Raw genomic sequence first — 72,089 nt, forward strand, 5'->3', positions numbered from 1 at the left:
TTGGGCTAAATGAACGATGTGATTGTGGTTGAGTATAAGAACATACCTGTTCAAATATATGAACTGGATATGAGGGCAGTGGTTAGCCAGGGGCAGTGGCTATATTGAGTCTGGGGGCCTGAGATGTGGTTAAAGCCAGATTGTGTGGTTAAATCAGGATGTGCCTGCTGTTCAGTGGGACCCATGAGGAAGTTAGAATATTGGAGCTGGAATTCCATCACTCTTCCCTCCCCTCTTCTTTTCTCTTCTTCTTTTTTTCTACTGTAGCAAATAGGGAGCACATTTTACCATGTCAGTTCACTGCAAGACTTATTCCTGAGAATTATCAACAAGAATGACAGAAGAATCCACTGATCATCACCTGAAAGAGATTCTATAAAGAAAACCTACAGGAATATCATAGTCACATTCTGGAACCCCCAGGTCAAGGATAAAATATTATGAGCAGCAAGAAAAAAATCATTTAAATATGGCAATGCCAGAATTAGAATCACACAAGACCTAGTAGCAGCAACATAAAAGACTGCAGGTCTTGGAACACTATATATTGAAGAGCAAAAGAAGTGGAGTTGTGGCTGAAAATATCATATCCAGCAAAGTTAAGCATCATCCTGAATGAAAAATAAAGGACATTTAATGAATTGTAAGACTTTCAGGATTTTGTTTTTTAAAAAATCTGAACTTAATAAAAGATTTGATAAATAAGATCCAAGAGAAACATAAGGTACCTTTCAAAGACTAATTACAAGGTTCTCAACAAGGACAGACTGTTTTTACCGTTTATATGAGGAAATGTAAAATGTATGTCTAAAATTGTTATTAGTAATTGAGTAGTTCATAAGAAAGACTGAGGTAGACCTGAGTATGATGTGATTTTAAAAAGTAAAACCATATAGGAACAGGTAGAAAGAGTAATTATTTTATACAAATGAGGTGTGAGAGGAAGAACTGATACAGAGGGAATTAGATGGGGGGGGAAGGCTCTTAGGTTTGGAACCCTACTTTCATTGGTAATGGGTTTAAGAAGGATTAATACATACATATTTAGAAGGGCATAAAAGCTTTCTAAATTCAGAAAGAGTTAAAAGGTCAAGGTGACAGGGAGAGGGGAAGAGGATAAGGGAGGAATTTTTAGAGGGGAGTGTAAGGGAATAGGATTAAAGAAGGTAATAGAAGGGTGTTTACATTAATGGGAATGGGAGGATAAGGAAGGGATGGTAGAGGTAGGGTAAGTAATAGGAGGGCAAGGTAGTGGGTAGAAGTTAAAGACAGGAATCAGGAGGGATAGGAAATAAGAAACACAGAACCATAAAATAAAGATCATGAGCAGAATTTATTAGGGAAAAAAGCAGGGTAGTAATCATGATCTCAGACAAAGCTGAAGCTAAAATAGATTTAATCAAATGACAAAAAGAGGGGAACTACACTATATGTCAGCCATATTAATCAATATTGTTTTAGACTATTTAAAACAACTAGACAGTAAAAGGTTGGAACATTGTTGTGGTGTAGGAAATTGAATTGGTGGACTTAGAAAAACATGAAAAGACTTGGACTTATGAAGGAAGAGGTTATCCACCTTCAGAGAAACAGAGGACAAATAGGTATAGTATGGCCTTACATAGATGCATATGAAGGTATATGTCTGTATACAAGTGTGATTATAGATATTTAAGTATACATATGTGTATGTAAATATGTATGTCAATATGCATGTATATGTTTTGCGTATATATGCATGTATGCTTGTGTGCATATAAGCGCATGAATGTGCATGTGTGTATATATGGGCATGTATGTATATATTGTGTGCATGCATGTATATGTGTATGTATGTGTGTGTATCCCCCCTTAGCTGTGGCCTTTTTGAGGGAAGAGGGGGATGGAAATAACAAAGTAAGAAGTAGACAGCAGAGAAAAAAAAGACTTGCAACGACAAAGATGGACAGCTCTGAGCACAACGGGTAGTATTCATTATACAAGCTTTCTTGAAATGGAAATTTATTGCTCTATATTATGAATCTTTTCTTACATTCTGCTGTGCATATGGCAACGCTTTATTCTTTTCTTACTTTGTACTGAAGTTTTAATATTTAAGTTCAAAATAAATTAATTTTTTTTAAAGGACAGAAGATTGAGGATCTAGCTTTCATCACGAATAAAGGATATGGAAATGACAAAGCACATCCAGAGGAAGAGGATCATGGTGGTTGCAGACCATGCCACATGAGGCAGTGTGGTGTGATGAATAGATACTTGGAGCTTGGAAGACCTGGGTCCAAATCCTGCCTCAGTCACTTATTAGCAGTGTTTTCCTGAGTAAATCATTTAATTTCTCCAGGTCTCACTTCCCTCATCTATAAATCAAGGGGTTGGACTCAATGACCTCTAAGTCCCCTTCTAGCTTTCAGTTTCTGATCCTATAGCTGAATCTCTGAACACTATGGTTGGTTGAATGAATCAGAGATGTATGGCCTAGGAGAAGAAAAGGTATCTTTCTTTAAGTATTTGAAGGGTTATCACATGAAAGAAGGCTTGGACTTCTTTTTATAAGTTCCAAAGGGCGAGCCAGGCACAATCTGAGAGAAGTTGTTAAAAAGACGATTTGGCTAGATGTACAGAAAAACTTCTAAAGAATGAGAACTATCCAAAAGTGAAATAGACTGATTTGGGAAGACATGAGCTCCCCATCTCTGAAGGTTTTCAAGTAAACTCTGGGTGATTGAATACTTCTTGGGGATGTCATAGAGAGATTTCCTCTCTAAGCCTGGGATATATTGGATGCTGTTTGAAGTCCCTTCAAAGTCCAAGTTTCTGAGAGTTGGCGATTCCAGACCAAAGTTTTGGACCTGTTGTTCCAAATTTCAAGGAGGAAGAAAAAGTTGGAATCCAGGATTTTCTACCAGCTCCTAGGTCTTATCACATATTGTCTTCCTCCTACCCAAGGAAAGGATGAAATTCAAAATATCATAAAACTAATTGATAATTGATAAGGTATTGATCAGGCACTAACTTAATAAAGTTTTAGGGATGGAAGGGATCATAGAAATAAGTACTTCATTTTATATATATAAAAGGAAACTGAACTATGGAGAGCTGAATTCAACAATGGAGAGTCAATAAGGATTTATTAAGTATCTCCTCTGTTTCAGGCACTGTGCTAGTTTCAGGTAATGAAGCAGCTTACTCAAGGCCACACGAGTCATCTGCAGCAGAGTCCAAGCCCTCTGATATCTATTCCAGTGCTCCTCCCATGACATCACACTCTTCTTTACAACATGCTACAGAGTGTGCTAGAACAGAGAAAAATGGTTTTTCCCAGGGAACAGTTTGGGGGAGCAAAATGAAGAGGTTCTTTCTTAGCTAAGAATGACCTAATATTATCAACAGGAACAGCTGTGTAGCTATGTTAAAAAAGAATGTTGGTCAGCTGAGTAAATAAGAGCATTTGGGTCATTATTAACTGTGTAACTCTCTGCTGAACAACAGCTTGGCCTGAGAGAGACCTAGACAAGAAGTGAACGAGTTGTTCAGTTGTGTTTCAGTTGTATCCAACTCTAAGTGACCTTATTTGGGGTTTTCTTGGCAAAGATACTGGAGTGGTTTGCCATTTCCTTCACCACCTCATTTTACAGATGAAAAAACTGAGGCCAACAGAGTTAAGTGACTAGTCCAGGATCATACAGTTAGGAAGTGTCTAAGTCCATATTTGAACGCAGGTCTTCCTGACTCTTGGTCCTGTGCTCAAGAAGGCACTTGACTGGAATCAAGAAAAGCTGAGTTCAATCCTCCCTCTGGCACCTGCTGGCTGGGTGTCCTGGACAAGTCACCCAACACCTCTTGATACCTCCAGCAACTCTCTAAAATTATAAGTCACAGAGCTGATGCTGATCTCCTTTGGTAAAGGAAATTCCTTGAACCAGTGATGTCGTAGGTTTGATTAAAAAAAGGAAAGAAAAAAGAACCTTCCTTGCCCCAGGACCTGGTAGTTACAAGGGTTATGAGGGATGGGCAGTCTTAAAAAGTTGCCTAGGGCACTAAAAGCTTAAATGATTTGCCTAGGGTTACAAAGTCAATATATGACAGAAACAGGATCTGAACCCAAAATCTAGAGCTGAGAGAAGGGAAGACAGAAAGCCGGAAGGGAGAAAGCCCAGTAAAGCTATTACAGCAATAATAAAAATCTTGAATTTGGAGGAAGGATGGCTCTGGCTTTCCAAAGGTCAGGTAAAGGTCAGGGGCCTTGCTTAGGGATACTGATTCTAAATCTATGATCTGTGACTTTACTGTGTCTATTGAATCTTTTTTTCTTTTCAAAGTCTAGTCCCCTAATGGATTTCTCAAATGCACTGTCCATCTCAGCATGGGTCCCTTGGGGAAAGAGATTAGAAGTTCCTTCTGTCTTCTCTGAGAGGAAATCTGAGCCAAGCCACATCTCTTCCTTTGATAGAATTGAAGTGTTTTCTTACTTACCAGGCTTGTTTATTGTTAGTAGAAAAAGTTGTTAGTGAAGAGGGCCATTATGCGGCAGATTCACTGGCAGCAACAAAAGGCAGGGTAGTGTCTAATGGGTTGTAATTTTCTCAGCACAAATGAAAATTCAGTCCAGAGCAAGACACAGGTGTTCTCTAGGCTCATCGCAAGGCTGGAACCAAACATGCTGAAGTACATGTTACCGACATTGAATGGGACACTCTGTTTCTTTTTGACAATTATTGGTGAAAATCATCTTCCATAGCTTTCTACTTTACTTTGTTCATCATAAGCGTGTGCACATCCCTTTTGTTATCTCTCCTCCTAAAACACATCCCCATACCCACGCCATTCCATTTTTCCACCTCTCCTCACACAGAGAGATACTGTATAAGGGACAGAAGTGTAGAATAGAAATATAATATTTCTAAAAATGTAGAATAAAGTGTTAGGGAGTGCATCAACTAAATAATCTATTCCTCTTGATATATAAAGGGATGGGAGGCTTCTAAATTCACAGAATGTGAGAATTAAAATGAATTTTAGGGATCAACTAGTTCTTCTTTCTCTCTCATTTTGCAGATGAAGAAACTGGGACTCAGGAAATGAAATGACTTGCCCAGGATCATACAGCTAGTTTGTAGTTAAATCAGAAATCCTCTTGCATTTGAAAAGTTGAAGCTAATTGGTGATAACTTGGTAAAGAGAAGAGTTTGAGGGGATGTGAGAGCCCTATTTAGACATTTGAAGGGATGTCATCTATGGAAGAAAGATTAAATTTCTGTTTGTCCCCAGAAGATAAAAGTAGAAGTAACTGGTATAAGTTGAAAAGATTCAGATTTAGTCTTGATTTCAGGAAAAACCTTCCTAATAATTGAAGCTGTACTAAATTGGAATGGAATGCCTGGGAGAGGTAGGGAATTCTCTATCATGTGAATATCCAAGAAAAGTTTGGTGACCACTTGTTGCAGATGTTACAGAAGGGGCTCTTAGTTGAGAGCAGATTGGACTAGATGATCTCCAGTCCTTTCCATCTCTTAGATCCTGTGAAAATTAATCAAAAGCATGAATTATTTCCAGGAAAAAGACTTCTATTAATTTCCCCTAAAGAAATGTGTTCTGCCATAAAATAGGAGCAAGCTCCATTTGAGCATACCTTTCAAAGTTCATCACCTTTCTTTTAAAGGATCAGAGATTCAATTTAATTCATTTCAACAAATGCCTCCTGAGTATCTTCTACAAACCCAGAACTGTACTAGACAATATAGGAGAGACAGTATTTCAAGGGTCTGTGTGATTCCATTAGTATGGCTACACTGAAATTGATCATGTAACTTATAGAGATAGTTTTGAGGTGTTTGGGGGTCTAAAAATTTCACTACCTCATGGTTGACCTGCTGGCAGTGAACTTTTCTCAACTTTGAAAGGCCTGATTCTCAAAAATGCATAGTAATGACCAGGCCTGTATTTGAAGCCTTTCCAGCATGATGCCATATGCTCCAGTGGCAAATCCTCTGAAAATGTTGAGGTATTACCATGGCTCTTTTGAGATGTTAAAATGAGTAAGGCTCCAATGGAGGACAGGAGATACAAGAGAAATAAAAATTCAGTCTAGTTCTTGAGGACCTTGAAATCTGGAAGATAACTGAAATAATTGGTAATAAACAATGTTGTGTGGTCAAGTGCTACATACTATGAAACATAATATGAGTCCAGTAAGAATCCAGAGGGAAGAAAAAGGTTATTATGGTTGGAATTTGGAGGAAAAGAAGCCAGAATTTAAGCTGGGTCTGGAAGGATGGGGAGGATTTAAATAGATAGTGAAAAAGGGAAGAAAATTCCAGGCTGGCTATCTATATTTCAGGTCTGCATTTGAGAAATAGGTTTCTTCTGCAAAATCAAGTGAAACTTAATACCTATGAAGCCAGTCATGCTATGGTATTTTAATACCCACACTTCCTACATACACTGGTAATCACAGGCTAGAAATATTGAGTTTGATTTTCATGAATTGAATTATAAAAACTCTAGTATTCATGGGGAAAGTACCACAAGCAAAAAAATGGGAGACAGAGAAAAAAAACTATAAGCCCTCTTTTTTCTTGAGAAGGGAAACTGAACTGTCCAGAAGAGAACACTGGGTGAAGTCAGAATGACTAGTTTTGAGTCCCATATCTGCCACTTCCCTGTTATTTGACCTCCAACAAGTCACAATCTCCCTCTGCCTCAGTTTCCTCATCAGTTTAAAAAAAAAGATGTTAATAATACTAGTCCTAGCTGCCTCATAGGATTATCACAAGGAAAATGCTACTTTACATAAGCTCAGTCCCCTCTTATCCAGAAATACAAGTATCACAGAAGTAGCCCCTCTAGATAGACTTTGGGGTTGAATTTAATTATTTATTGAGCAACAAGAGGGTACATGACCCTATGCTGGACATTGTAAATTGGTCCAAACCCAGAATCCGTATGAGTCCTGTCTTTAAGCTGTTTACAATTCAAGAAGTACAGGACAGAAAACAGAACACATTTCAGATATGTAAGGAAGACAGTGCACAGGGGACAACGTCAGATGAAAGCATTGGCAGTAATTTTGTATGACTGTGTGATATTCTTATTGTCAATGATGCTGTGACCTTCCTTTCTTATACAGCTGCCTCCATCAGGACTGAGGACTGAAGACCAGTTGTGTGTGCCAAAGATGGAAATGGTCTGTGGGCTTCTAACTGGGAAGTATACTCTTATAAGGAGAGAATCTAGGTATTCTTGAACCCCATCAACTTTCTAAGAGTTCTGGCTTCTCCTCAATATCATATCCAGAAACGAGAAGACTCTGCTTCTATTCTTGGGATTTTCGTCTCTACTTTTAAATAAATCTCACTTGATCTCTAAACTCTGAATCAAAGAATCTTTTCACCCTCTTGGTCCCTGAGCTTGCTTGGCTCCTTGACTTCAGAGAACTGCATAGTATCTGTCTCCCTCTTGTCTCTAAAAGATATCTTTCTCACCAGAACATCCCCATTTACAATCCCAGAAACTTACTCAATCAATCAAGAAATCTCATTTCCTTTGTTCTGACTTTCAATAATTCTTGAAGGATGAGTAGGGTGTGGATAAGGAGAGAAAAGGGGGAAAGTAATTTCTTTTTTTAAAAATTTTTTTCCATTTATTTATTTTTAGTTTTCAATATTCATTTCCATAAGTTTTAAATTTTCTCCCCCTCTTTCCCCAAGACATCATGGAATCTTATATGGGTTCTACATATACATTCCTATTAAACACATTTTCACATTAGTCATGTTGTATAGAAGAATTATAATGAATGGGAGAAACCATGAGAAAGAAAAAAAGACAAAATAAAACAAAAGACAAAAATCTGCTTGGCTCTGCATTCCAGCTCCATAGTTCTTTCTCTGGATGTGGATGGCATTTTTAACCATTCCTTTGGAAATATTTTAGGGCCTTGCATTTCTGGGAAGGGTTAAGTCTATCAAAATCAGTCATTGCTCACTGTGGCTACGTGTGCCAACAATGTTCTCCTGGTTTTGCTCACTTCACTCAGCATCAGTTCATATAAGTCTTTCCAGGATGGAAAAGTAATTTCTTGTTGAAGCTCATTAGGATGACTAGAAATTTCCTGACTGATGATGGTTTGAGGGTGATCCTCTCATACCTGTACAAGTAATGGGGTAAAACTTTGAGACAACACTCAAGAATGCTAGCATGCTAGCTAAATACTTGATTGATTGCAAAGCTTTTGGTTAATATGCATTACAAATAAAAGCAGAAATGTTACCAGCCAGTCATATCATGGAAGAACATCCACTTAGGGAAATGGAACAAGAGTAGAGAGCATCTGATGGCCAGGGTAAGGCCTAGGTACCAAGCTGGAAAATGAGTAAGTAGGACAGGAAGCCCAATATGACACTTTTAAGTGACTAATATAATCCCCTCATGTTATATACTGGAGAATTACCTTTTATTTTCTTTCATTAAATGTCTTGACTTTGAATTTGTAGCCATTGGTTTGGCTTAGCAAAAGAAACATCACTGTGAGTTCATGAGCAATGGATTTAAATAGATAATCCCTAATTGTACCAGATTGCTTGGAAGTACCTAATAAAAGACTGCAAAAGATAGCATCCCTTCATGGTAAGTGTAGTGGCTTCCTCACAGCTCCTAGTTCCATTTTCTTGACTATATTCCAGTTTCTCTCTCTCTCTCTCTTTCTCTCTCTCTCTCTCTCTCTCTTTCTCTCTTTCTCTCTCCCTCCCTCCCCTTTATTTTGCTTCTGTGCCCAATCTCGTCACTCTATCCCTGGCTGTTATTTGCTCTCCCAAGACAGTTGAATTTCACCATCCTTTTCAAAATGTGCATCCTGAAAGCTGTGAAATAAGAACACAGGTTTCTGGGGAGTATAGATCCCAAAATCAACACACAGTGTCCATCCCCTCGGTCCATCCACAAATTTTTAGCTAACTAGATACCTCTAACTTCTGCTTAAAGAAAAGAAGAGAATAAAAAGGAGCTTTTCCCAGAAGCTCAACAATATAGTACACCATCATTCAGACATTAAATGAAGGCAAATCCAGCCATCACACTCTATGTGATTGGTTTTATCTTTAAGACACAGGGTCACAAATGTAAGATTTGGAACGTGGATCATAGATCTGTTGGGTGTTTGTGTTAATTGACCAAAAGTAGATCTTGGCTAAAATAGTTTAAACTTTAACTTTTCTTTGTTTTATTTTTCCTGTAAATGAAACATTCCAAATATCAAACTTTCTTCCCACAGGGTGGGAAGAGTGATTTTTGAAGATAATTTAAAGAAGAGGAAGAAGAAGAAGAAGAAGAAGAAGAAGAAGAAGAAGAAGAAGAAGAAGAAGAAGAAGAAGGAGAAGGAGAAGGAGAAGGAGAAGGAGAAGGAGAAGGAGAAGGAGAAGGAGAAGGAGAAGAAGAAGAAGAAGAAGAAGAAGAAGAAGAAGAAGAAGAAGAAGAAGGAGGAGGAGGAGGAGGAGGAGGAGAAGAAAACTAAAGGAAGCATGATGTAGTGGATAGAACACTGAACTTTGAGCCAAGTAGACATACTAGCTATAAAACCTAGGGCAAGTAATTTAATCTGTCTATACCTCAGTTTCCTTATCAACAAAATAGCAGGGGAGAGAAGTTATGAGTGTGTGTAGACTCAGTGACTGCTACGATCCCTTCCAGATTTAAAAATCCATGATCCTATGAACTATTGAATCATAACATGAAAGGAATCCCATGATTATCCAAGATATCTTTCTGCTGCCACCTAAGTCAATATCCAAACTTTTCGAGACATGGGTGTTGATACTTCCTCCCACCTTTTAAAAAAATAAGGGTGAAAAGGAGAGATGGTAAGGGTAGAGTAGAGTATTTTAGGGACAGTAATTTAACAACCACCTTAGGTAGTCTATTCTACCATTTAATTGACCTTACAGCCAAGAAATAATGTCTCATCTCCATCTTAGGTTTCTTTCCTTTTGTTTAGCTCTTTGTAGAGATGGAGAAAAAGCTGTTTAGCATCCCAAGGCAAGAAGGGATTCATCACATCTCACCCTCTCAAGGGTTGGTTGCCTTTTGAGGGGCCTCAATGCTTCCTTGGCTCTATAGCAGCACTCAGGGGGAGGAGAATATTTCCTGGTTTAAAAAGGACCTGGAATGCTATTCAGCTGCATTCCAGGGGAAAGAATGAAAACAGCCTTACTGAGAACCATGATTAAGTCACTTCCTACTTCAACTGAAAACACTTGGCATTTCATTTAAAGCCTGAGTAACTTTCCATTAACTTGGTTGGAATCTATAGTATACTTTGCCTTTCCTCTGTACTTACTTCTTTTTTTCCACTATTTGTTTCTAAGAGGTTGGAAGGGCCCCAGCATCTGAGGCAGTCTTAGATAACAGGTCATATGATGAGTATACCATCAGAGTTAGAAAAAGTCGTTCTAACTTTTCAATGTGATGAACATTTACTAAGCATCTACTGTGTGGAAAGCATTGTACTATTGTAGGTACAGGTAAAATAAAGATGAAAAGTGGTAGTGTTCTCAAATAGCTTACAATATTATGAGCACATACAAGTTACAGGTACGTAGCCATACTATACGTTAGAAGTATAAAAGAGAGGTCCAAATAAAGGATTTACCTAATGATTGTGTTGATTCAGGAAAGGACTTTTATGAGGTGTTACCTCTAAAGCAGCTTAGTGGAGTTGGAAGAAAACCCTGGCCTTAGAGTTAGGCTGGCATTCATGTCCTACCATTGACATATAAAGGCTGTGTAATCCTGGACAAATCATTTAACCTTTCTGCACCCCCAGGTAGCTCTCTAAGCCTCTAAGTTATAGGGAAACGATTAGATTTGGCAGTTGCATAAAAATGGGTTGCAGATGGAAGAGATTGAAGACTGGGAGACCAGGAAGGAGGCTTGAATGATAGAGTAAGTGTGAAGTGCTGTAGAAACCTTAATATCCTGTATATATTTGAGTTTTTATCAGTAATGTCCTTGACAAGGGGCAACTGAACCAATGCTGGGGAGCTCATTGAGACAGCCCATTCCACCACTGCATAGCTCTGTTTGTTAGAAAATTCTTTCTGGTCTTGATCCCAAATATGCCTGTGCATCTTGAACCCATTAGCTATGGTCCCATACTCTGGAATGACAGAAAGTGAGTCTAGTTTACTCTGCCTTCTACCTGAAGGTTTATTGCAAAGATGTCAAACCCAAGAGGGTGTAGCCTAAGCCTGATCAAAATGCAATTGGAAAATGTTTAATAAAATCAATAAAAATACAATTAAACATAGACAATGTTAATTTATGATTTCCTAAGTCAACATGCAGCCCACAGGCATCCATTTCTATTTGAGTTTGTCACCACCAATCTAAAGGATATGGCATTCATTGACTTTGAAGCCAGAAGGATCTGGATTCAGATTCAACTTCAGACACTTAATACTTTTATGATCCTAAACACATCACTTAACTTCTCTATGCCTCAGTTTCTTCATTTGAAAAATGGGAAGGAATGTGGGACTTCATGGCCTTAAGAAGTCTCTTCCCATTCCAAGTGATTCCTATGATGGGACTTCAGATATTTGATGAACTGGGCCTAAGTTCTCCTCTTCCCCTCTTCTTCCCCACCCCCAAATTTCTACAAATCTTGCAAACTCAACATGCCTCATTTTTCAACCACTCATTATGGGGCAGGATTTTCAGACCCCTCATATTGTCCAAGACTGGAAAAGGCAATATAGAGAGCTGGAAAAGGAGAACTCCTCTCTCAGCAACAGCTTCCTTTTTCTCACTTCATAAATATAGAGTCCAAGAAACCCCTGATTTGAGAGTGGAATGGGAATGGGACTGCTGCAACATTAGGCAGGACAGGTGATCGTTACTGGAATTTTGTCTAGAGCTGAGGCCAAGAATGAGCGAGGAAGAACCAGAGCAAAAAATAATCAGTGAATCCAACAAAGTTGGAAACATTGGGAATACAAATAAAAAACTAATCTCTTCCCTCAAAGGGTTTACTTTTTAAGGAGAAGGTGGCCTATACTTAAATAGATACATGTGTAAACAACAGAACTTAACAGTAGAAGGGAAAGCACTAGCAGATGAGGGAGGGGGGAATTAGGAAATAGTCACCTTTTAGACATGTATGTAGTTTTAATGACAAAATTTTGTTCTCTGTGGCACATTTGTATTTGTTTTGTAATGTGAAAACAACAATTACACACAACACACACACACACACTCGCAGGCACACACACACACACACACACACACACACACACACACACACACACACACACACACACACACACACACACACACACACATTCCAGCCAAGATTAGAAATCCCCTGGTGGACAGTAAAAGGAGAAACAATTTTTAAACATATAAGGGCCACCCTTTTCAAACTTTCCTGAGTTTGCCTCTGCCTTTCTCTTTGAGGGTCTGAGCAAATTATTCAGAAGGACACCCTGACTTTGGCCAATCTGCTTTACAGGTCAAGCCTCTCTCACCCTGATATTATATATAACATGCTTCCCCCTTTAGTACCTGGAGTGAGAAACAACCAGTTGTCCCCAGAAAGGGCATTTTGGTTATAACTCACCTAAAGTGGGTTAGAAAGCTCTGGGATCACAATCGAATAAAATCCCTACTCCTGATGCACCTATTCCTTAAGTGACCTTCCATCAATTTCAACCTGACTTCTAGAATTACAGTTTTAAGGGGTGATTTTCTGACTGGTAAACTAAAAAAACCCAAAAACCCTAATGTGGAAAACTTTCTTCCAACAGCAGTCCATAAACGCCACCTTCAGGAAGAAAATGTTTTTTCCTTGCCCACCGTAGATTCAGAGGAGAGACAAATGAATCTTCTCATCCTACATGAAGATATATATTTTTTATTCTGTTGAGAGGAACTTGATATCTACCTTTTTTTCTTCAAACAATTTCAAAAAACTGAAATATATATATAGGATATTAAGATTTCTATAACACTTTACACATTATATCATTCAAAAAACTTAATAGTTTTTTCCTGAGAAGGAAAAAATCTTGGTAGAACTAGACCCTGAAAAACAAGGTCTATCACATCCTTTTCTTATCTAAAGGAAATGGGATGATTATGAGAAAAAATGGTTAATGGTGCTTTAAATTGGCAGTGAAGACCACTCCCCCAGGGGAACCATTTTAGGCTGAAGTAGAGACCATCCTTTTGGCCTCTCACCTTTATGTTACCTTTTTTTGTCGTTGTTTTAATTGACAACTATCGATGCCCTTTGCTTAGCTTTAAATCACAGTGGTTTCTGGACATCTCATCCTTTACTTCCCCCTGGTGTCTTCCTTTTTAACAAAGAAAAATAGTTAAGCAAAATCCATCAACCCAGAGGCGATGTCTGACAATATTTATAACATTGCAGAAACATAGTCTCTCTCACTCCTCTGTCCAAAAGAGGCAGGTGCATTTCATCATCTGTTCTCCTAGACCAAGATTGCTCTTTGAAATTGTTTATGGTTATTTGTATTTCTTTTCAGTAATAATAACTTTATAATAATAACAATAGCAATTACATTGTACTTTAAGGTTTGCAAAGCCTTTTAAATATGTTATCTCATATGAACCTCCTAACAACCTGATGAGGTAGGTGTAATTCTTAAATCTGTTTCACAGGTGGGGAAACTGAGTCTGAGAGATTAAGCGACCTGCTTAGCTAGTGTCTTGGGCAAGATCCCAACTCAGATCTTCCAGCACCCTCATCATTATGCTGGTGAGCTGCTTTTCTGGTCCTACTTTCTTTACTACGGATCATTAGTTTATACTGAACTTCCCCTCTTTTTTTGAATTCTTCATATCTGGCCTTTCTTATGGCACAATGACAGCTTATTACATTCATATTCCACAATTTACTGATATATTTGGCTTTTATATTTCAAAGTCCTATCTAAATTTGTGAGGGACACATAGCACATTTTACTGTGGTTCACAATATAAAGGTGAACCTGAGTCTTTTCCTGATAGCTTTCCTAAAGAAGAAGAGATCATGGGGAGATATGGCTCTTTGAAGCCTTCTGGTTATGATTCTCTATAGTCAGATCTCACTGATATAGACTTTATTATTCTACTCAGAATTTGCAATAACTCCAGTTTACAAATCATCCGTATGCATGAAGGAATGCTTAGCTCACTCCAGTGTGAAAAGGATCATGGTGTTTCCACATATTTGGAAGAAAGGAGAATGGTTTGAGTTCTGGCTTGAGGAGTTCAGCACCTGGTTCCAGATGCAATGACAATCAGAAAAAAATGCAAAGCTGGGGCAGCTAGAGTTTTGCCCCAGGCTGTGCTATTTAGAGGGTTTCTACTGAACTTGCAATTTATCATCAGTAGAATATTAACAATAGAGTTTAACACCATGTTAGCAAAAAAATTTTGTTGCATAGTAAGATTCCAACTGGAGGGCTGGATGAGTTCTTCCTCTGCCCTTTGCTATTCCTTCCCTTAATATGGAGAGCTCCTGAGGAGCAGTCCAGGGTCTCAGAGAAGGAAGATGTCAACCTCCCCATCATGTAGCTAGTTACTGGCAGAGTTCAGGGATTTTCCACACTATGTCGCCTTCCATGGCACTTTGTAACATGTTGGACTACAGAAGAATAATCTTGTACTTAATGAAAGGGGAGTGACATAGGAGTGAGAGCTAGAATAAAAATTATGATAGCTCATAGATAATACTTTGCAAGGTTAAGTCATTTGCCCAGGGTCACACAGCTAATAAGTATGTGAGGCAGAATTTGAACTCAGATCTTCCTGAATCCAAGTACAATGGTTTATTCACTATGCCACCTAGCTGCCAGAAGAAATTTTAGAAAATATGATGTGGATCAGTAGTGGGCAAATCACAGCAGGTCAGCTGTTTTTGTATGGCTCATTTTTTTTATTACACTGTATTTAAACTTTAATGAATAAATATCAAATATGCAATGTTTAAAAAATGCAAAAACCATTCTTAGTTCCTAGACCGTAGAAAAACAAGCTGCATGGGCCACAGTTTGCTCTCCCCAATGTAGATTTTTCCTCTCATTTGATAGGGAATGCCAGACTCAGAGATAAGGTGACTTGTCCAAGGTTACACAGAGGGTAAACGTTGGAGCTGGAATCAGGTGCCTAGTTCCCTAACTTCAAAGCCAGAGCTGTCTACATGAACCCCTTTCTTCCTCTTACTTACACTAAAACACTACTGCCTTCCTCCATCAGGCCAATGAGCCTTCTTTATCAAGCGGACTTGTAATGTGGCTAGATGAGACATCAGGAGGCTCTGCTGTCCCTTTCCAACAGGGACAGTGATGGTGACAAAACAGGAGCATGAGCCACAGTGAGCAGGAAGAGGAATTCCCAAATGCTTAAATATCTCCCTTTGAAATTTAGACATCAGAGAATGAAATGAGACTGGCCAAAAGCATACTGAAAAGAGAAACAGGAAAAGCCCACGAGACTTCTTGCATTTGGATTTTTAACTGGATATTCTTTATGAAAGTGGCAAACACATCTGGGGAGTTGACATCTCCCTGGTTTGTGCCTTGCTTTTAACTAGTTCTAGGACAGGCCTAGTGCTGATTCTGGCTCAGAATTAGGATGTGATAAGACACTCATGAGCATAAAATCTAATAAAGGTCATTGAACTGATAAGGAAGGATAAAAAAATGCAGTTCCTAACATTATAAAGAAAGTAATTCAAATAAAATATCTATTCTCTTCTGCCTTTGCATTTACCATGGCAACTGACCTTACTGCCATAGATCAAAAAATTTCTCCCCAAAGGATAGTGGCAATTCTGCTAAAATTTCTAACACCAACTTCCCAAAGATAACTTCTTATGCCTCTGATAGTGAGTAAGTCAAATGGCTTCCCTGCCTTCTTAACAGATCATCCCAGCCTACATAAAACAAGTACTGCTTCTACCATAATACTGATAATCAGAAGACTATTGAACAAAGTTATCTCTGTGAATGTGATGAGGGTTGGAAGGGCTGTGAGACCCCCACAAAGACCAGGGTACCAAGGCAGGTCATCTGGAGAAGAATTCACAGACTCAAGCACTGTTGAAGTCAAAGTAAAGATTTATTATGCAGCAAGCAAGAGTTCTTAGGGAATCTGCAACCTTAGAGGGGTATAGGGAAAGTTTATATAGGATATTCTACGGTATCACTTATGCTAACCAGGTGTTTTGGGGTGAGATTAGGGAGTGGTTAAGGAGTGGTCAGCTGTTAAGTGAATGTGCACTTTTGGTATCTGCTGTGCAGTTATTTTACCCAGAATTCATCAGGAAATAGCCCAAGAAGAGGCTACTGGAGGTGTGGTTTTAAGCCTGAAACAGTCACTAAGTCAACCAGCGGTCAGGGCTGGCTCAGAAAAACCAAGTTGTTCTCATCAATGTCTTGTTAGACAAGATAATTGTAAGGGAGTATAGGTATGTCCAAGTCTAGGACACATATGATTGGTCAGTGAGTAGTAAATGTCGTTATGACCCAGTACACAGCCAGTTCAGTACACAGCTGGTTCAACTAATGAGTTCTGTAGGTACAGCTGGCTGCTATAGCAGGAAGGGAGATAACGGTTGTTGCTGGGGCAGGCTATGTCCTTGAGGGAGAAGCTGCCTGAGATAGTATTCTGAGGCTAGGGAGAAATGTGATTTTTAAAGGGAAATGTGATTTTCGAATTGGGGCCCAAGTACATTCAACCAAGCACCCCACCAGATGCATTATCAAAGAATCTGGTATGATGTTAACATATGTATAAGAGACACCTTGTTGGAAGACAGTACTGTATACATCAAACAAAAATAGATTTCTTCCAGGTCTCTACAGAACATATAAAAATGTTTTCCAACTTGTGTTTAAATGTGACTTCTTAGAAAGTTTGGGATTAGTGGAGAGGATTATTGTTACAGTGCCATTAATTTTGGGATGGGCACTCTCCCTTCTCTGAAGCTCATTTTCCTTATCTGTAAAACAAAAAGTTTGGACTGGACTATCACTGAGTTCTCTTCCAAGTCTATTCCTGAATGACAAAATTCATGAATTTATCAACTTATTCAAGTACATGTTGTATAGAAAGCAATGTACAAAGGATTGGGAGAGACTGAAATTTTAGATATTTAGGTAAGATCCCTACCTTCATTCAGTTCAAGGAAGGAAGGCAATAAACATTTCTTAGGCACTTTCTTTTTGCCAGGTACTGGAGTAAGTGCTTTATAGATATTATCTCATTTGAACCTAACAACAACTCTGGCAAGTATTATCATTATCCCCATTTTACAACCAAGGAAACTAAGGTAGAGGTGACTTGCCCAGAATCACACAACTAGTAGGTACCTGAGATTCAGGCCTTCCTCACTCCAGCCCCAGCACTCTATCTACTGCACCACCTAGCTGCCTCAATTCAGCAAACATTTATGAAGTCTACTATGCAAGGTGATGTGACAGGGCTAAAAAAATCCCAAAAGATGCTCTCAGATAGCTTACATTCAAAGAGGATGCTGATATGGCCATAGAGAAGTACAAGTCTGGGGAGCAAAGAAAAAATCTAGAAAGAAAACAGAACAAAAGACCCAAGAAAATTGAGTTACAGAACTTACAGTGTAGTAGGGGAATGACTCACCCACACAAATAGGTATAATACTATTTAGCAAGGTATAAAGCAAAGTTGTATGAGTTTTGAGGAAGAAGATTATTGCCTTAATAATCTGTCATTAGGGAAGGCTTTATGATGGAAGTCTCAGGAGCAAAAGCCATTGCAAACTTGTTCATCTGACCCCTTAGTCGAGCTAAACGATCTTGCTGTACAAATACTTGTAACATCCTCGATAAAAATGGGCCCTGGGTTTCCTTGAAGTCTGCATTCTTGTACTTGCCATTGGCCGATGCTTTGGTACAATTTCAGTACAAATACCACAGAACTAGTGGTCTGGCAGAAATTCATGTGAAAAGACCCCCGAAGGAAGAAATGGGAATGTTTTCGATGTTGGAGCAACCTACAATCTCTGTCTCATATTTCCAGGAAGATCTTATGTTAAAAGTTATGTTGATTCAGTTACCCATTGTTTCTATCCTGGCTTATCAAACAGTGTTGGGGGAGGCTTTACTGGGGAAGGAGACACCAAGTCTGCAGCTGTTTGCATCACCTGCTCTTCTACCTTGGGGAAGAGCTGAGATTCAAGGGCCCTGACTCTTTTGCTGAGGTTGACTTATCTTAATTCTTTTAAAGTTACCTATAAAAACTGTCCCCACCTTGAAGCTATTGCTGATTTCCAGCGATCAACCTGTCAACATTTGGCTACTTTGACTTACTTATAATAAAATTTTTTTAATTCCCTTTGTCCTAAGTTTTGCCTCGTTAATCAGGGTAAAAGCCCAAATGAAGAATTTTCCTTTTGACAGAGTTATTCATCTTTTCCTATTTGGGCCAGTAATAGACATGAGGGCAGAACATCTAGAACAGGGTTGGGGAACATGCAGCCTCGAGGTACATATTTACATATATGCATATATTTACACACATGTGTGCACATGTACATGTGCACAATCACATATGTGTATGTATATAAAATATATGAGTATTTTAACATTTGGCTTGTTAAGCTAGTAATTAAATAACTTTTGTTTGGAAACACAAGTTAATCTAGTTAGTTCGGTTTAAAACAAAAAAGAACTTTGGTGGGGACTCAGCTATGACATTTAGTTTATGCTGACCTAGGTTTGCCGGAAAGAGGATAATTAAGAGATCTCAGACTACATTTTGGAGGAAGATCATTACAGAACTGGAGGGGACCTCAGACATTATCTAGTCTGATACTTTCATTTTACAGATGAAGAAACTGAAGCCTAGAGAGGTTAAGTAATTGGCCAAAGTCACCCAGAGCTGGAATTTATTCCCAGATTGTTCTGATTCTAAATCTTGCATTTCTTCCACAATACCGTATATAATGGGGGTCTGGGCAATGAGATGCCAGCCTTTACAAGCATATAGATTATATTTGGCCAGCTGCAACCCTTAATGTGAACCCTGTATTATGCCCAGGTGTCAGATGGTAGTGTGAACAGAATACTGAGCTTGGAATCAGGAAGACTTGAGTTCAGAACTGACCTCAGATACTTAGTAGCTGCATGACCCTGAGCAAATCACTTAATTTCTGTTTGCCTCAGTTTCTTCAAGTGCAAAATGAGATAACAGTAGCACCTAGTTGGAGGGTCATCGTCATGGGCATGACATGAGATAATGTTTGTAAGAAAACAATACTCACTACGGTACTTGGAACACAATAGATCTATATAAATGCTTCTTCCTTTCCCCCTTACTCCCTCCCCTTTGTTCTAGTCTACTTATTGCCTTGTGAGTATAAGACTTTTCAATTCATTTCTGAGTCATAACTGAGCATGCATGCGAAAGGATCCAGTGACTTGACCTCCTACTCTTTTCTGACTGATAGTTTCGGAGGGAGGAGGCAAGACTTGCTGGAAGCTTCAAGGTAGGAAGAGAGAGCTAGAGCTCCTCTCTCCACCAAGGAAGTCATAAGCACAGGCTTTCTTGGCTGCCATAATCACTTCCTGCATCTCACCTTCCCATGGTAACACCCAAGTGAATAGCTAGACGAGGGGACTATGGTTGAATTTGGGAATGTAGGCAGCAGTACTGATGATGGAGCTCCTGGATTCTTCCTGTTGATGCCTGACTCAGTGCTCCATTTGGTCTAAGCCATTTCAAGTCCTGCAGACTTACACCTTCAGGAATAGGATCAGTCTTCTTGTGCTGAGCAGTTGGTGTTGTCACTTTAGTCAGTCACATCCCTTCGTGATCCCATTTGGAATTATCTTGCCAAAAATACTAGAGTTGTTTGCTATTTCCCTCTATTTTTGCAGATGAGAAGACTGAAGCAAACAAGGTTAAGTGACTTGCCTAGAGTCAGACAGCTAATAAGTATCTGAGGTGGGATTCCATATCTTGAAGATGTAGCATTCCTATGAGGAGGAATTGTTAATCTAACATTTTGTGTTCTCGAGATTGGCCATAGGGACAGTGCTTCACAGGCCATGGGAGCTAGACCAGGATCAGGCTAGATTCAAACCTTCTACCTCTTGAGGTTGGAGTAGCAGCTGCTGAATGTATTTACTATCAATACATTTTCTTGAAATCACAGTATTTTAAGTAGATTGTTCTTGTTCTTATAATGATGTGAGGTTACATGATAAGTAGCAGGGGTGGGGATAGGGATCAAACTTATGATTAGATTGATATAGGGAATTCCTGGATAACTGAACTCTCTCTGCTGATGTATGTTGTATGACATGTGCTGGCATCTGATCTATACTTATAGGGGATTATACTATATGGGATTGTTTAAGGTAAGGTTGCTCAGGAAACTCTTCATTCTTCTTTAGCAACTCTGTTGGGTTTTGGCCCCATTCTGGGTACCCTTTAGTGGACTCCCTCCCCTTACTTTTTAGCTTTTTTTTGTTGCCTTTACCCCGACCCACTAGACTATAAAATCCTTGAGAGGAGGGATTGCTTTTCTTTTTAAAAATTTATGTCCTTTGTGCTTAGCAAAGTTTCTGGCACAGAGTAGATGATTAATAAATGTTTACTGAATTGCCTGGGGCATTGAGAGGTTCAATGTCTTCTAAAGAGTTGCTCAACTAATGTGTGGGTAGTAGGACTTGAATCCAGGTCTTCATACCTTTGGAGCTAACTCTTTAACCCATATGCCATGCTGCCTCTCAAGTCACAAAATAACTGCTCTAAACAGGGCAATCCAGTGGGTTAGGATGGAGAGTGTTATTGTGAGTAGTTTTAAACCCCAATCTGGAAAGACTCTTGCATTTTGGGACCTTGTTACATATCCTTCAGAAGTACTCTATATTTATATACAATCTAATTTGCATTTCTTTGTAAACTCAGTACAATATATGCCTCAGGGTCAGGAAAAGTCCTAGCACGCCTCAGTCAGATGTAGTTTAATACGTGGGTATTTGCCTAAAGAGAGTGAAGTAGGATTCCAGACATCCATGCAAAAATGTTAGAGCTGTAAGGGATCAATAGGTACCACTATCCCAACAACCAGAATTTCTATACGTGGAGAAACTGAAGTGAGAACAGGAAGGTAGCTCTGAAGTCAGAGCATCTATGTCCAAACCCAGGCTCTGAAACTTCATATTTGTGGACATTTTAGTAAGTTGCTTAAGCTCCCAAGTCTTCATTTTTCTCAGGTAAAGAATGAGGGAATTGGAGTACATGGTCTCTGAGGTCACTTGTAGCTCTAGACTTAAGATTCTACGAATTCCAAAGAGCTTAAGTGACTGTTCCAAAGTCATACAGATAGTAAGGAGAAAAGCTGAGGGTCAAACCCAAGTCTCCTACCTGCCAATTCCATAATCATTCCATACCACCACAGATGTATCAGGACCATCTACATTTTTACATGTCCAGATTGTACTTGGGCATAATTGAATCCATAAGTGAGGCTTACTCTATTTCATGCTAAAAGCATTAACCAAAGAAAAATGGAGGTAGGAAGGAAAGCAACAGATGTGACCCCTGAGTGACAGGGGCAAGAATGGTATTGAGAATATACTTGTGTTGCTAGCATAGACCTGCCCATTTAAGGCAAGGAGAAGCCACCATTAGTGACCAGCCCTTATCCTTCTGCAGACATCAGGTATGTGTTTAAAGAGGAGAGCAAAGAAACTGTAAAAGAAACTCCAATAAAGCCTAGTTAGTGCAGCCACAATGGTCTGGAGTTACTAAGCTGACTTACCTGTGGGCTAGTCTGTATACCCATCATATAATGCTCATGTATGTTCCCATGATCACCTCCTCTCTAGCCACATCTATATTTTAGGCATCTCAAAGGTTTGGGGAACATGAATGTCACAAGAGAGTTGGCTGATGACAAGTTGAATGTCCACAGACACAAGCAGCCGCTGGCTGCCAGAGACATCCTTCCAACGCCAATTCCCTTGCCTCTCTGGGTATGCCAGCAGCGGAGGCCAGTGCCTTTGTCAATCTGACATTACCACAAAGAAGATAATTTCTATCCTGAGGCATTTTTGAGTAAACACTTATCAACACTTCATATTTCTTTCCTTTCAATGATAGCTGGAGGTGATAGGAGAAATATCTGTACTGCTTCTTTGTTTGAGCTAGGGTTCAGGATAAACTCAGCTTAGAGAATGAGTCTGCTTTGCTCTCTCCAATAGCAAAGAACTTGACATACAAAATAGAAGACTGTATATTTTAAAACAACATAGTGAAAGTACAGACACAGCACGTGTAACTTGGCCCAGCCACTGTTTTTTGCTTTATGACTAAAATCCACAGTAACATAATGAAAGCATACTTCAACATTTTTTAGCCAATCACCTAAGATGCAATTGACGTAGCCAATGGCAGTCCAAACTAGCGCTCAAGTTTGAGTGTTCCCCTCAGCATCAGTCTGCTTAGTGCTTCCCATCCCATGTATATTGTTCCATTGGACCTAACCATCCCCCATGATGCTGTTTCACCCAAAATTATGCTTTTGCTGAACCATTTAACAATGTTAGGCAGGGTGTGCCTGTATGCTAACAGAAACAGAGCCAAACTTTCCAGATTTTCCTAATTACTCTTGCCACTTTTTTTCCTACACACCCACCTAAAAGGCAATTAAGAAATGACATTTTGATCCATTATTCAGCACTCTTGGATCAGAAGGGAAAAAATGTTAGGTGATATCAGGCCAACATGTGGGTGATAAAGGCCTGTTTTTCTATTGTTCTTATGTATTCTATCCTCCTCTGTCAGTCTCTATTTCCTTGAGAGCTTTTAATAGTGAATACAAATTTACTGTTCAGGTCAATACTGTACTGAAAGAAACCCAGTTAAAACTTGAACAACATTGTGTCTTTTTTTAGTGATAGCCTATCTCAGAATGTAAAATAAGATTTGCACACTAAACAAAAGAGGGGCTCAATAAATAATTCTTAAATTGAATTAGAATGAACTGAAGTAATTTGAATAGTAAGGCAACATGGTAGAGTGGAAAGAACAGTAGAAGCAACAAGCATTTATTAAGCATCTACATATACTAGATACTGTCTTAAACACTTTACATACACCTTTTCTCAGTATTAGGGTAGTTGGAGGGATTATACACACACACACACACACACACACACACACACACACACATATATACAGAGAGCACAGGGTGAGTTGAATAGAAAGGGATGATAGCTAAAAAAAATAAAATTAAGAGGTAAGAGAAGAATATATTGGGAGGAGAAAGGGAGAAGTGGAACGGGGCAGGTTATCTCTCATGAAAGAGGCAAGAAAAAACTTTTTCAATGGAGGGGAAAGGGAGGAGGTAAGAGGGAAAAAGTGAAGCTTGCTCTCATCACATTTGATTTAAGGAGGGAATAAGATGCACACTCAATTTGGTATGAAAAATCTATCTTACACTACAGGAAAGTAAGGAAGAAGGGAATAAGTGGGGTGGGGGGATGATGGGAGGGAAAATGAGAGGAGGGAGTAATTAGAAGTAAACACTTTTGGGGAAGGACAAGGTCAAAAGAGAGGATAGAATAAATGGGGGGCAGGATAGGATGGAGGGAAACATAGTCTTACACAACATGACTATTATGGAAATCTTTTGCAAAACTACACATATATAGCCTATATTGAATTGCTTGCCTTCTCAGTAGGGATGGGTGGGGAGAGAGGAAGGGAGAGAAGTGGGAACTCAAAGTTTTAGAAACAAATGTTGAGAATTGTATTTGCATGCAACCTAGAAATAAGAAATACAGGCAGTGGGGTATAGAAATCTATCTTGCCCTACAAGAAAAGAGAGAAGATGGAGATAAGGGAAGGGAAAGATGTGATAGAAGAGAGGGCAGTTGGGAGAAGGGGTAATCAGAATGCACATTGTTTTGGGGTAGAGGGAGGGGAGAGATAGGGAGAAAATTTGGAACCTCAAATTTTGTGGAAATGAATATTAAAAACTAAAAATAAATGAATAAACATTTTTTTAAAAAGAACATTGATACCTTTTTAAAATACCCTGAAGTCAATCCTGGTCAAAGAACATGTGCAAAAATCATCAGCCTCTATGAAGTTGACAGCAGAGGGTAGATAGGTAATCCTCTAGAGAATTTTCCCAAAGAAGCTTTGAGGTTAGGTCCCACACTGACTTTCCAATGTTCCAAGTCATTAGATTGGGCAGGTAGGTGGCACATTGGATAGAACAGTGGGCTTGGAGTCAGGAAGATCTGAGTTCAAATCTGGTCTCAGACAATTACTAGCTGTATGACCCTGGGCAAGTCACTTTTGAATTCAGAAAAGGAGGTGTCCCACTCTCCAAGGATCTATAGATAAAGGAACATGGACACATTATGGGGCCAGATTTCAGATAAAACATATGGGTTGTTTAAGATATACAATTATGGGAAAACTCCTTGTATCAGTTTTTGGATCTGAGTTTCTGGTCAATATAACCTAAATCCTTCATCAAGGGTCTCTAAGAAGCAAGGAGAGATGGCCTGGATTGTAGGACTAGGTTCAAAAAATACATTAAGGTTCTCTCCTAATTCTCACAATTGAATACAATTTTCTCACAAAACAAAAATTGGACTAGACCCATAAATGAATAGAAACTAAACTAGATCAAGAATTGAGTCACAATTCCCACAATTAACCACTTGCTGTCCTAATTCCCTCACTATTATCCCTCATTCATTATGTTCACTGTATTAAAGAGAAGCATATTTTCCTGAAAAACTGTGCAAAGCAGATTTTCATCAATGAAATCGTCTTCTAAATGCAACTAGGGAGCTTGCTGTAAGGGAATTCTCACAAGGGAATAATCCTCTTGTAAACAATTTACATGGGTCTTGTAAATCTGCCTTCCTCAAGTCAGGATTGCTTTAATCCATAGATCTGCTTATGACCTTATATAAATAATTTTCTTGCAGGAAATGTTTCAGTGAAGATAGAAGTCAGTTCTGTCCTGTTTGATAACATGATGTTTTTTCGTGTTAGCCAATGAGCATTTATTAAGCACCAACTATATGTCAGATCTTATGCTAAATGGTTAAAAAAAAAAGGGCTAAACTATTTCCTGTCCTCAAACTGGAAGAGACAAACATGCAAATAACCATGTAAGTACAAGATATACATATATATATATACATATATATATGTATATCTTTAGTGTAAATAGGAGATAATCTCAGAGAGAAAACACTAGGAAAGGAGGAAAGGTCTCTTACAGATGGTGGAGCTATAGCAGAGACTTAAAGAGAGCTAGGAAGCAGAGATGAAGAAAGAAAATACTTCAAGTATAGGGGACAGCCAGAGAAAATGCATAGAATTAGGAGATGGAGTATCTTATGTAAGGATCAGCAAGGTCAGTGACATGGAATCGGAAAGTGGAGGAGAATTAAATATAAGAATACCAGAAATGTAGGAAAGGGTTTTAAAAACCAGACCAAAGATTTATACATACAGTAGGTATATAGCTGTTTCCTGAGTAAATCTCGAGTTAACCTCTGGAAGAAGTGGGAAAGCTACTTACTAGTGGGAAGTGTGTGCCCTTCCCCGCTGTAAAGACCCTCTGGTCACAGAGCTCACTACAAAGGTCACTGATGTTTCACAAATGACTAGACAACTTGTTGCAGATGTATCAAAACTGACCAGTCAGAAACCCAGCATCCAATTTTATTTTTTACTTATTTAAAATGAGTTGCTTAAAAAAATTTATTTGAAGTGAATGTTATTCATTCATTGATTACCTTGAATCAACTCAATCTTGATCATGACAGACAGCCATATACCTACCTAGTAGGCAGCCATTCATGTGGTCTAAGTTGAAGCACTCCTAAAGATATGTGTCAAACCATGTCTCTTTACTGCTGGAGGTAGAAAGAGCTAATACACTTTGTCAAGCTGGCAGACTCTTACTTTTCATTTTTAGATTAGTGCAGTCCATTTGTTCCAGAAGCCCCAGGATAATATCCTTAAAGACCTTAAACTAGGGAAGATATCTTACTGTCCAGGAAGAGTAATATTAGGTAGCACACCTTTTCTCATGCAGCAGAAGAGCTTGCTTCATTTAATGAATGGTACACAAGAAAGGTAAGTTTTGAAAAGAAAATAAGAGAGTTATTCTATTCCCTCATCTTCTGGCTCAGTCTTTTAGGACTTTGACAAATAAGAATATATCAAAAAGTGGGCAAAGGGCATGAAAATGAGGAGTAGATAGATGCCAAAGACTCATATATACTTTAAAATGCTGCCCAGCATTGGTTTAAGGGCTGCTAAATTAATCTCAGTATTGTCTGGTCAGGAGTCCTTCATTGTTCATTGTTTTCCAACTTGGAAAACTCATATATGGGAATATTTAAAGGTTTTTTACTTCCTTCAACTTGAATCCAGAATCCATAATTATTATCAAAAAATACCACATGGTAGAACAAAACGAAATATTTCTTTTGATGCTTTTAGGAGATTCTGAAGCTGATCTTTTAGGTAGGATATTTTTGGTGGGGGAAGCAGAAGTACGATGGTTAGAAAAAGGGAAAGGTGAGACACTATAGTGGGTAGAATAATTAAATTTGGGGTTGGAAGGGGACTCAGTGACCATCTAGTCCAACCAAACACCAAAGGAATCCCCACTATCACAAACCTGAAAAGTGGTCATCCAGCTTCTACTTAAAGGTCCCTAATGAAGGGGAATACTCTTCCACACCTCCCCAGAAAGCCCCTTCCTTTGGGGAAGCTCCAAAGGTTAGGAAGCTTTTCCTGACATTAAGCCCAAATTTTCCTCTTTGTAATTTCCACCCATTGGACCTGGTTCTGCTTTCTGGTGACAAAGAGAACAGGTCTAATCCCTCTTCCATGCAGCCCATTCAAACATTTGAAATTGAACAAAGCTATTTTGTCCTTACTAGGTCTACTCTTCTCCAGGCTAAATATTCTTAGTCTGTTCTTCATATGGCAAGGACTCGAAGAGTTTTATCATCCAAGTTGCTGTAATGTTAATGAGAGTTAAAGATCTTCCCCACCCATTAACAGGTCTGCCCATTCAGGGAAGCTTGACTAGAGGAGATTAGTTTTGTAGGAAGGACCCCACCTTTTGTTAATTTCTAATGAGGCACTGGTTCTCAAGAATTGTGATGCCCTCTGGCTCTGAAAAGTGTATAAATTCTCTGAGTTGAGGTTTTACTTTGGGGCTTACACGTTGAAAGTATTTATTTGACCAGATGAGACTCTGGGCAGCCACTAAGGAGCCCCCCTGGCTTTGAAAACCCAATGTTGGTGCTTCTCTCTGTGGTAACTATGTATATATGTAATGGTCAGACAGCTTGGATCTGTCTTTTGATCTGTGATGTATATATGGCTTATGGCCAGATAGTTGGAAGCCCTGTGTGTTGGTTGATCTTTGTTTCTCTGTTTGTATTTTCTCTGAAGTTCAAGGAGTTGGCTTTTTCCCCTAAACTAAGTGAATGATAAATGTGCTTGATTAAAGTAGATTGTTGACCCCTCAAAAGTTGCTTTCCTCTTTGAAAAGCAGATCTAAGAACCTGCACAGCAGGCCCTCCTGTGTATGCTGGGGTCCTTGCTGATACAATTGCCCTAGTTTTGGATGCTAAATGGTGGTTCTCAGAACTAAACATCAAATTCTAGGTATGCTCTGAACACACCAGAGTACATAAAGTTTCTTTAATCCTGGATACTATAACTTTCCTAATGCAGTCAAAGGTATTAATAGTTTTTGTGATTTCTACATCCCACTCACTGTTGAGTCTTGTTGAGCTTACTATCTACTAAAACCTCTATACCTGATTTAAATTGATTGCTCTTTAACCATGCTTTCTTCACCTCATTGTTGAAAAGAGGATTTTGAGTCAAATAAATGACTTAAAATTGGTCACTACCGAAGTTCCTTTTCTTGGATTCAACCCATTTAACCAACCATTTAATACCTTTCTGGATCCTTATTCTATCACCTAGTGTGTTACCTTTCCCTTTCTGTTTGGTGTCATTTGTAAATTTGATAAGCAAACCATCTTGAAAAGCACCATGTGCTTTTTATTTTATCCAAGTCATGGATAAAATGTAATACAGGTCAGGACCAAGCATAGATACCTGGGACACTCCTCTGGGGATATCCTGCCATGTAGGATCTACAATGCACTGGATTTAAAGTCAGGGAAGACTTAGCTCCAAATCCTGCCTCTGACACCTACCACTTATATGGCCAAAGGCAAATAACTTTCTTTCTGAACCCCAATTTCTTCATTGGCAAAATATGCAAAATAATGCCTGTAGCACCTACCTCCTGGTGTTATTGTGAAGATCAAATGAGATATTTTACGTACAGAATGGTATAAACATCAGGGATTGTTATTAATTTCTCTACAAAAGGACATGCTGCTTCATGTTTCCTTCCTGTCTCATTTTCACAAGCTAAGGGAAAAAGTTCCTTCTAGCTTTGCTTCAACTGTTTTTTCACCCAAACCTCCATTGTGCAGCAGACATTTGAATGCCCTTCAGGGAATCCAAACATCTGCCTGACTTTTCAATTTATAGATTTTATTGTTGTTGTTTATCCTTCATTCTTGAAGAGGACTGAAGGCATCAGAGGGTGATGTCTTGACTTGCAAGTGAATTAGATTTAAGTGAGGCAGGGCTGTGCAAAGTCATCAGCCTCACTCTCTCCTCCAGAGTCATCAGAGTCCAGGGACAAAACATGGGTCAGGATGACTAGAGATGGCCCAGGATGCAGTAGGAGACCCTAACCTTTTTAAGCCAAGTTCTTTCCCAGTTCTCAGTTTGTCTGAGGCAATACCATTCAGTAGTTAAATTCTAGGTAATAATTGAGGTAAAAGATGGCCTACTCTGCCTTCACAAAAGAATTAGTCAGGGTAGGAAAGACTTAGAGTTTCTGGTCAGAACAGAAATAGTAGATATTTACACTCACTCTGGGTCATCAAAACCAAAATAATGAGCAAGTGAGACTTGGTCTGGGGTCTATTATTGGCAATCAGTGAGAGCCACAGTGATTTGAGTTTAAAGGCATAATTATAAAGAATGGGCCAAAGACTACAACTTTTAAAGGCTATAAAAAAAAAATCTTTATAGTAGCTCACATAGGCAGAGCCATACCCTCGGTGATTTTCGTTTGATGAAAATGAGGATATAATATCAACAAGGATATACCCATTATTAAAATGGTATTGGCACGTCAAGTTTTATTTTTGAATTGTGTATGTCTAAGGTCTACATTTGCTCAAATACTCAAGGATTTTGCCATGAGGATAAGTCCTCCACTGATACAAATCACATCTCCATGCCTAAGTGTCTAGTCTTTATGTGTTACTGTACCTGAAAAAATAAATCACTACCAAGTGGTCAACTCTCTGACAATTGACAGAGACGATTGTCAAGCCTTGACAATTGAATGAGGCTGGCCCTTAGGTCACAGACAGAGTGTGCATAAAGGGCTACCATATTAGAAACTTTTGCAGCTTGGTAGGATCTCTGAGTGCTTGATCTCTTCAAGCATAACCTTTGGAAACTAAGTGCCACCTCCATGACAAAATCAAGAGTCAGGTTAAAACTTCAGTGGGAGAAACTCTGCCTAGAACAACAAAATCTTCAAGTGAAGCACTCTAAGTCAAAATCTGTGCTAAGTCTACAGAAATCTGGGCCTTAGTTGCCTCTTCTCCAAAAGGAAAGGACTGGACTAGTAATGTTAATGGATCAGTCAACTAACAATTAGTAAGGGTTTATGTGCCAGGAACTATGCTAAGCACTGACTATACAAAGAAAAGCAAAATACAGTCTTGCCCTCAGGGAACTCATAGTATAACCAGGGAGATAATATGCAAACTATGCGGTTTGTCCTTAGGTCATTGGAGTTATCTTGTTTGTGAATTGCTTTTGAGTGAAGCATAGTTGCACAAAGTCATCAGCCTCACTCTTTCTACCAGTCGTCAAAGTCCAGTGGCAAGATGAAAGTCAGGAGGACTGACTGTGGCCTGGAATGCAGTGGATGACTTTGGCATCTTTGATGTCTGACCAAGCTCTAAGCGCATCCCAGCACCTGCTTCAACTGCCTTCATATCATAGTCTTTGGAATAAGTTGTTCTTATCTGACCATTCCACCTGAGAAGGTCTTCACATGTCTGGGGTTTCTGTTTGTCCTTCATTCTTGAAAAAGACCACGAAATCAGGGAGGTGGTGCCATGACATACAAATGAATTGGATTTAAGTGAGAGAGGGCTGTGCAAAGTCACCAACCTCACTTTCTCTTCCCAAGCCTTCTGGGTCCAGTGGCCAGATATAGACCAGGACTGGAGATGGCCCAAGATGTAGTGGGAGACCTTGGCCTTTTCAAGCTAAAGTCTTTAACATCTCTCAGTTTGACTGAGGTGATGCCCATTAAGAGACCATTCTCTGCCTCATTTCTTATTAAGCCTTAATCGCTGAATGGGCAACTGAGATATATTTGGGGTCAACATCCCCCTAACTCACTGACAGGCTTCAGGCCTGTCAGTTACCCTCAGCCTTGTTTAGTCAGTTTGCTAAGATGGTTTTATGAGAGTGTGGCTGCTGCATGTGCTACAGTTTCTTGGAACCACAGGATAATAGCCAGGATAAATTGGGGCTAGTCTTAGAAGGAAGGCACAAAAGGCTGCTTGTAGAAGATTAGTCATTAGCTGAGACTTAAAGGAAGGCAGGGAAGCCAGGAGGTGGAGATGAGAAGGGAGAGAGTTACCAGCATGGGAGGTAGCCAGTGTAAAAGTTAGGACTGAAGACAGGGAACATTTTCTTCAAGGAATGACAAGAAGACCTTCCAGCCCTAGAAAGGTATGCTTTATTTCCTCTTTTACCAGCAGTAAGGTGTTTGTTCATCTCCAATCTCTGGCTTCCTCCACAGGTATCTAACACTTCTTTGTGGTAACTAACTCATGGGCAAAGGAAGTAGCATGTTAAGAGTGACACATACTATCCAGAAGGTGTCAGACTTGTATCTACGAATGTGGAAACCCAAGGTCTCCATCTCTCAAAGAAAACTCTCGACTTATTTTAGAGGCATTTCATCAGACTGACTGGTGGAGAGATAACTTGAAAACTGAAAATGAAGCAGAAAGTATCTTTCAAAGCAGAAAATAAAAATTTCCAAGAAACAAACCATGTACAGGCTAAATAAGTCTATTAATAAAGACATTCTGAAACAGAGAATGACTAGAACTCGAGTATTTCCCTCTCTTTTCAGCCTAAATATAGCATTTGCTTTTGATGAAAAGAATTGAGAAATCATTCTGGTATGGTGGAAAGTAGAATAAATTGGGAGCTAAGAGACATGGGTTCAAGTCCCTGATTTGGTTCTGTTATTGGTACTCATGGAACTTTGCCTATCTGAGCCAGTTTCTCATTTATAAAATGAGGGATTCAGACTAGAGGACCTCCAAAGTCCCAAATCAAAGGAAATGATCCTAGGTTTTTGTTTTTATTTTTCTGAAAACATACCACAGAAGGCTCAGGTTTGAAGGGGATGGATGATTCAACTTCTGAAAAGTAGGAGATTATATGAAAGAAGCCATGTCATGAATCTAGCCTGCATGTAGGGCTTGCTGGACGCTGAGGAGGGATTAGCATAACATTCATTATCTCTTTGATCTGAGTTGTACCTGAAGAATTCTATGCAGTAGACTTCTAACTATACTACAGAGAACACAACTCCAATGTGCTGGCCATGTAGCCAGAATGCCAAATAGACTTTGACCTAAAAGACTATTTTACGGTGAACTCACACAAGGCAAACACTCATATGGGGGTCAGAAACAGCATTACAGGTACACGCAAGGTCAAGAACTTTGGCATCCATTGTGAGACATGGAAGATAGTGGCACAAGACTGCCTAGTATAGTGTGTTGGCATTAAAGAAGGCATTATGAGAAAACAGGATTGCAGTAGCACAAAGGAAACATGAGATGCACAAATATGGAGACATATCCACTTCAAATGTTCAAAAGAGCTATTTGTGCCCAATCTGCAGTAGAGCCTTTTGAGCTCGTATTGGTCTGATCAGCCACAGTTAAGTACACTGTACATTGACCCCAATATCGTGACACCATTGGTCTTCTTCAAGTATGAAAGATGAGCAACAACAACCTTAAAAATTCTGAGAAATCTTGACAAAGCAAGAATTTCATGGAAACCCAATTTAATGAGCAAAGGATATCTCTGGAGAAATAATGCTTCTTGTATTGTATTAAATGTCCTTTCAAAATATTGAATACAATGATTTTTCAAACTAATTTGAGCATGGGACACTTTTGGATCCAAAATATGTTCATAGAAATCATAAATGTTGATATACAGGGGATCAAATATTCCTATTATATAAGGGAGTTTGGGATATTTTGAAACAAAATAGATGAAACAAAATGTTCATAGAGGAAAAAATATCCCACATGTTAAATTCTTGTATTATATATGCAATTTCATATTTAGCATCACAGAGGGGAAAATATAATTAGTACAATTAGCATTTTCTCATGGATACTCTTATTCACATCATGGTTTCTTGGAATGCCATTTGGGAAACATTTTTCTTCTGAATGTAGACTACCTAGCATGACAAGAAGTAACTTCTCATGTGACAAAATAGACATATTTTGGAAAAGTTGTGTAAATTAAATTTTTGTCAATGAAACTTACTCCCCTCCTCCCATTTATGTATTAGAAATTTTGATATTTAATTAGCAGCTGTTTCTGACATTTAACCTTAAGTTTACTTGACTTACTCTTTCCTGCCAAAGGGATTAATAATCTATAAACAGATATAAATACACTGGGGATAGAAGTGAGAAGAAAAGATACTATTTTTAAAAGCCCTTTTATTTAAGACATTTATTAAGAGAAAACAGGTTAAAGAAAATATCTGAGAGCCAAGATGATGGAGTAGAAAGTCGCACATACACTAGCTCCAAACCCATAGCCCATAGAACATCTGTAAAAAAGAACTCCCGGCGAATTCTGGAGCAGCAGAGGCCACAGAACAGTGGAGCAGATGAGATTTCTGTTCCAGAGAGCCCTGCAAACCTCTCACAAAAGGTCCATTGCGCTGTGGATGTGGAGTCCAGCCCAGTCCTGCGTTGGCCGTGCGGCACTGAGAGGAGCAGATCTGAGCAGGCTTCAGGGACAGAATCTCCAGTGGCCGCACGGGTCCCCCCACCCACAGGTAACAGGGGTTGGTGAAAGGGTCTCTTTAGTGGGTCGAGAGGGGAGTGGGGTGCCCCCATAACTCAGGCCCCCTCGGGAGGCAGCAGCAGAGGCAGGAGCAGACCAGGGCTCCCCAAGCAGGGAGGAGCCCTGATCCATTGTTGAAGGTCTCTGCATAAACCCCCTGAGGGAACTGAGCCTGGGAGGCAGCCCTGCCCCAACCTGAGCACCTGAACTTGATCTCACACTGAATACCAGCCCTGCCCCCACTCAAAGCCCTGAGGCTGAGAAGCAGCATTTGAATCTCAGACCCCAAGTGCTGGCTGGGAGGATCTGGAGGCAAAGTGAGTGTGAAGAGAATATTCAGAAGTCAAGTCACTGACTGGGAAAATGCCCAGAAAAGGGAAAAGAAATAAGACTATACAAGGTTACTTTCTTGGTGAACAGGCATTTCCTCCCTTCCTTTCTGATGAGGAAGAACAATGCTTACCATCAGGCAAAGACACAGAAGTCAAGTCTTCTGTATCCCAGCCCACTAAATGGGCTCAGGCCATGGAAGAGCTCAAAAAGAATTTTGAAAATCAAGTTAGAGAGGTGGAGGAAAAGCTGGGAAAAGAAATGAGAGACATGCAGGTAAAGCATGAACAGCAGGTCAGCACACTGCTAAAGGAGACCCAAAAAAATGCTGAAGAAAATAACACCTTGAAAAATAGGCTAACTCAATTGACAAAAGAGGTTCAAAAAGCCAATGAGGAGAAGAATGCTTTCAAAAGCAGAATTAGCCAAATGGAAAAGGAGGTTCAAAAGCTCACTGAAGAAAATAGTTCTTCAAAATTAGAATGGAACAGATGGAGGCTAATGACTTCATGGGAAACCAAGAAATCACAAAACAAAACCAAAAGAATGAAAAAATAGAAGAAAATGTGAAATATCTCATTGGAAAAACAACTGACCTGGAAAATAGATCCAGGAGAGACAATTTAAAAATTATGGGACTACCTGAAAGCCAGGATCAAAAGAAGAGTCTAGACATCATCTTTCATGAAATTATCAAGGAAAACTGGCCTGAGATTCTAGAACCAGAGGGCAAAATAAATATTCAAGGAATCCACAGAACACCACCTGAAAGAGATCCAAAAAGAGAAACTCCTAGGAACATTGTGGCCAAATTCCAGAGTTCCCAGGTCAAGGAGAAAATATTGCAAGCAGCTAGAAAGAAACAATTCAAGTATTGTGGAAATACAATCAGGATAACACAAGATCTAGCAGCTTCTACATTAAGGGATCAAAGGGGGTGGAATAGGATATTCCAGAAGTCAAAGGAACTTGGAATAAAACCAAGAATCACCTACCCAGCAAAACTGAGTATAATACTTCAGGGGGAAAAACTGGTCTTTCAATGAAATAGAGGACTTTCAAGCATTCTTGATGTAAAGACCAGAGCTGAAAAGAAAATTTGACTTTCAAACACAAGAATGAAGAGAAGCATGAAAAGGTGAACAGCAAAGAGAAGTCATAAGGGACTTCCTAAAGTTGAACTGTTTACATTTCTACATGGAAAGACAATATTTGTAATTCTTGAAACTTTTCAGTATCTGGGTACTGGGTGGGATTACACACACACACCTGCACACACGCATACACACATAGAGACAGAGTGCACAGAGTGAACTGAAGAGGATGGGATCATATCTTAAAAAAATGAAATCAAGCAATGAGAGAGAAATAAATTGGGAGGAGAAAGGGAGAAATGGAATGGGGCAAATTATCTCTCATAAAAGAGGCAAGCAAAAGACTTATTAGTGGAGGGATAAAGAGGGGAGGTGAGAGGAAAACATGAAGTTTACTCTCATCACATTCCACTAAAGGAAGGAATAAAATGCACACTCATTTTGGTATGAAAATCTATCTTACAATACAGGGAAGTGGGGGATAAAGGGATAAGCAGGGTGGGGGGGGGGATGATGGAAGGGAGGGCATGGGGAGGAGGGAGCAATTTGAGGTTGACACTCATGGGGAGGGACAGGATCAAAAGAGAGAATAGAAGTAATGGGGGACAGGATAGGATGGAGGGAAATATAGTTAGTCTTATACAACACGACTATTATGGAAATCATTTGCAAAACTACACAAATTTGGCCTATATTAAATTGCTTGCCTTCCAAAGGGAAGGGGTGGGGAGAGAGGGAGGTAAAGAAGTTGGAACTCAAAGTTTTAGGAACAACTGTCAAGTACTGTTCTTGCCACTAGGAAATAAGAAATACAGGTAAAGGGGTATAGAAAGTTATCTGGCCCTACAGGATGAAAGAGAAGATGGAGACAAGGGCAGAGAGGGATGATAGAAGAGAGAGCAGATTGGTGATAGGGGCGATTAGAATGCTCAGTGTTTGGGGGGGGAGGGGACAAAAGGGGAGAAAATTTGGAACCCAAAATTTTGTTAAAATGAATGTTAAAAGTTAAATTAATTAATTAATTAATTAAAAAAATATCTAAAGTAAATATTTCAAATAAAGTTCTGACATCTCAAAATTTTAAAGAATATTTACATACATACATACAGATATGAGAATGACAACAAAGCATGATAATATATATGTGTTGTTCAGTCATTTCAGTCATGTCCAACTATTTATGACCTCATCTGGGATTTTCTTGGCAGAGATACTAGAGTGGTTTGTCATCTTCTTCCCCAGCTCATTTTGCAGATGAGGAAACTGAAGCAAACAGGGTTCAGTGACTTGCCCAGGGTCACACAGCTAGTAAGTGTCTGAGGCCAGATTTGAACTCAGGAAGAGAGGTCTTCCTGACTCCAGGGTTGGCACTCTATACACTGTGCACCTAGATGCCCATATGTGAATGTAATGAAATATTATTGTGCTCCAATAATTACTCAAAAAAATTCCTTGGCTCCCCATTATATCCAAGATCAAATATAAAGTGCTCTGTTTGGCATTTAAAGTTCTTTACAATAATGTCCTTTTCTGCCTTTCCAGGCTATTCACACTTTACTCTTCTACATAAACCCCAAGATCCAGCTACATTGTTCTTCGTGTTCCTCACACGTGGCTGTCCATCTCCCATATCTGTACCTTTACGTCAGTGGTCCTTAATTTCTGTAGCTTCCCTCAAGACTCACTTCAAATCCTACCTGTTACAGAAGGACTCTGCCCATACCTCCAATTACTAATATCTTTCTCTATGAGATCATCTTCATCTTTTCCCTATATATCTGATATATACATAATTATTTACATGTAATCTCCCCTATTAGAATTAGAATTAGGGCAATGATTGCTTTTTGCCTTTCTTTGTATTTTTCAATTCTTAGCACAGCATCTGACACATGCAAAAACTTAATATATAAATACTCCTTGACAGATTGATTGACTGGAATGGCAAACCAAGCATTCAAGGAAACTTAGGAAAACTATGAATTGATACTGAGTGAATTAAGTAGAACTAGAAGAACAATATTTTTAATGACCACAGTAACATAAAGAAAAACATGGCCAGGTTACAGAATGAAGTGACTAGTTCTGATTCAGAGGACAGACTGATGGTGAAGCATACTTCCCTCCTCTTGCCAGAGAATGAAGCATACATTTATGACACAGTCAATGGGTTGGTCTGTTTTAACTATCTTTGTTATAAGGGAGGATTCTATTGGGGGCATGATGCTGACAATAGGAAAGTCACTGAAAAATAACACTGATATAAAAAACAACATATCAATTAAACATTTATAAAAAGAAAATTCCCCATTGATCTCAGAAGTAGTCCACCTTGGGAAAACTCCCATACTAGAGCTGCCTTTGCCTTTTCTTTTGAGATTTCATTGCACTTACATTCATTTTTGGTCATCCCCCATGCCTGGAATTCTCTCCATCCTCATCTCTACCTCCTGGCTTCCCTGGCTTCCATCAAGTCCCGGCTGAAGTCCCACTTTCTTTAAGAAGACATTTTCAAACCCCCTTAATTTTGGTGTCTTCTTTCTTTTGATTATATTTAATTTTTCCTGTATATATCTTGTTTGTACATAGCTTTTTGCATGCTGTCTCTCCCACTGGGCTGCGAGTTCCTTAAGAATAGGGATTATCCCACCTTTCTTTGTATCCCTCATGCTTAGCATAGTGCCTAGAATATAGTATATGCTTAAAAAATGTCTTCCGACTGTCCGAGTCCATGATTTAGTCCATTTGAAATTGGGGAATGGATAATCCTAAGGCCTTAGTCATTCTAACATCCCTTATTAGGACAGAAACTTAGGAGGTTGGCAGCCAGTATCAGATCTCCAAATCATCCAAAATCTTTTTCCTATAAAACCCACTGCACTCTTGCTGCCCCTTGGAAGAAGGAGGAAGGTGAGTGGGAAAGCATAGGAATTTTAGGAAGTAGTATAGAGGTTTGGGCCATAGAAAGATAAAAGAAAAATGCCACCTCTCTGATCCCAAGTGTCAGGATCAAGAGCAGGTGATTATAAAATCCATACCTGTTCCCCACCCAAGGAGAAGAACCCTGTCTATTCGTAAATCTAGGCTGCAAGCAGATCAGAGGAGGCAGGGATAGCGAAATGATCAGAGAGGAGTCCCCTTCACTAAGGATTACAATGACAAAATCTCCCATCTAGCATTGCTCTTTCCTGCTTCTCAGGGTCTGGATAAGAACTGGTATACCCACACCGGGCCAGGCTCACTGCTTGAGGCCAGGCCCTGTGATGGGCAGTGCTCATTTTCTTGACTTATATTTAGGATAATGAGAGGAAATACTTTTTTTTCAGAAGACTCTCTGTCCCAAGATATGGTACTGGAAGGAAAGGGTTTGGAATCATTTATGAATTACAGAGCCATCCCTTGCTCCTAAGAAAAGCTGCAATGTAGCTAGCTCAGAGACACAGTGGATAGAGTACTGGGCTTGGAGTCAAGAAGACTGACTCATCTTCCTGATTTCAACTCTGACCTCAGACATTTACTAGTTGTGTGATCCTGGGCAGGTCACTTAACCCTGTTTGTCTCAGTTTCCCCATCTGTAAAATGAGCTGGAAAAGGAAATGGCAGACCACTCCTGTATCTTTGCAAGAAAATCCCAAATATAAAGAGTCAGACACAACTGAAATGACTGAACAGCAATAAATGACAGTCATCTGTCATTCCCAAGAGAAGCTGAAATATCTCTAATCTTCAAGGTTAACAACAGGAAAGAAGAATCATGTGTTCTATGACACGTCCCTCATGGCCTCTGCTAGAAACAAAATTACACTGAGTGAGTCATGGAGTCTGACCTAGCATGAGAATAACTGTGGCTGACTCTGTGCAGTCACTGAAAGCATGGATGTGTTACTTAATCCCAGGAAGGGATTACTTTAGATCCTTTTTATAAAACTGGTGAAAAGATTAAATCCCACCTCATTATCTAACTTTGTTATAGCAGGATTTTGCTATATACAGCTACTGTGTTGCTAGAAAAGTAGTTTAACTTACGAAGGATGTGAATCTCCTCAATATCTTTCCCATTCCATCATTTTTATCTATTGAGTAAAGTTCAAGAAGTAGCAGTGTAGAGTCTGGAAAGATGTTTCCAAGCATAATTGTTCTAATTAGAGTAGGTAAGGTAGGTACTGATGGCACAGTGGAATTTAATACTTCTCTACAATAGTCCCAAAGCCTGTAATAAGAACAAGGTCAGGGCAGATTGAAAACCAGTTGGGCAGTTGGAGTTGGGCAATCACCCTGCAGGCAGGATAATCACCAGGCAAATTGATAAAGGATTTCTGTAATCCAGACCATAGTATGGAGTTAGATACTCAATAACATAAAATTGGGTCATCAACGTGTATGTTTTGGATGGTCACTAAGAATGGCCAGTGAACCGAGCCTAGAACTAAATAGAAAAATAGGTTGAATTGACTTTGGGAAATTACATAGTGCTTTCATTGATCCTTAAGCTTCCCTTCAAAACAAAGGGACATTTTTTAAACGTCAGTGTTCTTCTGGTGATCATACACGGTTACAAATCATGAAGTCACAGTCATGGTCTCTGAAGAATTAGGGTTGCCTCAAAGTAAACTGAGAGACATATGGTTGGAGTATTATAACATACAACCAATGAGAAATGGCCCAGGAGAAGTAGTGTAAAGGGTATCATAAGAGAGATGCATGAGGGAAGTAAGCTAATACTGTAGTGAAAATTATGGATGATCAATGGACAGCCCTCACTCTCTAGAGCAATGACATATGCTCTAGAGAAAGCAGACTGGGTGAAGGAATCTGCCTGTGGAGGAATTATGGGAAGTTATGGCATAGGATGAGAAGGTTTGGATGGATTGTGATCTACTCTGCTGAAAAGAGAACCTGCAATATGAAGTCACAAATGCAACAGAGTATCCCCCCATCTATATCATATAATCAATACATGTATGTATTTTATGTATTTGTATACATACAGAGGGGGAAGGAGAGAGAGAGACTGAGAGGGGGGAGGGAGGGGAGAAAGGGAAGGATAGAGAGAGAGGGAAAGAGAAAGGGAGAGAGAAAGATGGGGGACAGCATAGTATAGTAGAGATGTAGCCTTCTCCAAGCCAAAGAGACCTGGGTTCAATTCCTGTCTCTGATGTCTTGGCCGTGTGACCCTGAACAAGCTATATGTGCTCTAAGAAACTCTCTGACTCACAGAGGAGTTGACCTGTGTCAGTATGGAGTTTTTCTTTGCTTGGGAATTCTCAATACTATCAGTTACTATTATATACACATTTATAATATTACACAATGTATCATATATGATGGTTGTATATTATACAATATATCTCACACATTATATAATATGCAATATTATATGATATATTTTACATATGGCTGTGGACATAGTGACTCTCTGCCCTTCCAAGCCTATAACTTTCCCACTGAAGTAGTTACAGTTCGTTGAACTACAGGAAGCTGTTATCTTTGGATGTTGATCCCCTACCAGATATCTCCAGAACTCTGAGCAGAAGGACAGCAGGCACAGAAAATGCTCTGAGAGAGCCTCCTTATTGTGAGATCTGCAGAGGGAAAACATAGATGACCTTTGCATCTTTGGGACCACCCAGCCTAGCAGCAAACAGCCCATTACAAAAACAAAAATATTTACAGAGATTAGGAGGATTGTAGAAATTGCTTAAATTGATTGTAACCAATGTTGCAATGAATGAGAAAGCCATTTGAAAAGTCCAGAAGAAAATGTGGTGAAACTATTGCCCACAGAGCCACAAAGTCCCAAAAGCCCTCCTAGATGTTGATTCACTGAGGCAGCCAAGGCTTTCCTGCCTCCCTTATCTGGCCCTCTACCATTTTTTTTGCAACTGAAATGAGAGATAAAAGGGTACCAACCATACTGACTCCAAAGAATCCAACCAAACCAGTATAGCAAAGTAATAGGGAAGCCGACTTCAGTTCTATGTAAACTAAGTACTTCCTAATAAGTGGAAATGTCTGGCACCTCAGTCAGTAAAGTGCAGGAAGACCTCAGTTCTAATATGACCTCAGACATTTACTAGTTGTGTGACGCTGGGCAAGTCACTTAATCTCTGTTCCCTTCAGTTTCCTCATCTCTAAAATGAGGATAATCATAACACCTATCTCCTAGGATCAAATGAGATCATTGAAAAAAGTCTCAGTACAGTGCCTGACACAGGCAAAGTGTTATATAAATATTGGTGGTGGTGGTGGTAGTAGTAGTAGTAGTAGTAGTAGTAGTAGTAGTAGTAGTAGTAGTAGTAATAGTAGTAGTAGTAGTAGTAGTAATGGTAGTAGTAGTTCTTATTGCAGAAGGTATTCAAAAAAATTCTGGATGATCCCTTATATTGTAGAATAAACTCTTACTTCAGGTAAAGGTTAAACTAGATGAACTCTGATTGCTTCCAACTCTCAGATTCCTAGTTTTTATGACTGTACTCTTTGGTCAATACGCCATTACTTTCTGTATCAGGGTTTAGAGATTAAATTTTTACAACCAAATGAGTTGTCACCTAACTGGTATAGGTAGGCTGATAAGGTATCTCCTAAATTCCCAGGGATTCCATGCTTTCATCTCATACGTGGATAGATTCACAATCTTACTTATATAGGTATTCCCTCCAATGAAGTGGATTGCAAGCCATCCCACTGCTTGTTCTATGGAATATTTAATTAAGCTTCTGTGTATATAGCACATACACACACATACATTGCACATCAGGCAACCTGAGGTTCACAATATCCTGTTGGTCCATATCCACTCAAAGTCATAGAGCATGACCCCTACCAATGATTTTACTTTTTCCTAGACAGACAGAGAACACAATTAGTTCAAAGCAAAGGAATGTAATGAAATTGCATTTCAAGAGAAGTAGCAATAAATATTTTCCCTATAAACCTATTGCACATTTTCTCACAAATATGCACAACATTAGTGCAAAGCGTGGACATACTTAGAAAGATATCCAGAAAAAAATAAGTAGCTAGAGTGCACATATGAAGGAGCACACATATAGGAAATACACATGACCAGGGCACATGCAAGGAGAGGCAAGTCACACCTCCAACCCAGGGTCACCAGTTTTTTTCTTGCAATATAATCATAAAAGTTCTTCCTTGCCTGCTTCCTAAAGGTCTGTCCAACTGTTATCTATTTGCTCCTATTAAATAAATCATCCACGCTTTTCTTTTTTCAGATGTAGCACACGCTTGGGAATTACAAATCCTCACTTGAATTGGGAGACCAGGTCCCCCAGAACATGACTACTTTGTGCTCTCGGGCCTCTGGGATTAACCCTGAGAGATTAGAAGAGTTATATATTCATATATTTGAGTTCACAAGCTCCCATAGATGTTTTCCCCAGTCATTATTAGTTGATTTCAATGTCAGCCAATTTGCTTTGCTTTTTACTATTTATATTATATTTATACTGCTATAACACTTACTATTTATACTACCATAGTATTGACATTAGTAGTATAGTTTGTACAAAACACCACTCCACACAAAGTCTGTGACATTCTCTTCCACCAGAATTGAAGAATCCAGGGAAAAGTGGCTTCAAACTTTGAGCGCCCACGAGGCACACAGGAGGCAAAAGGTAACTCACAACTTCTGAAAGCGATTTACAAGAATCTGCAAGATGTTCCCCTTAGGTATTGGGTAGATTTTCTTTTAGGCTTCTTGTAAAACAAGGCTTCTTAATTGTTATGTGTGTCATGGACCCCTTTAACCGTCTAGTAAAGCTCGGATTCCTTCTCAGAATTATGTTTGTTTCCTGCATTCATAATTAAAGGGAATGATAAATTTCAGTTAAAGGTTAGTAAAAATACAGATGTAATTTTTTCCCTTTCAATTCACAGACCGTCTGAAACCTACCTATGGACTCCCAGTTAAAACCTCCTGTTTTAGAGCCTTGAAGATTAAGGCAGATGCACTTCATCATCACAAGGTGTTCTCTTCTGATATCAACACTGCCACCAGATGTTCCAGGGGGGCTTCTAGCATGAGTGTCCAAAATCTTCTAGCTCTCCAAAATTCACAAAAGCCCTTCGTCGGTGAAGATGGAGAGATGAGGTAGACTGAGGCTGACAACAAATGCTCTCCTCCAAACAATTCCTTCTCAGAGGCTTGGTCATAGGTTTCCACCACTAATCTGGTTTGAATTCTTGCATCCTGAATTGGTTTGCTATTATATACAAAACCCCACAGAATGTGACCAAGTTACCTTAAGTATTCTGATGGTACTTTCTGTACAAGGTCACTAAAGTTCATGCAATGGCTTTCAAGGGTATCTAAATTGATCTGGACTTTTTGTACTTAGTCTAAAGTTGATGAATGACCACAGCCCCTTGCCCCAGGCTTAGCACAACAGCATTTCAAATATAGCAGGTACTTAATAAATGCTTATTGACTGACTACTATACTACCACATTTCTGGTACAGAGGTTCCTATCTAATCTATCTAGTTAGTCCTTCAAGTCTTGTCAGTTCTTTGTTTTTCCCTTCCCTTCCTTTCCTTTTTTTTAAAAAGCCACAATAAGATATAACACATCTTAAGATATCATAAAGTAGCCTTACGTTTCCATTTGTTTACACGAAAAACAATTTTGCAAAGCTGATGTTCTTTTTTATTAAACTTTCATGTGATACCTTTGTCACAAAATATATGCTGTCAGATGAGAATAAACTTCTGGGAGTGACATCTAGGTGGCTCCAAGGCCTGGGCTTGGAGTCAGGAAGACATTAGTCCAAACATGGCCTTAAATACTTACTTGACACACGAACCTGAGCAAGTCACATAACCTCAGCCTGCCTCAGCTTCCTCAGCTATAAAATGGGGATAATAATAGCACCTGCATTTGATGTTGTTATGAAGATCAAAAGAGATTGAATTTGCAAAATGCATAGCACAGTGCTAGACATGTAGTAAGTGCTTAATAAATGCTGATTCCCTTTCCCACTGGAACACAGCCTGTCTATAAATAGAAGAAAGATCAGTTGCTTCTAAGAAGTCTTTTGATGGTGGCTTGTCACTTAACTTAATGATGTTAACATAGTCATGTAAACAGTATCTGTAAAGTTCATCTGAAAGTTCTCAGAGGCCCAGAAGAAAAGTTTACAAGTTTCTGAATGAGGTAGAGTAGAAATAGAAATATACTAAGATTCTATCCTGTTACTCTGCCCTCTGATGCCCCATAGAAATAAGCAATCAACTTAAATTGGAATAGAAACAAATGCTCAGTAATATTCACATGATTCTTCTATGAGAATCTATTAATAGTTAAAAGAAGACACCAACAAAGCAAGGCATTTGAAACCCATGAAGGGAACATGAAGCCTGAAGTCTGCAATTCCCACAATCCAGAGTATCTCCCAGAAGTCCAAAAATATGGAGTAAGATTTAAAAGGATTAAGTTATAATAAAACTTTTGAAACTAAAAAATGTAATATAAGAGAATAGGAAATAGTACTAAGAATATCAATAAATAAAGTCAGTTTTTTAACAACTTTCTCTTAGGGAAAAAAATCTGATTCACAATACTTTTGTTTGTGTATGAGTGTGTATATACACATATGCACATATACATATATATATGTGCATATGTGCATGTTGTTAGCAGACCAAATCAAAAGAAATGCCAGTCATATGTTGTATAAAAAGTGTGACACACAAAATCAAAATATATGAGAGAATGTTTTGCAACCATTGTAAGAAATAGCAAAACACAGAGAAAGAGCTGCTGCCATTTTCTCTAGGCTCCATGGAGGCATTACTCAATCAATCAAGATTTATTAATCACTTACTAAGTGCCAGGCACTGTGCTAAGAGCTAAGGATACCTAAAAATTGGCCAAAGGCAGTCTTTGTTCTCAAAGAGCTCACAATCCCATGGGGGAAAGAACAAGAAAACGAATATATACAAATAGGCTATATACAAGATAAATTGGGACTAATTTAAAAAGGGAAGGCACTAGGCTTAAGAGGGATTAGGAGAGAGTTCCTGTAGAAGATGGGATCTTAGCTGGAATTCAAAGGCAGGGAAGTCAGTAGGTGAAGATGGGGAGGGAGAGACTTCCAGGCATTAGCCAGAGAAAATACTCAGGCTGAAAGATGAGTGCTTTATTCAAGGAAAAACAAGGAGGCCAATGTCACTGAATCAAAGAGTACATGTGGTGATATAAAGTGTAAGAACACTACAAAGGTAGAAGGGGGCTAGATGAAGAATGTTGGACACCCAACAAAGGATTTGATCTTGGAAGGAGCCACTGGAATTGCTTTGCTTCATTCTACAGGAACTCTCAGTGTTATTTGATGAACTAGACCTTTAATTTTTAGGACTGAAATGTTCACCATATAGCCCCAGTTCCAAAGCCCATTGGTATGGGTCTATCTCCTTGTTGGTGGAAATCAGTACTTCTGTGCCTATATGAGAGATGGGGAGAAATTGGCAAGAGTGGGAGAGAGGAAAGGTTTTCAGGTCTCTTTAAGATTGAGGGTGCTGGGGAGAAGCCAAGATGGTGGAGTAGAAAGATACACATATGCTGGCTCCTAACCCACAGCCCATAAAATACCTGTAAAGAAAAAATCCCAACAAATTCTGGAGCAGCAGAAGCCACAGAATAACAGAGTGGAGATTTCTGTTCCAGAGAGACCTGAAAAACTGACACGAAAGGTCCGTGGCGCCCCGGACCAGAAGCAGAGCCCAGCCCTGCCTTGGCCATGCAGCACTGAGAGGAGCAGATCGGAGCAGGCTTCAGGGACAGAATCTCCAGCAGCCGCGCAGGTCCCTCCACCCACAGGCACCAAAGGTCAGTGAAAGGGTCTTTTTAGCTTGCCGAGAGGCGAGCAGGGTGTCTCCATAACTCAGGCCCCCTGGGGAGGCAGCAGTGGATGCAGCAACAGACAAGGGCTCCCAAAGCAGGCAGGAGCCCGGATCCATTGTTGAAGGTCTCCACATAAACCCCCTGAGGGAACTAAGCTCCATGTGGCAGACCTGCCCCCACCTGAGCAGTTGAACTTAATCTCACATTGAATAGTAGCCCCGCCCATGCCTAAAGCCCTGAAGCTTGGGAGCAGCATTTGAATCTCAGCCCCCAAGCACTAGCTGGGCAGATCTGGAGGCAAGGTGGGTGTGGAGAGGAAACTCAAAAGTCAAGTAACTGGCTGGGAAAATGCCCAGAAAAGGAAAAAAAAAAATAAGACCATAGAAGTTTACTTTCTTCTTGAACAGATATCTCCTCCCATCCTTTCAGATGAGGAAGAACAATGCTTACCATCAGGGAAAGACATAAACGTCAAGGCTTCTGTATCCCAAACATCCAAAATAAATATTCAATGGGCTCAGGCCATGGAAGAGCTCAAAAAGGATTTTGAAAATCAAGTAAGAGAGGTGGAGGAAAAACTGGGAAGAGAAATGAGAGAGATGCAAGAAAAGCATGAAAAGCAGGTCAACACCTTGCTAAAGAAGACCCAAAAAAAATGCTGAAGAAAATAACACCTTGAAAAACAGGCTAACTCAAATGGCAAAAGAGGTTCAAAAAGCCAATGAGGAGAAGAATGCTTTCAAAAGCAGAATTAGCCAAATGAAAAAGGAGGTTCAAAAGCTCACTGAAGAAAATAGTTCTTTCAAAATTAGAATGAAACAGATGGAGGCTAATGACTTTATGAGAAACCAAGAGATCACAAAACAAAACCAAAAGAATGAAAAAATGGAAGATAATGTGCAATATCTCATTGGAAAAACAACTGACCTGGAAAATAGATCCAGGAGAGACAATTTAAAAATTATGGGACTACCTGAAAGCTATGATCACAAAAAGAGCCTAGACATCATCTTTCATGAAATTATCAAGGAAAACTGGCCTGAGATTCTAGAACCAGAGGGCAAAATAAGTATTCAAGGAATCCACCGATCACTGCCAGAAAGAGATCTAAAAAGAGAAACTCCAAGGAACAAATTCCAGAGTTCCCAGGTCAAGGAGAAAATATTGCAAGCAGCTAGAAAGAAACAATTCAAGTATTGTGGAAATATAATCAGGATAACACAAGATCTAGCAGCTTCTACATTAAGGGATCAAAGGGGGTGGAATAGGATATTCCAGAAGTCAAAGGAACTTGGAATAAAACCAAGAATCACCTACCCAGCAAAACTGAGTATAATACTTCAGGGGAAAAACTGGTCTTTCAATGAAATCAAGGACTTTCAAGCATTCTTGATGAAAAGACCAGAGCTGAAAAGAAAATTTGACTTTCAAACACAAGAATGAAGAGAAGCATGAAAAGGTAAACAGCAAAGAGAAGTCATGAGGGACTTACTAAAGTTGAACTGTTTACATTCCTACATGGAAAGACAATATTTGTAACTCTTGAAACTTTTCAGTATCTAGGTAGTTGGTGGGATTACACACACACACACACACACACACACACACACACACACAGCACAGAGTGAATTGAATAGGATGGGATCATATCTTTAAAAAATGAAATTAAACGGTGAGAGAGAAATAGATTGGGAGGAGAAAGGGAGAAATGGAATGGGGCAAATTATCTCTCATAAAAGAGAGAAGCAAAAGACTTTTTAGTGGAGGGAAAAAGAGGGGAGGTGAGAGAAAAATATGAAGTTTACTCTCATCACATTCGACTAAAGGAAGGAATAAAATGCACACTCATTTTGGTATAAAAACCTATCTTACAATACAGGAAAGTGGGGGAGAAGAGGATAAGCAGGGTGAGGGGATGATGAAAGGGAGGGCAATGGAGGAGGGAGAAATTTGAAGTCAGCACTCTTGGGGAGGGACAGGATCAAAAGAGAGAATAGAAGCAATAGGGGGCAGGATAAAATGGAGGGAAATATAGTTAGTCTTACACAACATGACTATTATGGAAGTCATTTGCAAAACTACACAGATATGGCCTATATTGAATTGCTTGCCTTCCCAAAGGGAATGGGTGGGGAGGGAGGGATGAAGAGAAGTTGGAACTCAAAGTTCTAGGAACAACTGTTGAGTATTGTTCTTGCAACTAAGAAATAAGAAATACAGGTAATGGGGTATAGAAAGTTATTCGGCCCTACAGGACAAAAGAGAAGATGGGGACAAGGGAAGGGAGGGATGATAGAAGAGAGGGCAGATTGGTGATAGGGGCAATTAGAATGCTCTGTGTTTGGGGGTGGGGGAGGGGACAAATGAGGAGAAAATTTGGAACCCAAAATTTTGTGAAAATGAATGTTGAAAGTTAAATAAATAAATTTTAAAAAAAAGATTGAGGGTGCTACAGTCACTTTGGGAGCTTCTGGCTTCCAGCTTCAAGAGAGAAGATGGAAGATGCCAACCCCACTTCAGGTTTCTGAAGGATTCTGAGGAGTCTGGCAGTCTCCATCATGTTCCTATCCACAGTTTCCTATACTAGAGCCTTTAGGGGACTTCCCCTTGGGTAAGATCTAAGACTCTCTCTCCTGGTTGAGCTGAGTTATCTTGCCCTGAGTGGGACAGCTCCTTCATTCTATATTGTCTGGTATATGTTCTTCTATGTACACCTTCTCTGATTTCTATTTTGCTATTGACTTAGATAAATAGGCTTCTTTGCTACTGGCTATTGTGGAAATGGCATTTGTCTTAGCTTGCATTCAATCAGATGGCCCTTCCAGGCCCATTCTGTCTAAATTCTATTATTATCTCCAGGTATGTTCTATTTCCTTGCTACAAGGACAAGCCATTATTAATTGTTGACATAGTTTACTTAATCCTGTACAGAGTGCTGAGCTTGGTATCAGGAAGATAGATTCAAATCCCTCCTCAGATACTTATAGCAATGTCATCCTGGACAAGTCACATAACCTATGTCAGCCTCAGTTTCCTCATCTGTAGAATGGGAATAATAAAGATAGCACTGATCACATTGATGTGAGGCTCGAATGAAATCATGTATATACAGAATGTATATAATAATGAATATAAAGTGTCTTTGTATGATACAGATAGCATATATAGGTGATATATATATGATATATACAGCAAGAGCTATATAAATGTTAGTTGATATCTTTCCATTAGTAATCATTCCTTAGTTAATTAAATTATGCTTATTTGGAAAGCATGCTATTCCATCCTTTGAAATCATATAGCTCCATTGGAAAAACAATGGAGTTTAAAAGGGATTTTCAGCTTGAAAACATAATACCACACAACTTCTCGTTTATGATATGCCCTCTTCCCCTAGTTAATTCTGGACAAAACAAATTCAATTGTCGCATTCACATGTCTCAGAGAATATTACTTTCTTTATCCTTGTTGTTGATTAAATGTACAAACAAGAAAAAAAAGAAAATATCTCCTTCAGTCAGTAGGTAAGTCAGGTGGAGCTGAAGGATGTTAAGAGTCACCTTGGGAGGGTGATTATACAGTGGACAAGTTGAGAGAGCACACCTGGACCCCATCAAAAGAAAGGAAGACAGGGAAAAACAGACCCTGACTCAGAAAGCTGGAGAGGAAGATGAAGATGTTAAAGCATTCTGAAAGGTTTATGAAGGCTATGCACACACTGGCACTCAACCTCACAGGGCACATAGAGAGACATGCATCCCCTCATCATCGAGCCCTGGCTCATTCCATCACAATCAGTGGTAATTATCAGCCCCGCTCAGCTGTAATGTCTGCCCATGCCTCTACCATTTCTCAAAGCTTTATAACATTTGTACCTTACCTATAAACTGCTTTAGAAATGAGAATGGCTCCAGGCCCAGGGGAACTTGAGCTCCTCCCATTTGAGCCCAGAATTTGCTTTGTCACTAGGACTGTGCTGAGGCTATGTCTTAATTTAATACAGTTCTTTAGAAGAAAATATGAGGGAGTTAACACATATCTTCAAACAACTAATTAAATCCTTACACTACAATTTGCAATGCTAGTGCTTCCTGGCTATGAATGAATGAATACAAAGCATTTATAAGTTATTTCTTATGCACCAAATGGCAGAGTCCCTAATCTTAAGGAACTTACTGAGACAGACTTCACATAAAAGATGATAAAGTTACAAGGTGGATGGAAAGTCCTTCTGGTCCTTAGGGTCTATCATCAGGTAAAATGGTGATGCCTAGAGATCAGGAGGGCATAGCTACAGGGCAGATAGTAGTAATGTCCAGTGGGCTAGAGGGCAGATGGCAAGGTCCAATATGGTGCCAGGCAGGTGACAAGGCACCATGATCTTTATGGTATAGTGGCATTACAAATGTACAGCCCCCAAATGCTTCAATCTAACTTGAGGTATTGTAGGTGGGATTCACCCTAGCAGCGTGAGTGATTGTGTCAGCCCTGCAGTCAAAGGGGCTGGAAGAACTAGTCCATGACCAATAAGAAGAAGAGAGCAGGCCAAGAATAAGAGTGGAAGAGGAGTTCTGGTTTCTCTCTCACAGGAGTGGGGTTAGAGGAAGAATGTCCAGATGAGAGGGAGAAAATAGCATTTCTAGGGAGGTTGTAAGGGAAGGGTTCCCTGGGGCACCCTTCTGGTGAGCGCAGGGTTTATTCCTGCAAGGCCCTATGGCACCTCCTAGGGCATGGTCAGTGGATGGATTATGGTTGGAAGAGTCTCCCACCTCCACCCCACTCCCCACCCTACGGCTCCTATTGGGACCAAGATAGTGGAAACATCTTTTCCCCCTGAGGAAAAAGAACAAATCTGAATCATATATTTACAATCACCATTCACATTTCTTCCTCGATGTTCATTCTTTAGTACCATTTGCACTTTACTCCTCTACAAGTAGGAACCTGTTACCAAGGGTGAGCTGGCTCACCAATGATCATCTGACTGCAACTGATACCTGCTTCTATTGCCACAGCTAACTTATTCATCCATGGTCACAGGTGGGTTGCAATGGGGTAAGTGCAAGTGGTAACCTGTCAGACAAGGTATGTCACTGAACAAACTAGGCAGCTGTGGGGGCAGAGAGTGATGTTTATGGATTCCAGAGCTGCAACACTGAGTTCTTCCTGCTCCTGAATTACCAGGGAAGACAATGAACTTCCTCTGATACTACTTGGGTCCTCAGGCAAAAGTTTATATCACAAACCAGGATTCTCACATTAGATTCCCACCTCCTGGTCCACACAATTTCATTTCATTTTAACAAACCTTTATTAAGAGCTTTTTTGTAGGTCACCAGGCTCTGGCTGCTCCTGCCCTGTCCACCCTCCACCCCAAAAAATCAAAATCATCAACTGGCAATCTTCTTTCTTGTGATAAGTCTCTTTGATTGTAACTGTGCACATCCTCACATGACAGAAAAACAATCCACCAGTTGATCAACATGAAAAGAAAGACTTCACGTCTTGGTAGGGTCTGGAATAGCTCATATTCTAGAACCCCTCCCCCCATCATCACCACCATTATTCCTGATACTTAGTTATGGCTTTGAGGTTTACAAAGCACTTGAGGTTCACACACATCTCATTTGAGTTTCACAACAGCCCTCTGAGGTGTTTGCTAAAGATAGTATTACCCCTCATTTTACAGAAGAAGAAACTAAGGCATCTGAGAAGAGGGGATCAGAAATTTAGAGCTGGAAAGGACCTTAGAGGTTCTCTAATCCTCATTTTGTGCTTCTAGGTGATGGAGTAGATAGAGTGCCAGGCCTGGAGTCAGGAAAACTAATCTTCCTGAGTTCCAGTCTGGCCTCAGACACTAGCTATGTGACCTTGGGCAAGTCACTTAACCTGATAGGCCTCAGTTTCCTCATCTGTAAAATGAGCTGGAGAAGGAAATGGCAAGAAATTCCAAAATGAAGTCATAAAGAGGTGGACACAACTGAAATGACTAACAACAATCCTTATGTTACAGATAAAAGAATTGAAGCATAAAGAGAGTGACTTATTTGTCCAAGGAATATACATGCACTAAGTGGCAGCATCATAAATTAAACCCAGATCCTCTAATTTCAAATCTATCTGACCATCATACCATACTGCCTCAAGGAAGAGAAAAAAGAGACAAAGATAACACTTTCAAGTAGTTTATAGGCTAGTAGCAACGCGATGATATGTACATGAATGATGAAAATAGTACCTGATACATGAAAAAGAAGTAAAGGCAAATGTTGAATGATACAACTGAATCATTCTACTCAGGGTTGACCTCAAGTAGAAATTCATAAATGATGTCCTCATTGTCTTTCTCTTTGATTTTTCCACCTCTAACCCAAACAAGCACCTCCTCTACTGAGTTGCTGGTAACGGAAATTCAGTAATTAGAGATTAATTTATTTGGTTTTAAAACTACTCAGTAGCAAGGTATGTTAATGCATGCCTATTATCCTAACTACTAAGGAGACTGAGACTGGCACATCTCTTAACCTTGGAAGTTCTAAACAATAGTGCTCTATGCTAAGCTAGGGTCCACACTTAGCTTAGCATCAAGATGGTGAGGGGTTTAAATAAGTCTCTCTCCGGGCCTAGTTTCAGCATCTGAACTTGGGTGATCTCTGAGATCTCATGAATCAGACAAAACAAGAACCACCTCTTATCAGGTCTCTTAGGGTCAAAGTATTCCAAAGTTGAAGAATGGCCATCATTCACTCATTTTCTCAACATCCCCAGAGGTACACAGAGACAACCTAAAGTATCAGGAAAGATAATCTGAGCCCTAGAGTGTAATCTGTCCTGACTCACTAGGGCAGCCCTGTGTACGTGCATGGACGCACTTCCAACAGGCTATTCATTCCCCATCACACCTGCCCATCAGCATTGCCAATCATTTACCAAATTACATTATAAGTCCTTCTAGGATTACACTTTTCTTCTGTCAAATTATTCAAAATATGCACGTCTTCTTTGTTTCATTCTGCTGCTTATTCTGCAGGCAATGTACATCTAATCACAAAAGTTTTGAAAATATCAGCTTCCTTCTCTAGGTCTTGTCTACACTGAAAGATCCAAAGAGATGTCTACAAAATCGTTGTATGACAGCTCACATTGCTATAGCACTGTGGATTTACAAAGCATTTTCCTCATCACAACCCTGTAAAGTAGGTAGTATACATGTTACTTTCTCCATTTCCATCCATCCATCTATCCACCATTCAATATGCAGTTATTAAACACCTACTCTATGCTAGGCACTGGAGATACAAAGATAAAAACCAAAACAATCTCTGTCTTTAAAATCTTTACCTGGTGGTGGGGTAGAGGATGGCAGAAGGTGGAATGATATATATACATACACACACACACAGAAGTGAATACAAAGCATATACAAAGTAAAGAGAGGCATTATGGATAGAGTAGGGTGAGTAGGTGGTACAGTGGATAGAATGCTCAGTGTGGAATCAGGAAGATTCCTCTTCCTGAGTTCAAATGTGACTTCACACACTTACTAGCTATGTAATCTTGAGCAAGTCACTTAGCTTTGTTTGCCTCAGTTTCCTTATCTGTAAAATGAACTGGAAAAGGAAATGGCAAAGTACACTCATATCTTTGCCAAACAAACCCCAAACGGGATCAAGAAGAGTTGGACATGATTGAAAAATGACTAAACAACAACATGGATAGAGCGCTGGCTTGGAGCCAGGACAACCTGGGTTCATGTTCTATCTCTGGTACATATTAGCTGTGTGATGCCATCAGGTCACTTAACTTTAGTGCCTCAGGCAATTCTTTCTAAGAGATGTTCAACAATTCTTGCCTTGTAGCTCCCTACACCAATGAAATCAGAGATCTGACCAAAACATATACTTACATATATGCATATGTGTGTTTTATATGCATATATATATCTGTGCATACATACATATGCATATGTGTATGGAGAGAGACAGAGAAGGAGAGAGGGGGAGGGAAGGGGAAAGGAAAGAGAGAGAATAAATATAACATGTGGGGAAGTCCCTAACAGTTGGGAGGAATCAGGAAAAGCCTCGTGTAGGAATTGTTACTTAAGCTGAATCTGGAAGAAAGCTAGAAATTCTAAGGGATTAAGATAAAAAGGGAGAATATCTAAGGCATATAATCAGTCTGTGCAAAAGTAAATTTTATAGATGAAGAAACTGAGTCAGAAATGTTTATTGATTTCCCTGTGATCAAGTATAAGTTCTGGGATTCAAGACTAGTTCTCTTGCCCCTGAGTCCAGAGCTCTTTCTGTTATACTTTGCTAGAAGTAAGAGTCAAGAAATCTGGATCGAGAATGAGGAGGCCTGGATTCTAATCCCTGCTTTGCCACTTAATAAGCTATATGTTCTTGAACGAATCTCTTAGCATCTCTGTGACTCAGTTTACCTATATATCAGATAGGGAGATATTAATTCTCTCATAGTATTATTAGTATTATTGAGGATATTCTCTAGGCTTCTGTTATAATGTGGTTGCATGAAGCACATTGTAGACTGTGCAGTTTAGTCATTTTCCAGTGTGCCTGACTCTTTGTGACCTAATTTGGGATTTCCTTAGCAAAGATTCTGAAGTGGTCTGCCATTTCCTTCTCTAGTTCATTTCACAGATGAGGAAACTGAGGCAAACAGGTTTAAGTGACTTACCAGGGGTCACACAGCTAGAAAGTATCTGAGGCTGGATTTGAACTCAGATTTTATGAACTCCAGGCATTGTGCTCTATCCACTGGACCACCTGAGGAAGGGGGAAAAATAGCCTTTACATAACACCAGGCACAATAGTAAATGCTTTTATTTTACAAATATTATGTTTTTTGAGCCTCACAACAACCCTGTAAGGCAGCTAGTATTATTATCTCATTTTACAGTTGAGAGAACTGAGGCAAACAGGGTTAAGTGACTTGCCCTGGGTCACACAGCTGGTAGATGTCTGAGGCTGGATTGGAACTCAGATCTTCCTGATTCCAGGTTAGCTCTCTATTCACTGCCCCTACCACTAGCATTCTAAGTCCTGTCCTTCTACACATAAACTTCACTGAATATACTGTGAGGCTCGGTGCTACAGGAAGTATACCAGCCACTAACTTTTCAACTGCGAGCAAGTCACGACCTTCATTGGCCTCAGTTTTCGCATCTTCCTGTCCTACCTTATATTTAACTACCTTGTATTGGTGCTCATTGCATTTAGTCATTGTATACGTAAATATTTGTTTGTTGTCTGCCCTGTTAGAATGTGAGCTCCTTGAGAACAGGGATTGCTTCATGCTTTGTATTATATTCCCAATGCCTGGCATAGACTAGGTGCTTAATAAATCCTGGCTTGAATGATTGATTTGTAAAATAATACATATGACATACGTAAAGTAACACATATATGCATAGCTTTCCAAAGCACTTTCAAACATTGCATTTCCTTTGTTTTTCTCAATAGCCCTATGAGGAAGGCAGAATAGGTGTTACATTTTACATATGAGAGAGGAGGGGGTTGCAATTCAATAGCAACCAAACTCTCTACTCTCACTTAGAGTAAATGACAAAATACTCTAGCCCTCATACCTTTATTGGGTAAGAACACCCCCAGTGAATGAATCAATTGAAGATTTTCAACTAAATGTGAACCACCTAGTTAATCAAGTGGAGACACTTGGTCACATCGCATGGGGCGCCTTCAAAAATGTCAAGCTAGTTCAGAAGTGGGCATTAAGGGGTCTGGAGGCACAGAGGAGAGAGTAATTCCATCCTTCCAGAGAAAATTGGTTGTGGAGAAAGAGAAGAGGTTCTGCTGCCTCCCTCCCCATTCCCACCTCCTCCCCTAGACCAGAAGAAGAACCTGAAAACTTTAAAAGGTCCAGAGGATTTGGATTTTTTCATCAGCATCCCCAGCATCAGAACCAGAACAGCAATGTAGCAACTTCTGGCAGTGGATCCATCAGGAGACAAGGACAAACTAGATGTGCGGAGGAAAGGAAGCTTCAACACTCTATAAAGATCTCATGGAAAGCTTATTCCATGCCTAAGGAACACTTCCACAGGTTTCTATGCAGGGGAGAAAAAAACTTCTAGTAACCAGGCACTGTAATTTATCCTCTTTTTCCCAAAATGTTCTCTAAACTTTAGACCATTGTTTTTTTCCTGGATTCCATATGTGCTTGTGGTAACAGAGTATATTCCTAATTCGTGGAAATATTTTATAGCAACTGATCTTACTCAAGCATGCCAGTAAATACTCATTTCTAAAAGCTAAATTATCTAGCTAGCTTATTGATGCAAAGTGGTTATCAACGAGTGAAGCACACAGTGCGGGGTGGGGAGGGTTATGAGCTATATATACTACTAGAAATAACACCACCAGGCCCCAGCCTCCCAGTGTCTCTTAAATCCCTGAAGGGAGAAGTATCCAATTGCCTTCTGGGGAACTAACTGGCCTTACATATTCTCACACACTCTGTCACATATTCTTAGATCTAGGGATACTGGCCTTTTTGCTGTTCACAAATAAGACACTCTATCTTCCTCCTCTAGGCATTTTCTCTGTCCCTTAAGCATGAAAGGTTCTCCCTCTACATCTCCGCCTCCTGGTTTCCAAGGTCCCATCTTCAATGGAAAATCCTTCCCAGTTCCCCTTAATGCTAAAGCCTTCCCTGTGGTCATTATTTCCAACTTATGTAACTGCCTGTTATTTCTCCCATTAAATTGTGAGCTCCCTGAGAGCAGGATCCCTCTTTCTTAGCAAAGTATCTGGCATATAGTAGGTGCTTAATAAAGGTTCATTGACTGATTGACCACCAGTGTGAGTGTGGGTCAGGAGGTAGCCCCAATGCATGTGCTACATATAGATAGAGAAATAGAGTATCAGAGGGCTCTGTAGATTTATACAATGTCATATAGCTAAATCACTTGTTAGGATTTCAAGTTTCTTTCTCCCATCACACCATAAGCCTTCCCGTGGGAGTTGGAAGCTACATGGTCCTTAGGATCTCTCTCAGCCTCTGAACATTGTATGATTCTACTACAGAGGACTTCTCTAGCACATGACCTACATTCTTGTCATTAGAATGTAAGTTTCTTGAGAACGGGGACTGTCTTTTGACTCTTTCTCTAATGCCAGCACTTGGCACAGTTCCTGGAACATAGTGGGCACTTATTGGTTGAGTGAGTGAATGAATGAGTCTGAAAATCATGAGCTTACTGATAAAGGGAGAGAAAAGAAAAGCAACTATACTGTGTAAAGCACTAAAAAAGTATAGTCACATAGAGGGAAACAATTTCAGCAACAGCTTTCAGGTTAAAGGTGTGTGATGGGCGTTACAGGAAAAATATTAAATGTTTTTTACCCTGGTCTTGGTCCCTTCCCCCTGAGACAATGTAGATAGTTCAGGAAATGGTTCAGGGATAGATCCTGGAAAAAAAAATTTTACCAAATTACATTTTTTTAAAATAGTTCAAATTTTTTAAAAATGCATACTCCACTAATTGCTGTCACTTTCCAATGACCCTCCTCCCTCATGGTAGCAAAGGTTAAGCAAAACAAATCAGCAGATATGTCTTATGAAGAACCTGTACACTTCTCTGTTGAGAGGGGGGAGGGATACTTCACCACCAGCGCCTCTGAAATTAAGACTAGTACTGACTGCGTTATATGTGCATATGAAATATCTTCTTTGGTGATCAATCTAAGGGGCGTAGGATTTAATCACCTTGGAGAAAATTGGGCTTAAGTATAAGAAGTATATTAAATATGATAAAACATCTCTTCAGCTGCGTTTTGCTGTCATTTTTGCATTTCCTGACTGGTGCTGAAAGGATAGCCAGCCCAAGAAGGGAGAATTCCAGGCTGGGGTAAAGTGGAAAGTTACCGGTATGCTTAGGAATGGCTTTACACAATTATAAGCTGAGGTCAGGAACACTATGGACAGTACTTAATTTCTAGTACTTCCTTAGACTGGGAGACAACTAAACTTTGATCTGTGTAAAGTATGTTTCCTCCTTAGATGGAAAAAAACCCAGTTGATGGAAAATTTACATTATCTCCAAACAGATGGCTATTGAGTTTTCAATTGGGGAAAAATGTAGGAATTTGTTAATAATAGGACCCCATCTGTGGTTATGGGGCATGTTAAACTATAAGCAATTTGATGAGAAGGAATATTCCAGTTGGGTCCTCACTGACCCTACATATAGGAAAATGCACCTCCACCAAACTCTAATACAATTACTATCCTGTCTTCATCCCTGCCCTTTACACAGCATCATGGTCTGTTAAGTGCCTCACATGGCCTCAGTTTTTTCAAGAAACTGCTCCTGCTTTGTTCCTAAAGAGGCAGTTATCGGGGTTAGGACTATTCCACATAATCTAGATGAAGTTACATCCCCATCATGTGGCCAGGTCCAAACCCCTGTGAGTGTAGGATGAGGGACTGCTCTTCCAACTGCTGGCCCAACTCCACCCTGTGACTGCTAGACATTTCAGGCTTTCTAAATTCAAGTTCTGAGGTTATCATTGTAGTGTTAGAGAAGTGTTCAATCTCTAAGGGTTTCCAACAAGAATTTAGCTGAAAAGATAAGCTTTAATACTGATAATGGGGCAGTTAGGTGATGTAGTGGACAGAAGGCTGAATCTGGAGTCAGGAAGACCTGAGTTCAAATGTGACCTCAGACCCGGGGCAAGTCTCAGTTTCTTCATCTGTAAAATGAGCTGGGAAAGAAATGGCAAACCACTTCAGCACCTTTGCTCAGAAAACTGCAAATGGGGTCACAAAGTGTCAGACTCAACTGAACAACAACAATAATGACCCTTTTTCTTTGGTTTTGAATCTATGAGCGGAAGGGAGGTACTCTCTTTTCTATTTTTATTTTCTTTTATTTAAACTCTCTTTTTTTTTACTAATTAATTTGTTCATTTTTAGCTTTCAGCATTCACTTCTGTAAGCTTTAAATCATCTCCCCCTCCCCAAGATGGCATGCAATCTGATATAGGCTCTACATATCCATTTCTATTAAACATATTTTCACATTTGTCATGCTGTATAGATGAGTTAGAATGAATGGGAGGAATCGTGAGAAAGAAAAACAAAACAATGAAGAGAAAATAGTCTGCTTCGATCTGTATGCAGACTCCATAGTTCTTTCTCTGGATGTGGATGGCATTTTCTATCATGAATCTTTTGGAACTGCATTGCTGAGAAGAGCTCAGTCTATGAAAGTTAGTCATCGCACAGTGTGGCTGTTACTGTGTGCGGTGTTTTCCTGGTTTTGCTCACTTCGGTCAGCATCAGTTCATAGAAGTCTTTCCAGGTTTTTCTGAAGTCAGCTGCTTATCATTTCTCATAACACAATAGTATTCCTTTACATTCAAATACCACAGCTTGTTCAGCCATTCCCTAATGGATGGGCATCCTCTCAATTTCCAGTTCTTGGCCACCACAAAAAGAACTACTGTAAACACTTTTGTACATGTGGGTCCTTTTCCCATTTTTATGATCTCTTTGGAATACAGCCCTAAAAGTGGTATTGCTGGATCAAAGGAGGTTCTTCTGTACAAATAATTCCCAGTGTGGAAGCTCTCTCTCCTGAAGTATATCAGCCACTTTTTTTTAACAACCTTAGATAAAAGACTGGAGAAGTGAAAGCCTAAGTAGCATGCCCACAGGTCATACATACAACTAGCATATGTTACAGACCTGGAACCTCAGTTTTCCTGACTCTGTGGCTTCTCAGCAAGCTAATATAGATGAATAAGAGGCAAAGTTTTCACTGAAAAAGGGAGTGGAGGGGGGAAGGGAGAAAGATGTACTTAGACACTCAAGGTCATAAAACCACAGATTTAAGATTAGTTAATATGAGTAACTTCAGTTAATATTATGATTATATTGATGCAAATCATCAGATATCAAGGTCTCAAAAGAATCAACCTTGTGGCAACCCAAAGCCATTCCTAAATAGATTTTAAAGCTTGAAAAACTTTTTATATACAGTATCTCCTTTGATCCTCACAAAAACTCATTGAGGAAGGACTACAGGTGTCCCAGCCATTCAGATAAGGAAACTGAGGTTCAGAGAGGTTAGGTGATTTATTTGAGGTCACTCAACTAGTAAGTGTTAGAATTGAGAATCAAACCCAGTTACCTCTTGACTCCAATTCCAAACATGCTATCACTCCCAGGAGGGCAGGGATAACATCATTTAAAATCTTCATTACTCCAGTACCAGGCATATACTGTTATCCCTTCTGCATCTCAAGGATCAGGGATATGGCATCCCCAACTCTGAAATCTGTAAAATCATCACAAAAATTTTTGGCCTTCCCTTTGTACCAGAGAAGAAGTCTAAATTATTATGGTATTAAAAGATAAAATATGTTTATATAAATACTTTGTGTATATTTCATGCATTTCTGAGATTCTAAAGTTTCTCTGCATCATGCGTTATCTGCAGCTTCCACAACACCCCGCTCAAAATTTCCATTTAATTTCTTATGCCAACCTGTGATATGTGGAAGCTTTGATGGGGAAAGTCATAATACGGAAGGGATAACTGTAATAAGGTACTTAGTGACTATTTGTCGAGCTTAATTGAATTAAAATGAAATGAGCTGAAATCTGAGCTGAGCTGAAGGACTGAATCTTAACTCTGACATTTATACTAACGTAAACCTATGGAAGTCAGTCATCCTCTCTAGGTCTCAGATTCTATATCTTCTAAGACCACACTCTGCTCATCCTATATGTCTATAATGACCCTGGTGCCCTCACAGTGATATACAGAGCAAAGTTCTTGTCACCTATCTCCTCTTCCTTCAAAATGCTAAGTAGATTGACATACTGATTAAAATATCAGGAGAGTAAAATGAAGAGATTGGACTCCATGATCTCTCGGGTCTTTCCCAGCTATCGAGTTATAATCCTATAAACCTACGAATTGAGGCAAAATATTCAGCCGATAGTTCTATACTAGAACTTTAGCCACCCAGCCGCTACAGCCTTCCTGTCATAAATTATCTTGTATTGATTTTGTACATGTTTTTAAACTTAGAGATATCTCCCCCAATTCGATATAAGCTCCTCAAGAGTGGGACTATTTCATTTTTTGTTTTTGTATCACAAGGCTAGTACAATGCTTGGTCCCTAGAAGATACTTAAGGAATAGTGGTTGCCTTGTTTCCAGAAGACCAACGATAAAGAATGTCACCCATCCTCTGAAAGAGAGATAATAGAACAAATATGCAGAATTGAGACACATGTTTTTTTGACCTGGTCACTATGGGAATTTGTTTTGCTTGACTAGGCATATTTGTGATTTTTTTTAAGGGTCATGTTTTCCTTTTTTTTTTTTTCAGTGGGGAAAGGGAGACAGGAAAGAGAAAAAAATACTTGTTAACTGAAAAAAGTATAGTTTTGAAAAAAGGTTGTTGATTGATGGTTATTGCTAAGACAGGGGAAAGCCAATTTTCTCTCTAAGTGCTACTGGGCTCCCCAAATTAGGAAGCCTATACGATGCACATTGCACATTCCTAACAAATTGAGGGAGTATTGGAGCAATCAGGGTGAAAGAGTGAGGAAGGATATCAGAAAACATGTACAGAGGGGAATAACTAACCTAGAATTATGAATTTCTAATGAGGCAGGTTGTACTTTTGAGTATGAGGCAATCCAATGGAGTTTGATAGGAATCCTCCAGCAAAGTCCTTAGCAGAAAGAGAGAGAGTTTGTGTGTGTAGCCTGTTTTCTTCCAGCTCTCCTTAAGGGCAAGCAGGCAGGATCTCACAGAGAAGTCCTTTCACACAATACGTACAGACCCTGCAGAGGGTTAGTACCAGGACAATATCACCTTTCATCAAAAATCAGATCTGGAAAAAATATTGCAAGGTGACTTGATTTTATTTCCTGTCTTCAAGTCATACAATCTTAAGCCATTAGCTCCAATCCAACAAACATTAATTAAGTACATACTACACACAAAGTTTTGAGGATACAAAGGCAAAAACTAAATAGTCCTCAGTCTCAAGTGATTTGCCTTCTATTTCTGCACAAATAAGTGGAAGACAAGGGAAGGTGTGACAGTGGCAAAGGAAGACCCAAACAAATCTCTATAGGAAATTTTGAGGAGAAAAAAAATGCAGGGATTGGGGAATGGCTAGGGTAGAGAGACAGAGGATTAATAAAGGCCTAGCACCTGAATTGAGATTTGTAGGGGAAAAAGAATTATGAAAGACATAAGGAGAGAGTGCTTAGATATATCTCTCTTGAATGTCTAGCCTATTATTATAAATCATTGAAGAAGAAAAGTCATGAGTGAACTTGGAGGGTAGATGTCTACTATATCTACAATAAAATACCTTTTGATTTATTTCCTCATATTTAATCCCAATTTCTTAAATACAGTTGAAACCTATTTTCCTGGTTTTTCCTATTTTGGATAAGATGGTTTCTATGTATAACATTGCCTTGGTTTTGCCAATTCAGAATTCTGGAATGGGATGCTTGCCATTTCAGACACCCAGAAGATGGCATATGTTGCTATGTTCAGTTGATGAATAATGCTTATCACTCCCTTTTACTGGCCTCTAACCTTGTATGGGTAGAACAACTCCTTCTCAGCCACAATCTCAACTCCATCCCCTGGGTATAACTATCTTTAGCCACTCCCATCATTCCTCCCCTCTTGGAAATGATTCAACTGTGGGAAATACTGAAGACAGTAGCACCCTTCCCCACCCCAGTCAAGTTGCTGACTTGATCATTCATCACCTTAACCTGGGATCTAGTAACTTTTTGTTGTTGTAATATATATTTTGATAATTGTATTTTAATATAATCAGTTTCTTTTGTGATCCTGTATATATTATTTTGTGAATTTAAAAACATTTTGAGAAAGAGTCCATCTGCTTCACTGCCAAGGGGGTCCATGGCACACACACTAAAAGGGTTGCCTAGAAAGGGGTAAATTAACCATTCCTTTTCCCATAGCTCGGAGCCTTCAGACATGGCAAAATATACAGAAATTTAGAAATTAATTTCTCTCCCCTCCCATGAAAGCTCATGTTACCTCCCTCTCTTGCATTTGTGAAGTGAGGCTAGTAATTAAATGGTTAAAATGTTATATTGGAAAGACAAGAACATAAAGGTAAGCAAAATCTTAAGAAATGCAAATTCAGGAAACAACAACATATCCTTTGAGGGTGAGGGAAGAGAAGGAGGGGGACAAAGAAGAGGAAGAAGAGGAGGAAAGTAAGGAAGCATATTTATGAAGCAGTTAGTATGTGCCAAGCCCTGTGCTAAGTGTTGGGGACACAGATATAAGCAAAAAGAAAGGCATTTCCTACCCTGAAGGAGCTTACATCCTAATGAAATAAAATAGCATATAAATGGGAGCTGAAATGGGGCGGGGGCAGGTGTTTGAAGAAGGAAACGGCCTCTGTGGAGACATGGGGTTGTATTCTGGAAAATCAGCACAACCAGAGGAGTGGGTGAGTGAGGAATGCTGCAGTCTGGGCCCTTCTCCAAAACGGATGCTTGGCCAAAATTCATCAGCTGGACAATGAAGTTGGCTGGCACAGTGGCTGTATGTTACAGAGAGAGGAGGCCGCAGGTGCCAAAGAAGGTTCCGTGAAGAGACTGTGGATATCCAGAAAATCTGCAACACAATCAAAAGTGGGGTCCAGAAGAAATGGAGAAGTCACTTCATACTCCATACTCCATACTCCGTCTGAGAGTTTGGCACTAAGGATTTCATAAATTGTCTTTCTCTCTCTTTCTCTCTCTCTCTCTCTCTCTCTCTCTCTCTCTCTCTCTCTCTCTCTCTGTCTCCTGACTCAGGTAGAAAACTCATACTAGTGGCTCACCTGTCAAACCCTTAAGGAATTCGTTCTAACCTGAGGAGTGGTAAAAGGGAGAGAGAGAGACAGACCAACAGAGAAACAGACAGAGATACAGATAGCTCATAACTCTCCGTTTTCTCTCTGTCTTTTCCTCTGTCTCAGAGGCTATCTCTCTGTCTCTGTCTATCTCTCTGTGTCTCTCTGTCTCTGTCTCCACATACCCCTCTAATTTGGTTTAGCTCTGCACACACCCTTAAGCTGGGAGGTCCGTTCTACCATTTCCCAGGTTAGCGTAAATTCTTTAAGGGATTAAGAGGTGAGACATTGGTGTGAAATTTCTGCCTGAACCAGCAGGCATCATTCTTCAGCGCTGTTTTCTTGTTGATAAGGCTGAAAATGCTACATAAGTAAATAAAGAAATATCATATGATTATAATAATAGCTCCCATCACTTTAAGGTTTTTATTGTTTCTCCTACGTTATCTCATTGCCTCATTTGATGTATGTCCTCTAGGTACAAAGATGACATTAATGATCAATCATTAGGAAAGCACAATTAAATTCTACCTCTGACAATTTATTAACTGTATGATCATAAACAAGTCACTTATCCTCCCTGAGCCTCAGTTTCACCATTTGTAAAAATGTATCAATACTTGTACCTACCTCCCAAGATCATTGTAAGACTCAAATGATATGTTGTATGTAAACTTTTTTGTAGAAATAAGAAATAAAAATGAAAGCATTGTATAAATACTTGCTTGTTTCTCTGCTCTTGGGTTGAACTTATCATTTCAAAGGTTTGATGGAACTTCCAGTGTGAAAACTCCCTTCACCAATATAAATAGACAGCTCTGTAACTTAGTGATATAATTACCTGGGGAACTGAGAGGTTAAATGCCTGACCCAGAGACACAGAGTATGGCAAGGCTAGCTAAGCTATGACTTTTGGATTCCATTTCATGATATCTGGTTTATACTGCTATGAGTTTTCTTTTTCTTTTTTTAGCACAGTTTAACCTTTATTTTATTTTCAACTTATAGAATAAAACAAGCATTTCTATAACATAGTACTGTTGGGGGTGTAAGCTCAGTTCCATGTGGATAGTCTCGGGCGGGTAAAGGTGAGAACTTCTAAACCTTAGAGTTCTCATGAGGCCCCCCAGGGAACAGCAGGGAATTGAGGTGTGAGACCGGGATATCTCGTGCATTTCCGCCTCTTCCCGTAGGAAACGTGATGGGAGAGAGCATCCCGCCCTCGAGATTGGCCCAGATCTGGGCACACCTATTGTTATCTAACAGGCACGGTATTGAGGTGCAAACGATGCGGCAGGAGAGCTTAAGTAGGGTCAGGAAAGCCCGAAGGCGCGCTTAGCGCTGAGGGGCCCTTACAGGACAGAAGGCCCCTCTTCCTTCTCTCCTCTCTTCGCTCTTCCCTCTCCCCTCTCTCCCCACTTCCACTTCTGCTTTCATTCTCTTACTGTAAGATCTTTGCCTCCTTGGGAGATTTCTCTCTCTCTCCTAAGGAAGAGTTCTCCCTGCACATGTAACCAAGACCCTGAATAAAGCCTAACCCTCGTTCGACTCTGGAAAGTCTCTTCTCTCATACGTTTGACCAGCCGAAGACCTGCGATAGGTAAGGTAAGACTCGGGTAGCCCTCAGGCCTCTAGGCCTGGCATAGTACAATAAAAAAATAAGTGTACATGAAACTGCAAATCTATGTGCAACTCTCTGTTCCTTTCAAATACATAACAAAATTTCATGTAAATGTCTTTTTTTCCTCCTTCCTGATGAATACCATTAGACACAAATAGGCACACACATGAGTGTGTGTGTGTGTAAAATTATTCTGTATGTACTTCTATTTATCAGCTCTTTCTCCAGATTCAGATAGCATCTTTCTTCATATGTCCTTTATAGTTAATTTGACTATAATAGTCAAAGTAATTTATTCACTCAGTCATCCTTAAAACAATATTGCTACAACTGTATACCAGATTCTCTTGATTCTTCTCATTTTGCTTTTCATTATTTTGGGCAAGTCTTTCCATGTTTTTCTAAAATCATTGAGCTCATCATTTCTTATAGCACAATAGTATTCCAACACAATCACATACCACAACTTATTCTGACATTCCCCAGTTGATGAGTATCCCTGTAATTTCCAGTTCTTTGACACTGACAAAGAGAGATGCTATAAACATTCTAGAATATCAAGGTTATTTTCTTCTTTCCCTAGTCACCTTTGGAAATAGACCTAGTAGAGGTATTGCTTGGTCAAAGGGTATAGATAGTTTAATAACTCTTTGGGCATAATTCCAGATTTCTCTCCAATTCACCAATTCCACCAACAATGAATTAGTGTCCCAATTTTTCCAAACCCTCTCCAACATTTGTCACTTTTCCCTTTTATCATTTTAGCTAATCTGGTAGGTGTAAAATGATATCTCAAGGTTGTTTTAATCTACATTTCTCTAATCAATAATGATTTAGAACATTTTTATATGACTGCAAATTGCTTTGAATTCTTCATTGAAAAACTGCCTATTCATGTCCTTTGACCATTTATCAATTGGGGAATGACTCATATTCTTATATATTTACAAAGTTCTTTATGTATTTTAGATATGAGACCTTTATCTGATAAACTACCTACCTTTTCCCCCAATTTTCCTATTCTTTCTAAAACTTGGATCTAATCATTTTATTTGTACAAAGACATTTTAATTTGATATAGGTTCAGTATTGATATTGCTCCATTGTCTATGATACCTTTTATCAAAATATAGTTACCCTATTTATCTCTTTTATTTACATCTAATTCAACCATAACTTTTTCTGAGATCATAATGGCTACCCCTGCCTTTGTTCCTTTAGCTGAAACATAATAAATTCTACTCCAACCCTCCATTTTAACTCTGTATGTATCTCTCATTTTTAAATGTTTCCTATAAATAACATACTGTTGCTTCTAATAATGTGTATAATAATATAATTGTTATTAAAAGTTTTTGTAACTGTGAGTGCCATTTTCCATTTATGAATACAAACAAATTGATATTACTTGCTAGAGAATATACATGTATGAATATATATGCATATATCAAATCCCATTTTTGATACTTATTAGCTTTGTGACCATGTGCCTCATTTCCTCATCTGAAAAATGAGTGAATTGGACTTGATACCATCTAAGGTCCTTCTAGCTCCAAATCTATAAAGCTATTTTATGCACCCTTATTCAAAGCAGTACTGATAGTTGAGGCCCTCTTCCTAATATTATGACCTCTTCACATTAGACATTTTTCAATCTTATATAAACCTCCCCTGTTGTATCCTCGGTTCTCCAGAATCAAACTAGCACTCTTATTTGGAAGCCCAAAAGGAAGTTGCAAGTGCTTCATTCAAACACCTTTGTTCTTTCCCCTTGAGAAGTCCTAGGGAGCCCATGCTCCTGGTAATAACCAAGCAGTTTAGAAATAAAGAGAAGTCCCTCAGAGTTCTTATATCAGTTGCTTATATTCTGCAAACTGCTCTTCTAAGCAAGCATCTAGGTTTAGTCCTCTTGGAGAGATAAGCAGCATAGGGTAGCAGAGATAACACTAGGTGGTAGAAGACCTGTGTTTGAGTCCTTGAACTGCTATCTCAGTATATGACCATGATGAAGTCACTTCCACTTTCTAGACCTCAGTTTCTTCACCTGTAAAATGAAAAGGTTGAACCAGATGACCTTTAAGGTCCCTTCCAGCTCCTAGTCTATGGGCTTATGATTTCTAAAGTCTCTTCCATTTCTAAGTCTATGAGCTTCCATGCTCTAAACATAGTGACAACCACTTTGTCATTCTCCTATTGACCCTTTCACACATCGCCTGTTTTCTTCACTAGCCTCAAAGACTCTTTCTTGCCCCCTGAAACTAGCAGGCTTTCTAGATTGTCCCATGTTGCTTTCTTTTTCTGCCAGTTGTTTCTTCTGCCTGGGTTTGACTAACAGCTCCCAGCTCATTGACACTCCTTGATTATATTTACTAGATTGGGTAAAAGCTTTGCTCACTTCTTTTCTTGACCTCATTGCATCCTTTGTCTTTCCAGAATCTCCTTATTACAAGGGAAGAGGTTCCCTGAAGTCTTGCTCCAGCTGGGGATGGAACCCACTATCTTCAGAGGAATCACTGTTCCAAGACTCTAGGAGAATTCTAAAGGCATCACTTATTTGCTGCTGAAAAACGTAAGAGTTACAGGATCACAGGAAGCAGCACCCATGAACTATGAAGAGCTTCTAGCTTAGTCCCCAAGTCTCCATGGGACTGAGAACTCATATATAAGTTTGGGAAATGGTCAAATTTAGAATAGAAGGATATACTCCAGGTTTGTAATAATTCACATGTCAGGACTTCAGAACTGTCCACTCCTAAGCAATACTGTTTGGACCAGCTTATCCTAAGGAATTCTTGAAACGGACTTTTAAACTCAGGTCTTGAAATGATTCTTTACCAACCAGGGAACATGATCGTTGACTTTGTTTCTTTCTTTATGGAATTATTCAAGATGAAGATGTCCAAATGAGAGAGCAAGATAATGTCACGAGCCAGGATTCTGTAGTACTCCTCCCAGGTCAGATCATTTAATTCCTAAAAATGGTTTTGGAGAGAGGAAAGTGGGCAAAAATAATTAGAAAAATGATGTACATGAAAGGCACTTTCAGGAACATTAATAGGCTTTCTCTCTAAATCTTAAGTACCATTACTCCCTCAACACTTGGTCTCACATCCTGAAGACATTGGAATAATGCATTTCCTACTGGTGCTGTCTCACTTCCTCTCTACTATAGATTCCAAGGCTATTTAAATCTCCTCATTGCATTATGGAGGATACAAATGCTTGCTCTCATTTTCTTTAAAACTTCTAAGCCCTTGGTTTTTTTTTTTTCACATTAAGTTCACCCAGATGTTGCAAAAATTAAACACATACAAATGCACTCACACACATACACACACACACACACAAACCCCTAATTAGGATTCCTGTAAAATATAATTGACTTTGGTTTTATAGAACCTTCCTCTAAATTGCCAAGATTTCAGTAGGGGCTTAAACTGGCAAACCCTCAATAGCATCGAACTGTTCTCATTTAACGAACCCCAAATTGAATTGAACACAAATAATCATTTTTGACTGAACCATTAACCAAAGAAGTTTTTTGTTTGGTGGTTTATTTCTTTTTTAAAGAACACAAGAACAATGAGTGAATCAGTTTGGTATGGAATCCATACATAGAGCTGGATATAAGGGGAGGCAACCAAACAGTTAACAATTTGGTTTTTAAAATCTTTCACAACCTGGTACCTTCCTACCTTACTAGTATTGTTGCACTTTATTCTCCTTTTGCATTTCTTGACTGTAATGCCCCATGCTTATGCTCTCACTTCTCACCCCTACCTCCTCAATTCACTGGATTCTTTCCAGAACCAACTCAAATCTCACCTTCCACAGGAAACCTCCCTCACCTTGTTCCCTTACTGATAGTACTTTATATGTTGATATCCATATCCATATCAACATAGATATTTATATACGTATATAGCAAATTAAAAATAATGTTTATATATAATCATATTTATATATAAATTAATATATATTATTTATAAATTAATATGTAATTATATTTTATATAAATTGATATATAGTAAATGAAATGTGATGAGCATATATATATTTTTATATATATAAACATTTACATAGATGTGTGTATACATACATACATGTGTATATAAAATCTTTGACACTCAAATGTGCATGCAGTAGAAATTCAAAACTGTTCTACTTGCATTTCTCTAATTGTTAGTGATTTGGAACAGTAAATGTTGGAGGGGATGTGGAAAAAACAAGCACATTGATGCACTATTAGTAGACCTTGTAATGGGTACAGCCAGTCTAAAAATTATTTTGGAATTATACACAAAAATTTACTAAATAATATGTGCCCTTTGACCCAGATATACAGGTTAACTGCTAGGTATATGTCCAAAAGAGACCAAAGAAAGAGAAAAAGATTATGTACAAAAATATTTATGGCAGCTCTTTTTGGGGTGACAAAGAATTGGAAACTAAGGAGATGCCCATCATTTGGGGAATGGCTGAATAAACTATGTTATGTAGATGTGATAGAGTATTATTGTTCTGTAAGAAATGAAGAAATAATGGGGGTGGAACCAAGATGGTAGAGTAGAAAGACATACATATAACTAGCTTTTCCCACACAGCCCATAAAATACCTGTGAAGAAAGACTCTCAACAAATTCTAGAGCAGCAGAAGTGGAGAACAATAGAGTGGAGGAGATTTCCAACCCAGAGTGACCTGAAAGGGCAACAGGAAACCTCTGTCACACAGGATGTGGAGCAGAACCCAGCCCAGCCTTGGCTGCCCTGCAGCTCTGGGAGAAGGATGACAGCAGGCCTCGGGGGCAGAATCCTGAGTCCCAGTGACAGTAGTTCACAGATCCCTCAACCCACAGGCACCAAAGGTCAGTGACAGGGTTCCTTCAGTTTTTTAAGAAGGGAGAAGGTCCTTCCCATAGCTCTGGTCTCAGGCAGCGGCCCCAAAGAGGCCACATTGCACAGGTGGCAGTAGTTCCCACAGCAGGCCCTACAGTTGGATCGTAAAACACCTGGGGGCACTGAGCAGCTGATTCTTACCTCAGTCCTGTGTAGAGGCCCTGCAGCAGCTGATCTTTATCTCACACTGAATGGTGGCCCTGCCCCCACAGCTTATCTGAATCTCAGCCCTCCAATGCTGGCTTGGCAGAACTGGAGGCAAGGTGATTGTGAAGAGGAAACTATACTAAGATTCTGGGCACAAAAATCTCTTCTTGCTCCCAGACCAGTGCACATGCTTCATTGTGCCACCTTGGAGGAACTGAGATCTTACAGATCCCCAGAGGACCCAAAACTCAAGTAACTGGCTGGGAAAATGCCCAAAAAGGGGAAAAAAATAAGACATAGAAGGTTACTTTCTTAGTGAACAGATACCCTTTCCTATCCTTTCAGATGAGGAAGAACAATGCTTACCATCAGGGAAAGACATAAAAGTCAAGGCTTCTGTATCCCAAACATACAAAATAAATATTCAATGGTCTCAGGCCATGAAAGAGCTCAAAAAGGATTTTGAAAATCAAATAAGAGAGGTGGAGGAAAAATTGGGAAGAGAAATTAGAGAGATGCAAGAAAATCATGAAAAGAGAGTCAATAACTTGCTAAAGGACACATACAAAAAAGCTGAAGAAAATAACACCTTGAAAAATAGGCTAACTCAATTGGCAAAAGAGGTTCAGAAAGCCAATGAGAAGAAGAATGTTTTAAAAAGCAGAATTAGCCAAATGAAAAAGGAGGTTCAACAGCTCACTGAAGAAAATAGTTCTTTCAAAATTAGAATGGAATAGATGGAGGCTAATGTCTTTATGAGAAACCAAGAAATCACAAAACAAAACCAAAAGAATGAAAAAATGGAAGATAATGTGAAATATCTCATTGGAAAAACAACTGACCTGAAAAATAGATCCAGAAGAGACAATTGAAACATTATGGGACTACCTGAAAGCCATGATCAAAAAAAGAGCCTAGACATCATCTTTCACGAAATTATCAAGGAAAATTTCCCTGATAGTCTAGAACCAGGGGGCAAAATAAATATTGAAAGAATCCACCGATCACCTCCTGAAAGAGATCCAAAAAGAGAAACTGCTAGGAAAATTGTAGACAAATTCCAGAGTTCCCAGGTCAAGGAGAAAATATTGCAAGCAGCTAGAAAGAAACAATTTGAGTATTGTGGAAATATAATCAGGATAACACAAGATCTAGCAGCTTGTACATTAAGGGACTGAAGGGTTTGGAATATGATATTCCAGAAGTCAAATGAACAAGGATTAAAACCAAGAATCACCTACCCAGCAAAATTTAATATAACACTTCAGGGGGAAAAAATGGTCATTCAATGAAATACAGGACTTTCAAGCATTCTTGATGAAAAGACCAGAGCTGAATAGAAAATTTGACTTTCAAACACAAGAATCAAGAGAAGCATGAAAAGGTAAACAGGAAAGAGAAATCATAAGGGACTTACCAAAGTTGAACTGTTTACATTCCTACATGGAAAGACAATATTTGTAACTCTTGAAACTTTTTTCAGTATCTGGATAGTTGGTGGGATTACACATACACACACACACACACACACACACACACACACACACACTCACATGCACACACACACAGACAGAGACAGAGAGCACAGGGTGAGTTGAATAGGATGGGATCATATCTATAAAAAAATGAAATTAAGGGGTGAGAGAAGAATATATTGGGAGGAGAAAGGGAGAAACAGAACAGGGCAAATTATCTCTCATAAAAGAGGCAAGTAAAAGACTTTTCAGTGGAGGGAAAAAGGGGGGAGGTGAGAGAGAAAACATGAAGCTTACTCTCATCACATTCGACCAAAGGAAGGAATAAAATGCACACTCATTCAGGTATGAAAACCTATCTTACGATACAGGATAGTGGGAGAGAAGGGGATGAGCAAGCTGGGGGGATGATGGAAAGGAGGGCAATGAGAGGAGGGAGCAATTAGAAGTCAACACTCTTGAGGAGGGACAAGGT

General features: G+C 39.3%; 1 long non-coding RNA gene and 1 pseudogene across 1 annotated transcript; both read right to left on the reverse strand.

Moving 5' to 3' along the window:
* Window positions 1-41,394: 41,394 nt before the first annotated feature.
* Window positions 41,395-42,888, reverse strand: LOC140501826 (uncharacterized). The gene is made up of 2 exons (XR_011966378.1): window positions 42,625-42,888; window positions 41,395-42,523 (listed from the first exon to the last, which is right to left on the reverse strand). It is a non-coding gene; the product is annotated as an uncharacterized lncRNA (long non-coding RNA).
* Window positions 42,889-43,805: 917 nt separating this feature from the next.
* On the reverse strand, window positions 43,806-48,132 carry LOC140502674 (E3 ubiquitin-protein ligase RNFT1 pseudogene; annotated as a pseudogene).
* Window positions 48,133-72,089: the final 23,957 nt, after the last annotated feature.

Source organism: Notamacropus eugenii, chromosome 4 (genome assembly GCF_028372415.1).
Source record: "Notamacropus eugenii isolate mMacEug1 chromosome 4, mMacEug1.pri_v2, whole genome shotgun sequence".
In the NCBI taxonomy this organism is placed as follows: Eukaryota; Metazoa; Chordata; class Mammalia; order Diprotodontia; family Macropodidae; genus Notamacropus; species Notamacropus eugenii.